Source organism: Schistocerca americana, chromosome 3, assembly GCF_021461395.2.
Source record: "Schistocerca americana isolate TAMUIC-IGC-003095 chromosome 3, iqSchAmer2.1, whole genome shotgun sequence".
NCBI classification, from domain to species: Eukaryota; Metazoa; Arthropoda; class Insecta; order Orthoptera; family Acrididae; genus Schistocerca; species Schistocerca americana.
This window is the reverse complement of record NC_060121.1, coordinates 861,737,338-861,809,426: the sequence shown is the minus strand read 5'-3', so window position 1 is coordinate 861,809,426 and position 72,089 is coordinate 861,737,338. Positions and strand designations below refer to the sequence as shown.

At 43.0% G+C, this 72,089-nt stretch overlaps 1 pseudogene; it reads left to right on the top strand.

Annotated features, from left to right (window-relative positions):
* The first annotated feature begins 46,384 nt into the window (after nucleotides 1–46,384).
* LOC124607887 lies at nucleotides 46,385–46,502 on the top strand (annotated as a pseudogene).
* Nucleotides 46,503–72,089: the final 25,587 nt, after the last annotated feature.

Sequence of the window (72,089 nt, the reverse complement as noted above, 5' to 3'; positions counted from 1 at the left end):
CATCGGATAGGCTCTCTTCAACGTCGACCTGTGGGGGCGACGGCGTCAGTAAGGAGGGGTGTTCGTTGCCAGTGGTCGCCTGTGGCGGGTCTTTCGCATCAGCCTTTCGGTCATCAAAGATCGGTTTGTCGTCCATCTTCGGGTCTGCATCCCCGGTATCCATCCGTAGAATGGATTCATCAGGGGGTGTACGGCTACGTTTCTTTCTCTTTCGTGTCGACCCTTGTTTTCGAACAAGTCGTTCAGAGTCCGATTGCGGGTGGCTTTCGTCTGACTCCGGACCAGTCTGAAGGAAAGCAGAAGTAGGTACCACTCCCGGATCAACGTCCATCTCAGTAGCATTTTCAGTCACAGTGCTGCGATGATTCGGCAGGTTAGGATCTGGCGTCTGGGGCACCTCAGAAGGAATCTCAGGAGCGGTTGCATCTACCTGATGAGACGACGTCAACGGAGCAGGAAGACTCTGTGTAGACATGCTACCTTCCTGGGCAACCTTGGCGTATGTGACAGGGATCTGAGTCATCACCGCTGGGGACGCTTCCTCGCCGACCGGCGTCTGGATCAGGCGGCGTCGCATGCAGGCGGATCTGACGTGGCCTTCTTGTCCACAACCTGCACACGTTCGGGGTTGGCCGTCGTACATGACAATGGCTCGCACCCCGCCAATGGTCAGATATGATGGAATATGTTTTTTTCAGTTCAATTTTGACCTGACGCACACCATTAAGGACATGGTAGGTCGTGAAGGTTTGCCATTTTTCCTCTACGTAACCGATGACGTTACCGTATGGTTGTAACGCAGAGACAACTTCGTCCTTCGGCACTTCAAAAGGTAGTTCAAACACCCTAATCGTGCGTTGACCGTACTCTGCGAGTTCAAGTGTTACAGCTCCGACGTGACCATCAGAGTATTTGAACTTAAGTCCATTGGCATGGCGGCGAATAACATCTTCACACACCTCGGTGTTTGTCATTTTAATATGAACGACACTACTCGTGATCGAAAAATGGATTCCGATAACGTGGTTAGGATCTAAACGAACTTCTTCACGTATGAACGTTTCTACTTCATGTGCACGAGGTCGCGCATGTTCAGCTGGGAAGGAAACTTTAAGGGTCGCACGGCGGTAAGCGCTCGACATGTTGTTCACGGTGGACGGACGCAAGCCTGAAAGCTACGACGCGGAAGTAAACAACGCCTGCAGCGGAGCACTGGCCGGCGCGCGGGGCCGTCCGCACGCTGCCATGGCTGAGAGCCGACTGAATCGCAACATAAGAGACGAGAGTAGAAAGCATTAACTGATATCCTTATGTCACGTCTCAAGAGAAAATCACTTACAGTATTCAATTGAAATGACACGATAATATCAAGTGAATTTAGCAGGATAGTTCTGTGCCATCAAGGAAGTAACTCGTCGGTCACAGAGTTGCCAAACATATTCTGCGCTGTTGCCAAGTTTCAGTTATAGTGCCAGGAAGGATACCAGCTGATGTGTTCTGTGAGTGACCTCGGAAGTGACTATAGCTTCGTTTCGAAGTTGCGGGTGGCAAGGGCCGCAAGATCCTCATTATATGTCAATGAGTCTTATTCGCATTTCTGTAACTAGGTTTATGGGCTATAGTGCAATTACTTGTAATACATCGATGCACTGAAAGCAAACTAAATGTCATAAATTAATAACTGCGGCAATTATTTGTGTTTTACTGACTTAATTGGACAGAAACCTTGAAAGCGTATTCCCCAGACGCGATTCACAGATTTGGAACTTCTCCAGTGGTTGAGTTGGCAATGTATATTTGCTGTACAATATTGTTATTGAGATCACTGTCATTGGCACATCCACGAGAAGACAGGCATGGCCTAGCTTATTGTTGTCAGCTTTCCTGACAGATATTCTGCCTTTGTTCGAAACGTGAAGACTTAGGGTGAATTCGAACATTCCATATGCGAAAATTTGATGTTTCTATTCTTCCAGCTCTAACATTGAAATAACAGTTACAATAAGCGGCATAAAAGCGCCAGTGAATCAACAGTTAATAATGCAATCATAATTAGTGGAATCTGATAAATTCCATCTGTCATCTGATAATTGTGAAAAACTACTTTTTCATCTTCACAGCACCACAGTGTGAACTCAAGGGTTTCATAGGATACCTATACTTAATTTCGTTGTGATCGTTTTCAGTGACAGTACGGGAGGAACAAAACCATCTCACTTGAAACATACTTTTCCAGCGGGGTCTTTTCCAGTGAGGTATCAAGAATGTGAGCAATCACTCATTGCTATAGTATAGCCTATGGCAAAAAGAAGCAGGTTTCCGACAAAGTAAACGATTAGAGACACTGTCGCTGTCACTTATTAAACAGGAATTGTTCAGAAAATTACAACAATATTTAGTGAAATGAGTAGGTTGATGCAGCTCCAGTCTGGTACTATCACTGAGTTGCCAAACGTTTTCCGAATAGCACTTATGATATAAATGTGTGTGTGTGTGTGTGTGTGTGTGTGTGTGTGTGTGTGTCTGTTCTTCGGACATTTCCGAAAGAACAGACACTACGAATCGAAATAGACAGACTTTTTAATCAATTAAAGATTGAAGGGCAGATGTTCAGGCTGTCATGGGCATTAAAATAGAACAACAGCGTCAGATGAAAATTTGTACCTGACCAGATTCGAATCCGGATTTACAAAATTTTAATAGCAAAATACTGCATCTCGGTTCTTATAATAGTGCAATAGGTGGGCACTGGTTAGATGTAACTGAAGAAAGACACCAACTCGGATTGTAGTTAAGGGCGAATCCCAAGCTCATGGCCACGAACAATTGGGAGCGGAAGCTGAATGTCATCAGAACCTTGTTGAAGGAGCATGACATGCGATCGTTAGACCGACTGCACAAAGTTCAGATTATAAATACATACATACTTAGAAAAAATATATTACATCGGAGCAGTCTTACCGATACTGCAGGTCACTGCACATAAAAATATAAGCTGTAGCCTCTTGGTATGTGTGGAAACAAAATATCATCAAAGTATCCTTCGACACGTCGACTTTGCAGAGGCAAAACGGAGGACTTGGAATTAAAGACGTGCTTTTAAACTAATACACGCCGCTAAGACAGGCATCACGAAACTTCTGTTCCTCTCGTTAGATCCTGCGGATAGGAACGCTCCTCTTAATGTAACTCGCCAGCCTAGATTACGTCCGAAAGTACTATGGCGATTGGAGCTGTATAAGACTTCCACGAGCACAAACCAGCACTAGAACCGTTTATGATTATATTACCAGACATCGTCTTCACAAACCAATTCCGGTAACTTAACCTACAAAAAACTGGAGGAACGTCTGGAAAAATATCAAAAATAAAATTATACCGACTAGAGTAAGTGCCCTATGGTGCGACTTTGTAAACGAAACCATACCCACAGCGGAACGATTATGGAAAATCAAATTGAGACCATCTCCATACGGCGACAAATGACGGCTTGTAGAAACTGTAGCGCATATATTCTCATGTGAAAATAGAATCAGAATTTGGAACTGGACTAGGAAGAAATTAGCACTGTCAATAGAACCGCAGAAAGTCAAATACCGATAACTGAAGCCTTACAACCCTACTGGAAATGTTACCCGTCCGCAAAGAATAACAGTTATTCGTGGCTTCTGGGACAGTTTGTGTTTACGTCATAAACAAAACTTAGAACTTAGAAGAGTACGTGTTCTACATTACAGTAGAACATTTTAAGCTGAAGAAGAATAACAAATATAAGGAATGGTTTAAAATTTTTTATCTATTGCGTTATGTGGGCTACAAAGAGGTGGGCAGCTTTATTCACTAGAAGAGGAATACTATTCTTTCGCTTTTTTTATTCCTGGAATATTCTTTTACGTTGGATCTAAAATCAGAACTGTTCTAATTTGGCAAAACCCCACCGGCTCCGAAATTTCTTTTATTTGTTGAAAAATATATGGCTTCCTTACAGGCCTCATGTGCATCCAGTGCATAATAAATTATAATGTGAATATATTTCTGAATGAATGTTTGTTATGTATTTTTCCGTCACCCTTTCCATTATTATAAGTTATGTTCTACAAGGAACGCACGCCATTGGAGGCGGCAATCTGTAATTTATTTTATCTAAATTACTACTTCAATTTTGTTCTAAAATTTAAAAGAATATACGGGTGCAAACATGGACTACATGGGAATAATGCAGCTGCTCAGTACCAGGTATGGGAGAGGCATTGTGGCCAGGCCTCCGATCTTCGACCCCTGCCCTCTTTGCCTCCGCCTACCTGGTGCTGAAAGTCTTATCAAACATTAAAAAAAAAAAATAGTCCAGTGATCAGAACGTCTGTCTAGTAAGCAGGAGGTCTAGGTTAGAAGCCCAGTCGGTCACAAATTTTCATCTGCCGTCGTTGCTGTATTTCAACGCGCTGTGACAGTGTGGACGTCGGTCCTTCGATATTTAAGATGCAATTGTTTTTTTTTAGGCAATAGAGGTGATTTGCGAACATTTGTATTGCCATCAATGTAACAGGACTTCAACGGCATCCAACCCTTAGTCATACGTTTGTGCCGGCCCTAACCCATGTCATATATATGCGAATTAGATTGTAGTTCATATTTAGTCAAATAACGAATGGTCAATATACAAGTATGCAGGCCGGGGTGGCCGAGCGGTTCCAGGCGCTACAGTCTGGAACCGCGCGACCGCTACGGTCGCAGGTTCGAATCCTGCCTCGGGCATGGAAGTGTCTGATGTCCTTAGGTTAGTTAGGTTTAAGTAGTTCTAAGTTCTAGCGGACTGATAACCTCAGAAGTTCAGTCCCATAGTGCTCAGAGACATTTGAACAATTTCTGAAGTATACGAGTATTTACAAACAGTACAAGCAGGATTGCAGCGAACTGATCACTTAACCAAGTTCAACATGGAGTACCTGCGTAATGAGTCATTCCAGCTGCATGGCTGAGGGTAAGATTTGTTAAGCATTTCATTGCAGAATTAATGTAATACCCGCACGATAATCCCTGCAGTCAAACTGCTGAGGCCAAATAAAGACAAGCGATGACGCCACAACACTATCTTTACTCAAGTAGGTAGTCAACGCTAAATTACGTGCGCCACCATTAACGTTACTGTAAGCAGTTTGACGGCATAACACCACCACAACTACTGACAACCTCAACCATTATCATCACGCAGTTGTGACTCTCAGTGATTACAGGTTGCTGATGTTTGTCAAGAATAGCGGAAAGCGCCTCTGAAGCTCCATTTGCATTACGACTAGGACGAGAGAATGCTAAATAACAGTAATAGGTCACCCTGCGAACAGAAGAGTCCACGTATTGCCTCAAGTTCTTGCAGTTTGATATAATGCAGTTCCCGATAGTTTCACACTAACGGGTTCTTTTGGCTATCGAAATACTCATATGGGAATCATAAAAGTGGAATTGCTAGAACGCTCAACTACCTTAATAACACATCATTCTGGATCGAATACGACTCGGAAAGCGACGTTAATTTGACGTTTTCATCCATTTCCTGACGTCTCACTGAATGAAGTCTGAAGTGCACGCACAGTTGTGTTGCCTGCCGCAAGGATTCTGTGAAGTGTTGTGGCAGCTGGCAGTCATTGCTGAATACACACATGTGCAAATATCCTCACTGCTCTAGCGGAACTCGTCTTTGTTGCATTTTTTCCATACCGTAATTAGCACAATAACATAAGGCTTGTTCTGCTGAAGAACTTGATGCCCACAAGTCTTTAAATAAGAATCTCCTAGCGGCAGTAATACATGAAAGGAAACAGACTGTTGGACAAAAGAATGGACAGCTCCCTGCTTTTGGCGTTTCCGATAGCGCCTACGATAAGAATCTGGTGTCGTATTATGCTTCAGAACTCTAAACTGTTTATTTTTTTACTTCATACTAAAACAAAAGTTGTGATATGAGAAGAGGAAATGACTTATATGCTTCACAGGAACTTTAGTTTTTCGTGTTTATTTCCTCACTTCATATTAAAACAAGGGCGTTAATATGAGAAGAGGAAATGAAATATACGCTTCCAAGACATAATATTTCCTTGTGTGCTATTACTGCATACATGAAAGCCTTGCAGTTAATTTTTGTATGTTGGATAAATTTTGATATCACATCACATTCCTTTGTGAGAAGGTTCCTATTTTCCTGGGATTCAAATAGAGTGGACATTTCATCACTGGTTAATATTCTGATGACTAATGACATGATACCCATTGCAATTGCTCCATGGCACCTGTGAGTAGAGTCTCACGTTGGTTACTATAAGAACACGCAGGCAGTGATATCCGCTCACTGCAGTCAGAGACAAGGTGATTTCTTTCCGTTTAGGGCGAAGCGTCTGCTGCAGTGTCCACGCTCAGCCAACATAAACAAATCGCGGCGGCATTGGGCACTGCTAATCGCTGTACCTGTCGCGAGCCTCTACAACAAGAGCGCACTGTCTCTGCTAACGATACTATGGAGTTACCACATCTTACTTAACGTAATACGCAGAACGTGGGATGGGTAAAAATTCAGTTTGTAACTTCCCATCGCATTAAATACTTTAGTCATATTTGATGCAATATTTATTGTCAGTTGTCTCTCTAATGTTAATAGTACTGATTCAGATTGTGCGTGAACACGAAAACACACACACACACACACACACACACAGTCATTGATCCGAGTGAGGGTGACAACTACTGTGTGTTGAACAACACATGCACCAGTCAGTTCCTCAGTTAGCGTCGAGTGGATGAGATTTTTCAATTACCTTGCATTGCAATAATTGTAAGCAGGAGATTGAAAGTAAATGGACTTGCTGTACGCTAAAGAGCTGCGACAAAGCAAAGCTTGACCGATTATCAGATAATTGTCCACTATCTTTACGTAAGATTTCTCGAGGGCGTAGGGGAATTGATTTCATTAAGTCGTCGACAGTGTAGCGTGATGGTTTATTTCCCACCATACGTTTTCCATATTCGTCCAAAGGTCGCTCGCATTTGTAGGGACACATGGCAATGACCTTGTTACCTCTGCCCACATATTCTCTATCTGGTTGATGTTCGGTGATCGTGGAACAAACGGCAACAGCTTTATGCTCTCTTGGCCCTGAAACCAATCTCGCACTACTCTGCTATGATGGATGGGCCTCTGCTCCTGTAAATAATCTGTTATCTCGTTAGTTCACATATTTTTATTTAAATAACGTATTTGTAATAAGCACATTGGATTATTATTTTCCACAGTGTTTAAGACTTCATTCCCTGTCATAGATAAGTGATCTGGATTCAACAGTCCGATTAAGGATGTGGTTCACCCAGTCTATCATATGATGAGAGTCGTAGTAAAAAAAAATGTTCAAATGTGTGTGAAATCTTATGGGACTTAACTGCCAAGGTCATTAGTCCTTAAGCTTACACACTACTTAACTTAAATTATCCTAAGGACAAACACACACACCCATGCCCGAGGGAGGACTCGAACCTCCACCGAGACCAGCCGCAGAGTCGTAGTCGGATATCCAAATTAAGACTGACTGGCTGAATCCGATTAGGACGATCTTGTATCGAAATGAATTACAGAAATCGGATAATTTGAACGTCTGTATTGCAACAATGCTGCGCACATAAATTCCTATGATGGAGTAACAGCTAGCAACTGTCTAAGAAAAAGTGAGAAATATGTCGACTAGCAGCAATGTAACGTAATTATAACCCATATTTATCTGATGGAAATATTGAATGGAACAATACACATCTATTTCAGTGTTGGGAAGATACTCCATATCATTTGCTGATGACATAATGACAATAATAATAATAATAATCCCGTGTGGCCGATAGGGGAAACCCTCCCCCATATGGGTGGTACCGAGGAAATCAAATACTTGGGGTGAACCAAATACTAACACAATCCTGAACGGCTACTCAATCCGTTGAACCCAAAATCCAGACACATCTGAGTGAAAATCACCGCTGCTCTGGTCACCGTCTGTTATCTCAATGAGCTTGGCTGAAAATATTTGCTTCCAAAGGCTTCAACACCCTCTGGTCCTGTCTGGTCCCGGTAGCACCCAGTCCAAACCAATGAACCACAAGAAAACATGAACTATGCAAGCAAAGGTAACTTTACCCCAGGTGGTACACAACCTGGCCACCGATAGGCGGCAGTTGGATTTTCGCACTCTGGGGAGTCCAGGTTAGCACGGCAGAGAATATCGAAGAACTCTGGTAAATTTCCCTACAAGCAGAAAACATTCATTTGAAAACTAAACATCGATACATTGATCCAAACAAGAAACCTAAATAATCCCACAAAAGAAATCGTCCGCCAAAAAATTCTCATCCTTGCTCTTCAAGAACCACGATTAATTGACAATTAAAACTTGCATTACGGAAACCATGGCATCTTCAAGAGCAAAAAACAAATGGTAGCGAAAGGCGCATCAATCTTCGGCATTGCATTTCTCGAACACAGATCTATCAACAATTCTGTCGAAGAAATCACACCCATCAACAATCGAGTTATGCTTATGCTCATTCAGAGCCCCTATAAAAAATATACACTCATAAATGCACATGCACCCACCAACATCGAAAATAAGGAAAACACCGAAAAAGTCGAAAAATTGTGGAACACACTCGAAAATACTATGAGCAAAATTCACCAAGATGACGTGAAAATACTAATGGGAGACTAACTTTCTATTTGGGACAGAAAAAACCTGTAGAAAAGTCATTGGTACTAATTCAACACACGGAAACGCTTAGACCAACGGAACACGTCTGACATTTACCAACAATTCAACCACAAAAGAATGTCTTCCCACTTTAGGAAGTAGCCTGTTCCCAAGAAACATGTTTGGCTACCAGGTGCAAGCTGCTTTCGTAGTTGTGTTGGTCGATTTTCTTACGCTGAGACCGAAAGGTGTCTCAGTTGTTGGCAACAAATTCCAGCTGTGTTGCACACAGCCCATGGGGCAGAATTCGTAGCCCAAAACACACTTTTGGAGCTATCAGATGTAAAATATTATGTTCACACTACTCTTTGCTCGAGGTTATGTCTTTTGGAGGGGCTCAGCCTTTCATTTCTTCTTAGGAAGTTAACGATAAAGGCATCATAACACGTCACCAGTAACAGTACTGCATACGAATGCTCAATGAGCGACCTGATGACGTTCAATAATAGTCACTCCGTTGATTTTTGTTGTTTCGAATTAGAGCATGCAGTACTCCTACACCAGACTTCTGAACTTTGCCTGTTGAATGCAAATGTCGCATGATGGTAAAATGGCAATATATCACATATATCAGTAGTCGAGACTTCCATAATGTGAAAAATCATTCATGCCAGAACGATCTTTGTTGAAACAAGAATGTCTTTTTCTGGCGTATTTTTCCCAAAAGCACTCGCTCCACACACAATTCAAATCTTTCTAGCTGCCTCCTCTGCATTCACCCCTCTGTTATACCAAAGGTAAACGTTGTGTTGCAGATGTTACACCTATTTCCACTTGCGACTCAATTTTACAATGCTTAACTGTAGTTCATGATTTTCTAGTATGCAAAATCCAATGCTTAACTGCAAGATGATAACTAGAACTTCAAATTCGAAAATGACAGTTGATACATACACTGACAGCGTGGCGCCGCGTTCACCTGGGCGGCGCCGGACTTTAGGCGGCGGGTGGCGTCTGGCCGGTGGTCGGTAGCCGCTGCAGCGCGACGAAACGCTCGAGCGTAAGCTGCTACGATCGCGGCGCAGCCATGAACTGTCCTGCGGAATTGTTTTTGGAATATTGGGTATTGCTGGTGGGTAGAATGTTAAGTGAATTATCTTCGATGTTCAGTCAGACTCATAACTTGAGACCGACTGTGGTAAAAAAAAAAAAAAGTAATTCAGTTGGACGCGAACAGGCGACTATAAGTTTAGAACGCACGACGCTTGCCACTAGACCAAGGGGCTCACATAGTCTGACTACGTCTCGGAAGTAGACAACACATCCTCCTAACACTTCCGCATCTTACATTGTTGCCAGATTGCGCATATGGCCGGACTTAGAGTTGTCAGGGGTGGTCAGTTTTATTGGCCACCTTAAGTGAATGACTCGGACTTAGTCTCTGTGGCGGCCGGCCGGCGGTCAGTTTTATTGTCTAAGACTGTACCTGGCGTGCCAATGCCCGAGGGCTTCTCCGCGGTCATTTCCGGTGCGGTTCTCCTCTTGCTACCTCGGACGGTCGTTCGCTGCAGCACCGGAAGCCAGCATTCGTTTACGGTGAGGCTTTCCTCTTTCTTTTTAAAACTGTTCGCATGTTTTTGTATTTCTACGGCTTCTCTAAACAAGCGCGTTTGGTAGCGCTTCGCTACAGCCAGAACTTCCGTGTCGGCGAATTTTATTACGTGGTCGGTCTCACTCAGTGCGTGCTCTGCCACGGCCGATTTCTCCACCTGCCCCAACCTGCAGTGCCGCTTATGTTCTTTGATCCTGGTGTTGATTGTTCGTCCAGTCATTCCGACATAAACTTTTGTGCATGTGCATGGTATGCGGTATATTTCCGACTTTGCAAATGGGTCCCTTTTCTCCTTTGCCGTTCTAAGACACTCTTTGATCTTCCTTGTCAGTTTGAAAATCGTCTTTACGCCCTGTTTGCGCAATATACGGCCGACTCTGTCCGTCACTCTGGGAATGTATGGCAAAAAGGCCATACCCGACATTTCTTTTTCTTATTTCTTACTTCGCTGAGTGTTTGGCTCTGTTACACTTCTAATATAATTTGTGGAGTCCCCATTGCTCCTCAGAACACTTTCCAGGTGTTGCATTTTGCGCCTGAGGTACTGCGGCTCACATATTCGTCCTGCTCGCGTTACGAGCGTATTAATCATGCCTCGTTTCTGGCTCGGGTGGTGGTTTGATAGTTTGTGCAGGTATCGGTCCGTGTGTGTCGGCTTTCGATAAACACTGTGTCCCAGGTTTTCGCCATCCCTTGTGACCAGCACATCTAGAAATGGCAGTTTTTTATCCTTTTCTACTTCCATGGTAAATTTTATGTTAGCATAGAGGCTGTTCAAGTGTCTTAGGAAGTCACCGAGCAGTTCTTCACCACGGCTCCACGCAGTGAAAGTATCATCGACGTATATGTACCACACCTTAGGTTTGCAAGTCTCCAAGTCCAGTGTCTGTGCTTCGAATTGTTCCATGAAGTGGCACTTTCGTAAACAAAGAAGCAACATCAAAGCTGACCAGGATGTCGTGTGGTGCAAGTTTCAGTTTCTTCAACTTCTCAATGAAATGTCCTGAGTCCTTTATGTATTTGTCGGTCTTCCCCAAGTGTAACTGGAGCAGAGGGGCCAAGTGTTACGCCAGTTTATACGTCGGTGAGCCAGGACCGCTAACAATCGGTCGTAGTGGAACGTTGTTCTTATGGATCTTGGGTAATCCACACAGCCGATGTGGTAGGGCTTCTGTGTTACGCAGGTTTCTCTGTATGTCCGCCGGCAGAGAAGACGCCTTGATTAATCGATTCGTATTCCGTATGATACGCTGCGTCGGATCTGCGCTTTCCATGTATATTTTGACGGGTTTTGTGACATGGAGTCGAGCACTGACCTGCTGCAAAATTACCTTTACGTGTCTATCGCCCTATTGTGTTTTAGTGCTGGGCTCGAACGCATCAACTGTTCCATAGTTATGTCCTGTGGCTGTCTTCGTCCGTTTCAGTAGATGCGTAAAACGTTCTGTCTTCCACCGTCATGCCGGTCTTCGACATCAATCATCGTTCTTAAGGCGTTGAAAATGTTCTCTGCACGTTCTTCCGCTAACAGTTCCCTCACCATTGGTCTTACCCAGCATTTTAAGAGTTGAGGTCCTTAATCGAGAATAACCTTATGATGCAATCACAAATCGACTAATATTTTAATAGCATTATGTTTACGGATGCCTAAGCTCATTATATTAGACATATGACCTACCACCTGAACCCCTCTTGCCGCTACTGCCGTCTATTGCAAAACGGCGGAAGCAAATGGCTCTGAGCACTATGGGACTCAACTGCTGTGGTCATTAGTCCCCTAGAACTTAGAACTACTTAAACCTAACTACCTAAGGAGATCACACACATCCATGTCCGAGGCAGGATTCGAACCTGCGTCCGTAGCAGTCGCACGGTTCCGGACTGCGCGCCTAGAACCGCGAGACCACCGCGGCCGGCCGGTGGAAGCAAAGTTGTAGACCTAATAAACGTGCTACATTATTTTCGATGTATTAACATTCCGTTAATTCAACATCAAAAGCCACAGTGGCCACATTGCATACATCTTTGCCACAACCTGTGCTACCTCACTGAGTTTTAATTACTTCATGGAAACTCCAGATTTGCGCTTCGATGAGGAAAGAACATACAACACATCAATTTCTGTAGTGGGTATGATGTAAGTCCTGTATGTGTCAACACACATTGTTTCAAGCGAATGTTTATCCTTTGATCAAATGAAAGCTTATTTATGGCTCTTGTGAGTCTACAGGTCATTACCGTCTGTAACAAAGTATTGCTCCTTCTGTGACTTGTGCTTCTGTAATTACTAAACTGGGAATTGACCTACAATTAACACTTCCAGAAAAACAAATACACAGTACTGACTGGAAGCCTGAGGGCAAAGAGGAGAATGGCCATTATTGTCAACAGCAAGCAACATTGGTAGAATAAATTTGTTTCAAAAAGAAACACAAGCATACCACGGGCATTAGCAATATCTACATCTACATATATACTCCGCTAGCCACCAAGCGGTGTGTGGAGGAGGGCACAATTCGCGCCAAAATCATATTTCCCCCCCTCTGTTCCACTCGCGGATCGCACGAGGAATAACGACTGTCTTGCGGCGCGGCACGTTACCTTTTACCGCCCTGCCAGTGTCCAGCAATGTTCATTTGTCTAGCTAAAAGCTGTAGTAGAAAATACTAGACGACTGCTGTCTATTGCAGGTCGCAACATACATAGAATTGTCCGGTAAACGGGATGTGGCTAGCTACTGAAATAAAAGTTTTAACTTGGCAATGTAAATTTTCGGGTGTATTTTTACGATAAAGATCACAGTTAATACTGCCAAGTCCGTACTAAGTGGCAACACAATGTAAATCTCCCACGCACACCACAATCACACACGTAGCCGGTTTATGGTATTTACACCCGTTACCGAAGTTAATAGAGTTCACCGGATCGTCTAGTTATGAGAATGCTCGCTCATATGTTGTTCACTCTGCTCCACACGTAACACCTGTTCCAGTCTTAGATCGCACAACACCCCACGCGGTTTTAACTAACAGTCAAAAGCAATAATTTTGATATTCCGTCCGAAATTCCATACTACTTCCACTATACCGTTCAGTTAAATACACTTTGTACTACTTCGCAAACTCGTAATTAGCATTTTTCCGCGATTTTACAATACTTTAGTCGGAGCTGCTTTCAATGAGATGTTACTAGTTCGAACCCTCAGCCCTGACTCCCCTAGATCACACCAAAGGCTTTGTTCCCAGCATAGATTGGCGCGAGCCTGCATTTTTCTGATTGGCTGATATCACAAACAGCAAATCAGGTTGCAGTATTATCCCGCGCTAACCCGCGCTTTACTTCAATGGCCAATCATAGTAAAACATTTCTTTCTATGGCAATTGCTAAATAAATAAATTTAGAAAAGTATCAAATACAAAATCACTCCTTCTGAAATTACCGATTAATTTGTGTTCTACTCACGATTTATTAGTACCATAAACTGACTGCACATTTAATTGTAGTAAATCCACTGTATAGTTTAATTGGTACTTCGTGAATAAACAAAACAATTTTCATTTACTTCTGTTCTTCTTCACTCATACAACACTCACACTGCTAATTACTACACATATAAAACAATTATAATCATGCAAATAAATTAAATATTAATCAAACATAACTTTACAACATGGTTTTGACTAAGACTGCTAGCACTGTCCGTCAACTGTTGACCTCTGCCGCCTAGTAGTACAACTACGTGCAGCTCTGTAACTCAGGTCCATGTCAGCTGGTGACATCTGTCGATGACTCATGCCTATATCGTCCTAACAAGTGACAGGAGCGATGCAAAGGCGCTACGCCTCAGTCTGAACGCCTCAGTACGAGCTCTTATTTCCCTTATCTTTGAATGGTGATCATTGCGCGATTTGAAAGTTGGTGTTATTAATATATGCTCCACATCCTCGGTGAAGATCGGATTTCGGAATTTAGTGAGCAGCCCCTTCTGTTTAGCCAGCCGTCTATCTTCTAGTGTCTCCCACCTCAAACTTTCTATGAGATTTGTAGCGCTCTCGCGATGGCTAAATGTACCAGTCACGAATCTTGCCGCTCTTCTTTGGACCTTCTCAATTTCTTGAATCAGACCCAACTGGTAAGGGTCCCATACAGACGAACAATACTCCAAGACTGGACGAACTAACGTATTGTAAGCTATTTCCTTTGTTGAAGGACTGCATCGCTTCAGGATTCTACCAATAAACAGCAGTCTACAGTTCGCCTTACCCGTTACTTGTGTAATTTGATCATTCCATTTGAGATCATTTCAAATAGTCACACCCAGACACTTGACGGACGGTACCGATTCCAAAGACTGGGAATTTATTTTGTATTCGTACATTAATGGGGATTTTCGCCTTGTTATACGCAGTAGGCTACACAATATTGAGACACAACTGCCAGTCATTACACCACGCATTTATTTTCTGCAAATCCTCATTGATTTGTTCACAACTTTCATGTGATGCTACTTTCCTGCAGACTACAGCATCATCGGCAAACAGCCTCAGGCCGCTGTCAATACCATCAACAAGATCTTTTATATAAATCGTAAAAAGCGGAGTACCTATTAGGCTGCCCTGGGGCAAACATGAAGTTACGCTTGTTTCTGTTGATGTCACCCCGTTCAGAAAGACATACTGCTCCCTGTCTGTTAGAAAACTATCTATCCAACCGAAGAATTACTAGTTATAGCAACTGCATTTATAGGAATGTTTTACCTTGACGTCAAATATCATTCTGAGGTGCGATTTATTATCAGTAATTGCATACTTGGGAACATATCAGGGATTACATACAGGATTTGTATCAATTGGATTACGATGATGGATAATTCTGTTTATTGCATCGGAAGTATTATTCTTTGTATCCTTCTTTTGGGCCTCATATGTCATCGGATAGACCATAAGCGCGCACTTTTTGTAGCAGGCGATAGTGCAGAACTAAGTCGAACGCCTTTCGAAAGTCGAGAAATATGACATCAACCTGGGAGCCGGTATCTAGAGCCTGTTGTGTATCATGCACAAAGAGGGCCAGCTGTGTCTCGTATGACTGTTGTTTGCTAAAACTGTGCTGGTTTCTGCAGATATTTTCAGTGCTGTTCAAGGATGAATGTCAGTAAGAAATCAGACGAAACGCAATTACTCTTTATCGACCTCAAGGTCTTTATACCAAAATACTCATAAAATATCCCTGTAGAACTTCTGAACCTTTATTGCTGTATTTCAGGTGTACCCTGTGCTGATTAGACATTGTGTAATACGGCAGGGGTGGATGAATGAGGTCAGTTGGTGAACAAAATCCTGCACCGGAAACATTTTTCCAATTACGGACGGCTATACAGGCAGCATTCCTCAGTAATACAGCAGGTTTTTTCCAACGACTTGTTAAGTCCATGCCACGTCGAGTTGCTGCATTACGCCGGTCAAAAGGAAGTCCGACACGATGTTAGGAAGTGGCCCATGACTTTTGTCGCCTCAGTGTAAGTCGCCTCAGTGTAAGTGTAGAACAGATGCGATTTGAATCCACACAAATAGCATCAACGGCAATTGAGATATATATGCCAAATAAATTAGTAAGAGATAGTACAGATCCCCCGTGGTATATAAAACGGGTGAGAACAATGTTGCGGGAGCAACCAAAAAAACCGTACCAAATTTAAAAGAACGCAAATCCTCAAAAACTGACGAAGTTTTACTGGAACTCGAAATTAAGCGTGATCTTCAATGCGAGATTCTCTTCATAATTTCCACAACGAAACTCTATGTCGAAATCTAGCAGAAAACACAAAGAGATTCTGGTTGTATGTAAAGTACAGCAGCAGCAAGACGCAATCAATACCTTCATCGCGCGATATCAATGGCAGTGCTACTGATGACAGGGCCACTTCAGCAGGACTACTAAACACGATTTCCGAAATTCCTTCATCGAAGAAGACGAATTCGAATGAAGGGCAGCTTCCAACATGAGTAAATTAGAAGTAAATATCTTCGGTACAGCGACGTAGCTTAAATCACTTAAAAAACGCAAGGCCACCGGTCCAGATTGTATACCAGTTAGCTTTCTTTCAGAATATGCTGACACAAAAATTCCATACTTAGTACTCAAATACAACCGGTCGGTCTTTGAAAGATCTGAACCCAATCCTGGAAGCTGCACCAGTCACACCAATATGGAAGAATGGAAATAGAAATAATCTGCTGAGTAATGGACACACATCGCTAACGCCGATTTTCAGTATGTTCCAACATATCTCGAAGAAAATGATTTATTTGCAAACAGCCCACACGGATTCAGAAAATATCGTCCTTGTGAAACAAAACTAGCTCTTTATTCTCACGAAGTAGTGAGTGCTAATGACAGGGGATGTCAAACTCATTCCATATTTTCAAATTTCAAGAAGGCTTTTGACACCGTACCTCTCAAGCGACTTCTAATCAAATTCCGTGTCTTTCGAGTATCGTTCAGTTGTGCAACTGGATACGTGATTTCCTCTCAGAAAGGTCACAGTTCGGAGTAATTGACGGAAAGATATTGAGTAAAACGGAAGTAATATCTGGCATTCCCAAAGGAAGTGTTATAGGATGTCTGTTGTTTCTGATCTACATAAACGATTTAAGAGACAATACGAACAGCGCGTCGTACGTTGTTTGTACTTGATGCTGTCATTTACCGTCTTGTAAAGTAATCAGATGATCAAAACGGATTGAAAAATGATTTAGACAAGTGATCTGTATGCTGCGAAATGTGGCAATTCACCCTAAATAACGAAAAGTGTGAAGTTATACACTTGAGCACTAAAAAGAACATAGACGATACATCAGACAAGTCTAAAGGCTGTAAAGGCAGCCAAAATACTTATGGATTAGAATTACGAATAACTTAAATTGGATCGATCACATAGATAATGTTATGGAGGAGGAGGAGATCAGTGTTTAACGTTTCGTCGACAACGAGGTCATTAGAGACGCAGCACCAGCTCGGATTAGGGAACGATTGGGAAGGAAACCGTCTGTGCGCTTTCAAAGCAACCATTCCGGCATTTGACTGAAACGATTTAGGGAAATCACGGAAGACCTAAATCAGGATGGCCGGAGACGGGTTTGAACCGTCGTCCTCCCGAATGGGAGTCCAGTGTGCTAACCACTGCGCCACTTCGCTCGGGGAGATAATGTTACGGGAAAGCAAAGCAAAGGCTCCTATTCCCTGGAAGAACATTTAGAAAATGCAACAGGTCTACTGAAGAGACAGTCTACACTATACTTGACCGTTCTCTTCTGGAGTCTTGCTGCGCGGTATGAGATCCACAACAGATAGGATTAACGACGAAAATTGAGAAAGTTGAAAGACGTGCACTCAATGCGTATTATCACTTAATAGGGAAGAGAGTGACACGGAAATGATACGCAAGATGGGGTGGTGAACATTAAAAGAAAGGCGTTTTTCTTTGCCCTACGACTTTCTCGTGAAATTTCGATCAGCAACATTCTCTTTAGAATGTGAAAATACTTTTTCGGCACCGATCCAGGTAGTGAAAAAGGTTCATCATAATAAAATAAGAGAAATCAGAGCTCGCAGCGGAAGATTTAACAGTTAATTTTTACCGTGCGCTCCTAGAGAGCAGTGGAGAAATAGTTTGAAGGTGGTTCGAAGAGCCCTCTGCCAAGCGCTTAAGCATGAGCTGCTCACAGTGTAGATGTAGATGTAAATGTAGACAACGGCATGTCCAGTCAATCCACAGAATAAGGCCGACAAACCCAGTCAGCAAAATATGCAGAAGTAACTAAAATCATTAGATAATATATTTCTTGCAGAAGCAATGCAGACTTCTCTCGTATTGGAGCCCCGCACCCCATGAACCATAGACCTTGCCGTTGGTGGGGAGGTTTGTGTGCCTCAGCGATACAGATAGCCATACCGTAGGTGCAACCACAACGGAGGGGTATCTGTTGAGAGACCAGACAAACGTATGGTTCCTAGAGAGGGGCAGCAGCCTTTTCAATAGTTGCAAGGGCAACAATCTGGATGATTGACTGATCCGGCCTTGTAACACTAACCAAAACGGCCTTGCTATGCTGGTACTGCGAACGGCTGAAAGCAAGGGGAAACTACAGCCGTATTTTTTCCCAAGGGCGTGCTGCTTTACTGTATGGATAGATGATGGCGTCCTCTTGTGTAAAATATTCCGGAGGGAAAATAGTCCCCCATTCGGATCTCCGGGCAGGGACTACACAGGAGGACGTCGTTATCAGGAGAAAGTAAACTGGCGTTCTACGGATCGGAGCGTGGAATGTCAGATCCCTTTATCGGACAGGTAGGTTAGAAAATTTAAAAAGGGAAATGGATAGGTTAAAGTTGGATATAGTGGGAATTAGTGAAGTTCGGTGGCAGGAGAAACAAGGCTTTTGGTCAGGTGAATACAGGGTTATAAATACAAAATCAAATAGGGGTAATGCAGGAGTAGGTTTAATAATGAATAAAACAATAGGAATGCGGGTAAGCTACTACAAATAGCACAGCGAACGCATTGTTGTGGCCAAGATAGACACGAAGCCAACGCCCACGACAGTAGTCCATTTCTATATGCCAACTAACTCTGCAGATGACGAAGAAGTTGAAGAAATGTATGATGAGTTAAAAGAAATTATTCAGATAGTGAAGGGAGACGAAAATTTAATTCATGGGTGACTGGAATTCGATGGTAGGAAAAGGAAGCGAAGGAAGCGTATTTGGTGAATATGGATTGGGGCTAAGAAATGAAAGAGGAAGCCGTCTGGTGGAATTTTGCACACAGCACAACTTAATCATAGCTAACACCTGGTTCAAGAACCACAAAAGAAATTTGTATACATGGAAGAAGCCTGGAGATACTAGAAGGTATCAGATAGATTATATAATGTTAAGGCAGAGACTTAGGAACCAGGTTTTAAATTGTAAGACATTTCCAGGGGCAGATGTGGACTCTGACCACAATCTATTGGTTATGAACTGTAGATTAAAACTGAAGAAATTGCAAAAAGGTGGGAATTTAAGGAGATGTGACCTGGATAAACTGACTAAACCAGAGGTTGTACAGAGTTTCAGGGAGAGCATAAGGGAACAATTAACAAGAATGGGGGAAAGAAATACAGTAGAAGAAGAATGGGTAGCTTAGAGGGATGAAGTAGTGAAGGCAGCAGAGGATCAAGTAGGTAAAAAGGCGAGGGCTAGTAGAAATCCTTGGGTGACAGAAGAAATATTGAATTTAATTGACGAAAGGAGAAAATATGGAAATGCAGTAAATGAAGCAGGCAAAAAGGAATACAAACGTCTCGAAAATGAGATCGACAGGAAGTGCAAAATGGCTAAGGAGGCATGGCTAGAAGATAGATGTAAGGATGTAGAAGCTTATCTCACTAGGGGTAAGATAGATACTGCCTACAGGAAAATTAAAGAGACCTTTGGAGAAAAGAGAACCACTTGTATGAATATCAAGAGCTCAGATGGAAACCCAGTTCTAAGCAAAGAAGGGAAAGCAGAAAGGTGGAAGGAGTCTATAGAGGGTCTATACAAGAGCGATGTACTTGAGGGCAATGTTATAGAAATGGAAGAGGATGTAGATGAAGATGAAATGGGAGATATGATACTGCGTGAAGAGATCGATAGAGCACTGAAAGACTTACATCGAAACAAGGCCCCAGGAGTAGACAACATTCCATTAGAACTACTGACAGCCTTGGGAGAGCCAGTCCTGACAATTCTACCATCTGGTGAGCAAAATGTAGGGGAGAGGCGAAATACCCTCAGACTTCAAGAAGAATATAATAATTCCAATCCCAAAGAAAGCAGGTGTTGACAGATGTGAAAATTACCGAACTATCAGTTTAGTAAGTCACGCCTGCAAAATACTAACGCGAATTCTTTACAGACGAATGGAAAAACTGATAGAAGCCGACCTCGGGGAAGATCAGTTTGGATTCCGTAGAAGTGTCGCTATACTCACCCTACGACTTATTTTAGAAGCTAGATTAAGGAAAGGCAAACCTACGTTTCTAGCATTTGTAGACGTAGAGAAAGCTTTTGACAATGTTGACTGGAATACTCTCTTTCAAACTCTGAAGGTGGCAGGGGTAAAATACGGGGAGCGAAAGGCTATTTACAATATGTACAGAAACCAGATGGCAGTTATGAGTCGAGGGGCATGAAAGGGAAGCAGTGGTTGGGAAGGGAGTGAGACAGGTAGTAGCCTCTCCCAGATGCTATTCAATCTGTATATTGAGCAAGCAGTAAAGAAAACATAAGAAAAATTCGGAGTAGGTATTAAAATCCATGGAGAAGAAATAAAAACTTTAAGGTTCGACGATGACATTGTAATTCTGTCAGAGACAGGAAAGGACTTGGAAGAGCAGTTAAACGGAATGGACAGTGTCGTGAAAGGAGGATATAAGATGAACATCAACAAAATCAAAACGAGGATAATGGAATGTAGTCGAATTAAGTCCGGGGATGCTGGGAAAATTAGATCAGGAAATGACTCTTAAAGTAGTAAAGAAGTTTTGATATTTGGGGAGCAAAATAATTGATGGTGGTCGAAGCAGAGAGGATATAAAATGAAGACTGGTAATGGCAAGGAAAGCGTTGCTGAAGAAGAGAAATTTGTTAACATCGAGTATTGATTTAAGGGTCAGGGAGTCGTTTCTGAAAGTATTTGTATGGAGTGTAGCCATGTATGGAAGTGAAACATGGACGATAAATAGTTTAGACAAGAAGAGAATAGAAGCTTTCGAAATGTGGTGCTACAGAAGAATGCTGAAGATTAGATGGGTAGATCACATAACGAATGAGGAGTTGTTGAATAGGATTGGGGGGAAGAGGAGTTTGTGGCACAACTTGACAAGAAGAAGGGATCGGTTGGTAGGACATGTTCTGAGGCATCAAGGGATCACCAATTTAATATTGGAGGGTAGCGTGGAGGGTAAAAATCGCAGAGGGAGACCAAGAGATGGATACACTAAGCAGATTCAGAAGGATATAGGCTGCAGTAGTACTGGGAGATGAAGCTTGCACAGGATAGAGTAGCATGGAGAGCTGCATCAAACCAGTCTCAGGAGTGAAGACAACAAGAACAACAACATGTTTGAGGGGTTGGTGATCTGTAATTGGACTGTTAGTGACCATATCTTGCAAGGGATGAGGTAACCCCTACCTACAACCGTTACTGATCACAGAAAATACATATATCACTGAAGAACAAGTACGAGAGATATATTCTGGAGTTTAGGATACAGCACATCGTTGGTCTGCTGGAACTTTGTATAATATTTTAAATTAGCGAAACAATACAAAGTATTCCTCCAACAGCCACCCCTCCTCCCCCCTCCTCCCCCCCTCCTTCCCCCCCTCCCAAACACACACACAAATCGCGTAGACCCTCCACCCCTCCGCCAACCCCACCCTCCCACACGTACACACACACACATGACAAAGAATATCCAATGATTCTGGAGTGTTGCAGTTCTTCTATTACTTGCTAAGAAAATTGGTTGAGGAATTCCGACTGATGCAAGACACGGCAAAAACACTGTGCAAGTTCGAAAAATCGCAGCAAATGCTAGTGAAACGACTAAAGTGGTAGAAATCAGCGTGTTACCACACGACAAACAAAGGAGACGAACACCACAACATCAAAGCCATGAAAAGTTGTAGATTGTGTAGCAGATTCACAGCTACCAACATAAACATTCAATAGCTCCATGTAAGAAAGGAAATAAAGTAACACACTGAAGATAGCACAAAAAGTTCCGAAACATTTCTGGGTAAAACAAAACTCCAAAGGTGTCTTGCATAAGGAGGAATTCCTCATCCAATTTAGAGAATAGCTAGTTGCAGCACATTGCTCTGCCGCCGTTGGATAAGCAGCTGCAGCAGCAAGTCGTATACTCCTAGCTCACTCATTTGTTACATAGTTTAATTCTTAATTTCTTTGCGTGTTTTTGGTACTTGCATTGTTTAATTCATAAATTTCGGGCGTATTATAGTATTTGAGAGTTGTAGCATCGCGTTTTAGTACCTGAATAGTGTAAATTCGCGTAGTCGTTTGTCTACTGTTTTGTTTTGAACGGCCAGTGTCGGTTGGTTGCAGTCAGTGTGCTCCCTGCCGCCGTTGGATAAGCAGCTGCAGCAGCAAGTCGTATACTCCTAGCTCACTCATTTGTTACATAGATTAATTCTTAATTTCTTTGCGTGTTTTTGGTACTTGCATTGTTTAATTCATAAATTTCGGGCGTATTATAGTATTTGAGAGTTGTAGCATCGCGTTTTAGTACCTGAATAGTGTAAATTCGCGTAGTCGTTTGTCTACTGTTTTGTTTTGAACGGCCAGTGTCGGTTGGTTGCAGTCAGTGTGCTCCCTGCCGCCGTTGGATAAGCAGCTGCAGCAGCAAGTCGTATACTCCTAGCTCACTCATTTGTTACATAGTTTAATTCTTAATTTCTTTGCGTGTTTTTGGTACTTGCATTGTTTAATTCATAAATTTCGGGCGTATTATAGTATTTGAGAGTTGTAGCATCGCGTTTTAGTACCTGAATAGTGTAAATTCGCGTAGTCGTTTGTCTACTGTTTTGTTTTGAACGGCCAGTGTCGGTTGGTTGCAGTCAGTGTGCTCCCTGCCGCCGTTGGATAAGCAGCTGCAGCAGCAAGTCGTATACTCCTAGCTCACTCATTTGTTACATAGTTTAATTCTTAATTTCTTTGCGTGTTTTTGGTACTTGCATTGTTTAATTCATAAATTTCGGGCGTATTATAGTATTTGAGAGTTGTAGCATCGCGTTTTAGTACCTGAATAGTGTAAATTCGCGTAGTCGTTTGTCTACTGTTTTGTTTTGAACAGCCAGTGTCGGTTGGTTGCAGTCAGTGTGCTCCCTGCCGCCGTTGGATAAGCAGCTGCAGCAGCAAGTCGTATACTCCTAGCTCACTCATTTGTTACATAGTTTAATTCTTAATTTCTTTGCGTGTTTTTGGTACTTGCATTGTTTAATTCATAAATTTCGGGCGTATTATAGTATTTGAGAGTTGTAGCATCGCGTTTTAGTACCTGAATAGTGTAAATTCGCGTAGTCGTTTGTCTACTGTTTTGTTTTGAACGGCCAGTGTCGGTTGGTCACAGTCAGTGTGCTCCCTGCCGCCGTTGGATAAGCAGCTGCAGCAGCAAGTCGTATACTCCTAGCTCACTCATTTGTTACATAGTTTAATTCTTAATTTCTTTGTGTGATTTGGTACTTGCATTGTTTAATTCATAAATTTCGGGCGTATTATAGTATTTGAGAGTTGCAGCATCGCGTTTTAGTACCTGAATAGTGTAAATTCGCGTAGTCTCCTTCCGCCGCCGAGCAGTGTCAGCAGTGCGCAAGTAGCAGCATTACTGCATTTACTAGGCAATCTTGTATTTTAATAACCGTTTAAATTTTGTCGATTTGTTTGCGCTCTCTGTAGATTAGTTCAGACGTTCTTTGCAAAACAGTTTTTAGCATGGATAGGGACTGCAACTGCTGTGTTCGGATGCAGGCTGAGTTGGCATCCCTTCGCTCCCAGCTTCAGGCAGTGTTGGCTTCGGTCACACAGCTTGAGGCTGTTGCCAATGGGCATCACTGTGGGGGTCCAGATGGGGGTTTGTCGGGGACGGCCAGCTCGTCCCACGCATCCCCTGATCGGACTACGACTGTGGTTGCCCGGGATACTGCCCGCATTGAGGCTGATCCCTCACCTGTGGTAGAGTGGGAGGTCGTTTCAAGGTGTGGCAGGGGGCGAAAGACATTCCGGAGAGCTGAACGGAAAGCCTCTCCAGTTTGTCTGACGAACCGGTTTCAGGCTCTGTCTCAGGCTGATACTGATCTTCGGCCTGACATGGCTGCTTGTCCTGTTCCAGAGGTTGCCCCTCAGTCTGCAAGATCCGGGCAGTCGCAGAGGGTGGGCTTACTGGTAGTTGGGAGCTCCAACATCAGGCGCGTAATGGGGCCCCTTAGGGAAATGGCAGCAAGAGAGGGGAAGAAAACCAATGTGCACTCCGTGTGCATACCGGGGGGAGTCATTCCAGATGTGGAAAGGGTCCTTCCGGATGCCATGAAGGGTACAGGGTGCACCCATCTGCAGGTGGTCGCTCATGTCGGCACCAATGATGTGTGTCGCTATGGATCGGAGGAAATCCTCTCTGGCTTCCGGCGGCTATCTGATTTGGTGAAGACTGCCAGTCTCGCTAGCGGGATGAAAGCAGAGCTCACCATCTGCAGCATCGTCGACAGGACTGACTGCGGACCTTTGGTACAGAGCCGAGTGGAGGGTCTGAATCAGAGGCTGAGACGGTTCTGCGACCGTGTGGGCTGCAGATTCCTCGACTTGCGCCATAGGGTGGTGGGGTTTCGGCTTCCGCTGGATAGGTCAGGAGTCCACTACACGCAACAAGTGGCTACACGGGTAGCAGGGGTTGTGTGGCGTGGGCTGGGCGGTTTTTTAGGTTAGATGGCCTTGGGCAAGTACAGAAAGGGCAACAGCCTCAACGGGTGCGGGGCAAAGTCAGGACATGCGGGGACCAAGCAGCAATCGGTATTGTAATTGTCAACTGTCGAAGCTGCGTTGGCAAAGTACCGGAACTTCAAGCGCTGATAGAAAGCACCGAAGCTGAAATCGTTATAGGTACAGAAAGCTGGCTTAAGCCAGAGATAAATTCTGCCGAAATTTTTACAAAGGTACAGATGGTGTTTAGAAAGGATAGATTGCATGCAACCGGTGGTGGAGTGTTCGTCGCTGTTAGTAGTAGTTTATCCTGTAGTGAAGTAGAAGTGGATAGTTCCCGTGAATTATTATGGGTGGAGGTTACACTAAACAACCGAACTAGGTTAATAATTGGCTCCTTTTACCTACCTCCCGACTCAGCAGCATTAGTGGCAGAACAACTGAGAGAAAATTTGGAATACATTTCACATAAATTTTCTCAGCATGTTATAGTCTTAGGTGGAGATTTCAATTTACCAGATATAGACTGGGACACTCAGATGTTTAGGACGGGTGGTAGGGACAGAGCATCGAGTGACATTATACTGAGTGCACTATCCGAAAATTACCTCGAGCAATTAAACAGAGAACCGACTCGTGGAGATAACATCTTGGACCTACTGATAACAAACAGACCCGAACTTTTCGGCTCTGTATGTACAGAACAGGGAATCAGTGATCATAAGGCCGTTGCAGCATCCCTGAATATGGAAGTTAATAGGAATATAAAAAAAGGGAGGAAGGTTTATCTGTTTAGCAAGAGTAATAGAAGGCAGATTTCAGACTACCTAACAGATCAAAACGAAAATTTCTGTTCCGACACTGACAATGTTGAGTGTTTATGGAAAAAGTTCAAGGCAATCGTAAAATGCGTTTTAGACAGGTACGTGCCGAGTAAAACTGTGAGGGACGGGAAAAATCCACCGTGGTACAACAACAAAGTTAGGAAACTACTGCGAAAGCAAAGAGAGCTCCACTCCAAGTTTAAACGCAGCCAAAACCTCTCAGACAAACAGAAGCTAAACGATGTCAAAGTTAGCGTAAGGAGGGCTATGCGTGAAGCGTTCATTGAATTCGAAAGTAAAATTCTATGTACCGACTTGACAGAAAATCCTAGGAAGTTCTGGTCTTACGTTAAATCAGTAAGTGGCTCGAAACAGCATATCCAGACACTACGGGATGATGATGGCATTGAAACAGAGGATGACACGCGTAAAGCTGAAATACTAAACACCTTTTTCCAAAGCTGTTTCACAGAGGAAGACCGCACTGCAGTTCCTTCTCTAAATCCTCGCACAAACGAAAAAATGGCTGACATCGAAGTAAGTGTCCAAGGAATAGAAAAGCAACTGGAATCACTCAATAGAGGAAAGTCCACTGGACCTGACGGGATACCAATTCGATTCTACACAGAGTACGCGAAAGAACTTGCCCCCCTTCTAACAGTCGTGTACCGCAAGTCTCTAGAGGAACGGAGGGTTCCAAATGATTGGAAAAGAGCACAGATAGTCCCAGTCTTCAAGAAGGGTCGTCGAGCAGATGCGCAAAACTATAGACCTATATCTCTTACGTCGATCTCTTGTAGAATTTTAGAACATGTTTTTTGCTCGCGTATCATGTCATTTCTGGAAACCCAGAATCTACTATGTAGGAATCAACATGGATTCCGGAAACAGCGATCGTGTGAGACCCAACTCGCCTTATTTGTTCATGAGACCCAGAAAATATTAGATACAGGCTCCCAGGTAGATGCTATTTTTCTTGACTTCCGGAAGGCGTTCGATACAGTTCCGCACTGTCGCCTGATAAACAAAGTAAGAGCCTACGGAATATCAGACCAGCTGTGTGGCTGGATTGAAGAGTTTTTAGCAAACAGAACACAGCATGTTGTTATCAATGGAGAGACGTCTACAGACGTTAAAGTAACCTCTGGCGTGCCACAGGGGAGTGTTATGGGACCATTGCTTTTCACAATATATATAAATGACCTAGTAGATAGTGTCGGAAGTTCCATGCGGCTTTTCGCGGATGATGCTGTAGTATACAGAGAAGTTGCTGCATTAGAAAATTGTAGCGAAATACAGGAAGATCTGCAGCGGATAGGCACTTGGTGCAGGGAGTGGCAACTGACCCTTAACATAGACAAATGTAATGTATTGCGAATACATAGAAAGAAGGATCCTTTATTGTATGATTATATGATAGCGGGACAAACACTGGTAGCAGTTACTTCTGTAAAATATCTGGGAGTGTGCGTACGGAACGATTTGAAGTGGAATGATCATATAAAATTAATTGTTGGTAAGGCGGGTACCAGGCTGAGATTCATTGGGAGAGTGCTTAGAAAATGTAGTCCATCAACAAAGGAGGTGGCTTACAAAACACTCGTTCGACCTATACTTGAGTATTGCTCATCAGTGTGGGATCCGTACCAGGTCGGGTTGACGGAGGAGATAGAGAAGATCCAAAGAAGAGCGGCGCGTTTCGTCACCGGGTTATTTGGTAACCGTGATAGCGTTACGGAGATGTTTAATAAACTCAAGTGGCAGACTCTGCAAGAGAGGCGCTCTGCATCGCGGTGTAGCTTGCTCGCCAGGTTTCGAGAGGGTGCGTTTCTGGATGAGGTATCGAATACATTGCTTCCCCCTACTTATACCTCCCGAGGAGATCACGAATGTAAAATTAGAGAGATTAGAGCGCGCACGGAGGCTTTCAGACAGTCGTTCTTCCCGCGAACCATACGCGACTGGAACAGGAAAGGGAGGTAATGACAGTGGCACGTAAAGTGCCCTCCGCCACACACCGTTGGGTGGCTTGCGGAGTATCAATGTAGATGTAGATGTAGATGTAGGAGTATGTTCAGGAAGGGCCTACCACGAGTAGAAATGACATACTACGCCGCAAGAGAGAATAATGACGTGACGGCTCACTTCATACAAACAGCTCGTATGTCTACCCGCCGGTGGATGGAGAGAAGGGTCGCAGACGGCCTCGTAACTGAATAACTGAGAGAGAACAACCTGAAGCTGGCGACATTATGGAGTCGTCTTTCGCAATTTTTCGTTAATCAGGTACTCACCACCTGGCTGCAAGTACCAGGACAAGCGGGGGTGTCTCGAGAGAACCACCTTTGGCTCTCTTCTAGCCAAAACCAAAGACGAAGGTCCCCTTCGATTGCAAACAGTGGCCAAGTAGTGCCGAAGGCAACGGAGGCATACTGTGCTTGGGGGCCTCTGCGCCGCACTGTCAGGACTGAGCAGTATGCCTTCGCCCAATAGCCGAATAGCACCCTCTCTCAGCCTTTCGGAGCAGTTTTACCTTCTCTATCTGCAACAGAACGGTTTACTCGAACAAATGCGCGCTATCAATGCGTCACTTTATGTGACGAAGGTATAATTGAAACACACTTCGGCGGGATGAGTAGATGCTCTGGCAATTAACAATTAATATTTTGATTTGACCGATTAATTTTTATTTTCAAGCTATAACTCTTCTAAGAAAGGCCAGCAGCTGCTCTTCCGGATCTGTTTCAGAAATCAAGTGCTACAATTGGACGATGCTGTATCCTTCGCATGATGGAACAATTTCCAATTCTGTAGGATCTGTGGATTCTGCTGACCTATTAATACTCATTCCAAGCATATACCAAATAAACCCAATTAGTATGCAGCTGCCAGTTTACCGACCACACATCGTGTGTCACCTTACAGCGTACCATCAATACAGCGAATGTAAACATGCATTCATATCAGGAGCAATAGTTCAATGCCCCCCATATTGGGACGCCTTTGCATCACTATTGGATTGACACATTTTCAGTAATTGGTGTACCACGGCTTGTTTGACTGTCAACTATTAAAACCTTTATTACTGTCAGCAATTTCAATTGTTACTGACAATCATCGGATAAAAAAGTTCTTCGACTGAAGTATCTGTGTGTATATGTTTATGATGTATACCACTCTACATAACACCAAAAACTCCAACTAGACAACACAACTCAATACACTGTTCATATTCTATTCATTCTGTCCTGTTGTCCAGTACTACACTCCTGGAAATTGAAATAAGAACACCGTGAATTCATTGTCCCAGGAAGGGGAAACTTTATTGACACATTCCTGGGGTCAGATACATCACATGATCACACTGACAGAACCACAGGCACATAGACACAGGCAACAGAGCATGCACAATGTCGGCACTAGTACAGTGTATATCCACCTTTCGCAGCAATGCAGGCTGCTATTCTCCCATGTAGACGATCGTAGAGATGCTGGATGTAGCCCTGTGGAACGGCTTGCCATGCCATTTCCACCTGGCGCCTCAGTTGGACCAGCGTTCGTGCTGGACGTGCAGACCGCGCGAGACGACGCTTCATCCAGTCCCAAACATGCTCAATGGGGGACAGATCCGGAGATCTTGCTGGCCAAGGTAGTTGACTTACACCTTCTAGAGCACGTTGGGTGGCACGGGATACATGCGGACGTGCATTGTGCTGTTGGAACAGCAAGTTCCCTTGCCGGTCTAGGAATGGTAGAGCGATGGGTTCGATGACGGTTTGGATGTACCGTGCACTATTCAGTGTCCCCTCGACGATCACCAGTGGTGTACGGCCAGTGTAGGAGATCGCTCCCCACACCATGATGCCGGGTGTTGGCCCTGTGTGCCTCGGTCGTATGCAGTCCTGATTGTGGCGCTCACCTGCACGGCGCCAAACACGCATACGACCATCATTGGCACCAAGGCAGAAGCGACTCTCATCGCTGAAGACGACACGTCTCCATTCGTCCCTCCATTCACGCCTGTCGCGACATCACTGGAGGTGAGCTGCACGATGTTGGGGCGTGAGCGGAAGACGGCCTAACGGTGTGCGGGACCGTAGCCCAGCTTCATGGAGACGGTTGCGAATGGTCCTCGCCGATACCCCAGGAGCAACAGTGTCCCTAATTTGCTGGGAAGTGGCGGTGCGGTTCCCTACGGCACTGCGTAGGATCCTACGGTCTTGGCGTGCATCCGTGCGTCGCTGCGGTCCGGTCCCAGGTCGACGGGCACGTGCACCTTCCGCCGACCACTGGCGACAACATCGATGTACTGTGGAGACATCACGCCCCACGTGTTGAGCAATTCGGCGGTACGTCCACCCGCCCTCCCGCATGCCCACTATACGCCCTCGCTCAAAGTCCGTCAACTGCACATACCGTTCACGTCCACGTTGTCGCGGCATGCTACCAGTGTTAAAGACTGCGATGGAGCTCCGTATGCCACGGCAAACTGGCTGACACTGACGGCGGCGGTGCACAAATGCTGCGCAGCTAGCGCCATTCGACGGCCAACACCGCGGTTCCTGGTGTGTCCGCTGTGCCGTGCGTGTGATCATTGCTTGTACAGCCCTCTCGCAGTGTCCGGAGCAAGTATGGTGGGTCTGACACACCGGTGTCAATGTGTTCTTTTTTCCATTTCCAGGAGTGTATTTTTATGTTGTGTGGTATGGGGATGGAACTTCACATACGTATCCCTAGTGACACTGTAACTTTTTGTATCTGATGATGATTAATAACAATCGAAAATGGTGACAATAATAAAGGCTTCCCTGGATTCCGTCGGTGATACAACGTGACTTTCGAGAAATATTGGACTGCCTCTTTCTTGTTTTTTTTATTTTATTTCTTTGCCCTCTGGATACACCAATACAGCCACTTCAAACTTAGAGGGCTACCTTTACACAAATTGCTAAGTAATTTAAAATGCCATTAACTATAACACTTAAATAAGTATAGTCGCGGAAGAGTGTCTGTATCGTAGGTTACCAAACTACGTAGTTTCCAAACAAGCAAGGTAAAGACGCACTCATTCACTCACTCACTCTCTCTCTCTCTCTCTCTCTCTCTCTCTCACACACACACACACACACACACACACACACACACACACACACACACAATAAGGAAGTTCTTGTTTCCTTTTAATTAGCTCCGAAAGTTGCGAGTCTGATTCGTGTCTGCTTCTATAGCAGCCAACATGCGAAGAGAGTGGTCACGGTTCGCGCGGCTTCTCCCGTCGGAGGTTCGAGCCCTCCCCCGAGCATGGGTGTGTGTGTTCTCCTTAGCGTAAGTTAGATTAAGTAGTACGTAAGCCTAGAGACCGATGACCTCAGCGGGTTTGGTCCCATAGTCCTTACCAAAAATTTCCAAATTTATACGAAGGGAGTTTAATAAGTAATGCAATGGCAGAATGGATGAGAAAAAACAGTCCAACGAAGTCTTGTGAGCTCCACTCTGATGCGCAGACTTGAATGAGGCCTTTCATTTTCATTGAGAAGGAGAAGTTCATTCGTATTTTCGTGGCGACGAACACTTTAAGTCGCTTCTTCAATTTCCTGAGGATAGCACAAGGCGTACAACTTTCCTTCCGCCGTTTGCCGATAGGTGGCGCCAACGGTTAAGTAGTGGCCGAAAGAAACAGATCGAAGATATCAGGCAGTTAGCTTGGACCTCGGCCAGCATAACCTCATTCAAACATTAGTCGATTTGTGTCTGCATCATAAAGTTGTTCTTTAGGGAAAATGTCAGTTTAGGAGCCTAATTCTCGTCATTTGTGGGAGGTGTTACTGTTTTGTTTCAATATGATGAAAACAGCAGCCGAGTCTCATCGAATGCTCTCAAGTACGTATGGTAAGGACGCTATTAGTGAAAGAACATGTCGTGAGTGGTTTCAACGCTTCAAGAACGGTGATTTTAACGTCGTAGACCGGCGTAGTGGTGGAAGAAAAATGTTTTCGATGATGCAGAATTGGAGATATTGCAGAGTGAAGACTCGCGTCAAATTCAAGAAGAATTGGCACGATTAGTGGGTTCAAATGGTTCAAATGGCTCTGAGCACTATGGGACTTAACATCTGAGGTCATCAGTCCCGTAGAACTTACAACTACTTAAACCTAACTAACTTAAGGACATTACACACACCCATGCCCGAGGCAGGATTCGAACCTGCGACCGTAGCTGTCGCGGGGTTCCGGACTGAAGCGCCTAGAACCGCTCGGCCACACCGGTCGGCGATTAGTGAGACTGACACAACAAACCATTTCAAAACGTCTCAAGGCTATGGGCATGATTCAGAAAGAAGGAACTTGGGTCCTGTGTGAGCCGAAACTAAGAGACTTTGAACAGCGTTTGTGTGTTTGTGAACAGTTGCTTCAGAGGCAAAAACAGAAGGGATTTCTGCATCGCATTGTGACCGGGGACGAAAAATGGGTTCATTACGATAACCCTAAACGCAAAAAAATCATGGAAATATCCGGGCCATGCTTCCACGTCGACGGCCAAACCGAATATTCACAGCTCCAAGATCCTGCTCGGAATTTGGTGGGACCAGCTCGGCGTCGTGTACTATTAGGTGTTAAAACCAAGCGAAACAATCACAGGTGCTCGTTATCGAACGCAATTAGTGCGTTTGAGCAGAGCATTGAAAGACAAACGGCCGCAATACAGCGAGAGGCACGATAAAGTGATTTTGCAGCACGACAACACTCGACGCCACGTTGCAAAAGAGGTCAAAACGCACTTGGAAACGTTAAAATGGGAAGTCCTACCCCACCCGCCGTATTTTCCAGACATTGCTCACTCTGACCATCACCTATTTATATGGCGCATGGCCTGGCTGACCAACACTTCCGATCTCGTGAAGAACTCACAAATTGTATCGATTCGTGGATCGCTTCAAAAGATGAACAATTTTTTTCGACGCGTGTTTCGTACACTGCCCGAAAGAAGGAAGATATTATTGGCCAGCGATGGAAAATACTTTGAATGATACAAGTGTAACCAATTTGTTTCATTAAAGCCTCAAATGTTGGGGAAAAAACGGTGGAAGCAAAGTTTAACACCTTGTAGCAAACAATCGATAGTTTATCACTGCGATATGGTGGAGGACACCAAACAGAACAACCTGAAACTGTTATGATCACTGTATTAAAAAAATTGATTACTGAGTTTATTATGCGTTCAAGATTTCCAGTATATAAGTTACTACTGTTTATATCTTATTTACTTCTCATTTAAATACCTTTATATCTGTCTCGAAATAATTAAACTTCATTACTATATCAATATTAAAGTTACCTTTCAACTTCGTTAGACCTTCGTTATTCATTTACTGGTTCATTAACAAAACAGTTCTTTAAACACCATTCTAACATAACTAGGTCTGCAAGTAATTATTATTAACACAAAATTTAATTTTTCATTTCGGGACACTCGGATTGCACAACATTTGGAAAGGACCCTGTCTAGGTTAGTTGTGAGGATAACTGAATGATGGGAAAGTTCTGGTAAAATTTAGGTTATTATTGAACAGTTCACTCTATGGTCCATACGAATACAGTACTAAAAGTTTCAACCTGTTTGTATCGATGCGGCGGTTGGCAGGCGGCGAGATGGCGAGGCACAGAGCACACATACAACCACAGCTATGGTTCTTGACGTATCGGCACTTTAATTCTTAGCGTCGCAATACTTTCCCATTTAGTGCCTATGGAATTTTGCCATGCTGTGTGGGCGTTGGAACAGCATATCCGAGGCTCAGTGAAACTACACCTTCCAGCAGAGCCTCCTCGCTCCAGAAGGTGTTGCTCAGACCAATGCCAAACTCCAACTACAACTGCTGAGCCCGTTGTGCCGTACAGTGCCGTGCGCATTTTCCCGCGCTCGTCTGGCATCCACCTTTTACCGCTCCCTTACAGACAGGGTATTCACCCGAGGTTTTGCATTCTACATATCCTAACACATTGCCTACGTATGGACCAGACGCACAGTTACAATTTTCAACATCTTACAATAGTTTCAACATTTGTTACATTTCAATTCCATTACAGTATTGCTTGGCATTTGACATAAACATTAATATTCACATTGAAACTTGTTTGCAGTTTTCTTAATACAATGGCATGAAACAAGAAACAAATGAAATCAGAACATCAATTACACTAGTTTATCGAAAAATCAGAAAAAAATTTACTTTTATGTACAATAGTACAGTGTTGTTGTTGTTGTTACAAGGTGACTCCAGTATATAAGAGGAGTAAAAAAACGGTCCCCAAAATTAGAGATCAATGTTCCTAACTTCGGTTCTGAGCTGTGCGCGGCTCGTGGTCATGCCGTTTATTGCTCGTCATCTTGTTTTTGTGGTTCTGTTGCTGTTGTTCAATTTATTGGCGTCACGAAGATGCTGGTTTGCTTGCCCGTGAGTGGTAGCAGCAGCGCTTATCGATAAGTGCAGTGTCGTACTATCTCTGGAGCGACCGCTAGTATTTCCGGGTCATCGTCTGTTGGAGTCGTCGGCACGCGGCAGCAGTGAGTCAGGGACGGAGAGTCAGTGAGGTGCGGACAGCCAGTGCCCGCCGGCCGCTGGCGACACACATGAACCGTCCGACGGAAGGGGATTGGAGCGGGACGACCGTTGGTCGATCGTTCCATTGGTCGTCTCATCGGGCGACGTGTATTTGGTCTTTGACCGTTTCTGGGCCTCGTCACTTGGTCATCTTGCCGGACGTGAGTCGGTTCCTTCCTTGTGCAGAGATGTCGCGGCCAACGGGGAAGAGGTGCCTCTGCATGGATGGGCCAGAGCCAGGATGCCCGGGTCGCCGTGTCTCCGAGTTCCGAACGGACGTGGAGTTGAGTCGGGTTGGAGCTGCAGTCAGCTTCGGACAGCCAAGACTCGTGCGACCGTTACATGCAACTTGAGTGGTAACGACCTGGGTTGGTCGTTCAGTCGGTCGTGTTATCGGACGACGTGTATTTGGTCGCTGTCCGCTTGTGGAAACTCTCTGTGTGTCGAATTGATTCGTCCTTGTTGTTCCACAGTGATTGCTTTTATGATTGTTCAGGTTCTCGTGCAAGTGTGTTTATGTGGCACCGTGTGTAGCTTCTGTGATTTTCACTGAACAATGAACACTGTCTGCATACTGGAGTAGTCAGTCGGTCGGTTGAAATAGAGCAGCGAGTGAGTTGGGTGGAAGGGAATTGATTAGGCTGTTGGTTGGTTCTTCAGCCGTCCCTAGGTCTTGTTGCCACCCAATTGTTCAGTATTACGATTGGCTGTCTGTCTCAACTAAACTGTGGTTAGTTTCCTACCCAGGCCGACCCTTGGAACACTCCTGAGCACCACTGTTGTTGTTTGTGAAGGTCATTTTATTTTATCTCAGGTACTGTCCCAGGCCTTCAGCCGTGTATTAATATTCTGTTGTGTTTTTAGTATATGGCCTTCAGCCGAACATCATGACAACTATTTTAAGATTAGGCCTTCAGCCGCATTTCATTTAAAATTGTTGTTGCTCTGTATTTAGGCCGTCAGCCGCGTTTGTTTCAAGATCTGTGGCCTTAATATGTAAATCCCTGTCTCTAAAGTTTTCTTTAATTATCTTGAATTCTTGAAACGGCCTTCAGCCGTGTTCTGTAAATGTTTATCTTAACGTTGTCTTTAATTATTCTTGAGTAATTGTCCGAGCCTTCAGCCGACTAGATACTTCAAGTTTCCTTAAGATGTTTTTCTGTTGTACTGTGTAAAAGCTTATCTCTAAGGCCTCTCTTTTATTATGTAAAAAAATTTTTTATTGGGCTTTGAGACGAAGAATTAATTTGAAATTTCCTAAATATGGCTTTTAGCCGAAATTTGTAAATGCTTGACCTTTAAAGAACTTCCTTAGCTGACCTGAAATAATATTTCTGCATTTAGCCGAGAAATTATTGCAGTTTTAATTAAATAAGGCCTTCACCCATTACTCTAAATCCGGGTGTTTTAAAAGGAATCATTTAAACTTATTCTGGAGGAGTTGCCCCCCCCCCCTCCCCATGGACCATGGTCCTTGCCGTTGGTTGGGAGGCTTTCGTGCCTCAGCGATACAGATAGCCGTACCACAGGTGCAACCACAACGGAGGGGTATCTGTTGAGAGGCCAGACAAACGTGTGGTTCCTGAAGAGGGGCAGCAGCCTTTTCAGTAGTTGCAGGGGCAACAGTCTGGATGATTGACTGATCTGGCCTTGTAACACTAAGCAAAACGCCCTTGCTGTGGTGGTACTGCGAACGGTTGAAAGCAAGGGGAAACTAAAGCCGTATTTTTCCCGAGGACATGGAGCTTTACTGTATGGTTAATGATGATGGCATCCTCTTGGGCAAAATATTCCGGAGGTAAAATAGTCCCCCATTCAGATCTCCGGGCGGGGACTACTCAAGAGGACGTCGTTATAAGGAGAAAGAAAACTGGCGTTCTACGGATCGGAGCTTGGAATGTCAGATCGCTTAATCGGGCAGGTAGGTTAAAAAATTTAAAAAGGGAAATGGATAGGTTAAAGTTAGATATAGTGGGAATTAGTGAAGTTCGGTGGCAGGAGGAACAAGACTTTTGGTCAGGCAAATACAGGGTTATAAATACAAAGTCAAATAGGGGTAATGCAGGAGTAGGTTTAATAATGAATAAAAAAAAATAGGAATGGGGGTAAGCTACTACAAACAGCATAGCGAACGCATTGTTGTGGCCAAGATAGACACGATGCCCACGCCTACTACAGTAGTACAAGTTTATATGCCAACTAGCTCTGCAGATGAAGAAGAAATTGAAGAAATGTATGATGAAATAAAAGGAATTATTCAGATAGTGAAGGGAGACGAAAATTTAATAGTCATGGGTGACTGGAATTCGGTAGTAGGAAAAGGGAGAGAAGGAAACGTAGTAGGTAAATATGGACTGGGGCTAAGAAATGAAAGAGAAAGCCGCCTGGTAGAATTTTGCACAGAGAATAACTTAATCGTAGCTAACACTTGGTTCAAGAATCATAAAAGAAGGTTGTATACATGGAAGAAGCCTGGAGATACCAGAAGGTATCAGATAGATTATATAATGGTAAGACAGAGATTTAGGAACCAGGTTTTAAGTTGTAAGACATTTCCAGGGGCAGATGTGGACTCTGACCACAGTCTATTGGTTATGAACTGTAGATTAAAACTGAAGAAACTGCAAAATGGTGGGAATTTAAGGAGATATGACCTGGATAAACTGACTAAACCAGAGGTTGTACAGAGTTTCACAGAAAGCATAAGGGAACAACTGACAGGAATGGGGGAAATAAATGCAGTAGCAGAAGAATGGGTAGCTTTGAGGGATGAAGTAGTGCAGGCAGCAGAGGATCAAGTAGGTAAAAAGCCGAGGGCTAGTAGAAATCCTTGGGTGACAGAAGAAATATTGAATTTAATTGACGAAAGGAGAAAATATAAAAATGCAGTAAATGAAGCAGGCAAAAAGGAATACAAACGTCTCAAAAATGAGATCGACAGGAAGTGCAAAGTGGCTGAGCAGGGATGGCTAGAGGACTAATGTAAGGATGTAGAAGCGCATATCACTTGGGGTAAGACCGATACCGCCTACAGGAAAATTAAAGAGACCTTTGGAAAAAAGAGAACCACTTGTATGAATATCAAGAGCTCAGATGGAAACCCAGTTCTAAACAAAGAAGGGAAAGCAGAAAGGTGGAAGGAGTCTATAGAGGGTCTATACAGGGGCGATGTTCTTGAGGACAATATTATGGAAATGGAAGAGGAGGTAGTTGAAGATAAAATGGGAGATATGATAGTGTGTGAAGAGTTTGACAGAACACTGAAAGACCTGAGTCGAAACAAGGCCCCAGGAGTAATTAGAACTACTGAAAGCCTTGGGAGAGCCAGTCCTGACAAAACTCTACCATCTGGTGAGCAAGATGTGTGAGAGAGGCGAAATACCCTCAGACTTCAAGAAGAATATAATAATTCCAATCGCAAAGAAAGCAGGTGTTGACAGATGAGAAAATTACCGATCTATCAGTTTAATAAGTCATGGCTGCAAAATTCTAACGCGAATTCTTTACAGACGAATGGAAAAACTAGTAGAAGCCGATCTTGGGGAAGATCAGTTTGGATTCCGTAGAAATATTGGAACACGTGAGGCAATACTGACCCGACGGCTTATCTTAGAAGCTAGATTAAGGAAAGGCAAACCTACGTTTCTAGCATTTGTAGACGTAGAGAAAGCTTTTGACAATGTTGACTGGAATACTCTCTTTCAAATTCTGAAGGTGTCAGGGGTAAAATACAGGGAGTGAAAGGCTATTTACAATTTGTATAGAAACCAAATTGCAATTATGAGAGTTGAGGGGCATGACAGGGAAGCAGTGGTTGGGAAGGGAGTGAGACAGGGTTGTAGCCTCTCCCCTATGTTATTCAATCTTTATATTGAGCAAGCAGTGAAGGAAACAAAAGAAAAATTCGGAGTAGGTATTAAGATCCATGGAGAAGAAATAAAAGCTTTGAAGTTCGCCAATGACATTGTAATTCTATCAGAGACAGCAAAGGACTTGGAAGAGCAGTTGAACGGAATGGATAGTGTCTTGACAGGAGGATATAAGATGAACATCAACAAAAGTTAAACGAGGATAATGGAATGTAGTCGAATTAAGTCGGGTGATGCTCAGGGAATTAGATTAGGAAATGAGACACTTAAAGTAGTAAAACAGTTTTGCTATTTGGGGAGCAAAATAACTGATGATGGTAGAAGTAGAGAGGATATAAAATGTAGACTGGCAATGGCAAGGAAAGCGTTTCTGAAAAAGAGAAATTTGTTAACATCGAGTACAGATTTAAGTGTCAGGAAGTCGTTTCTGAAAGTATTTGTATGGAGTGTAGCCATGTATGGAAGTGAAACATGGACGATAAGTAGTTTAGACAAGAAGAGAATAGAAGCTTTCGAAATGTGGTGCTACAGAAGAATGCTGAAGATTAGATGGGTAGATCACATAACGAATGAGGAGGTGTTGAATAGGATTGGGGGGAAGAGGAGTTTGTGGCACAACTTGACTAGAAGAAGGGATCGGTTGGTAGGACATGTTCTGAGGCATCAAGGGATCACCAATTTAGTATTGGAGGGCAGCGTTGAGGGTAAAAATCGTAGAGGGAGACAAAGAGATGAATACACCAAGCAGATTCAGAAGGATGTAGGTTGCAGTAGGTACTGGGAGATGAAGAAGCTTGCGCAGGATAGAGTAGCATGGAGAGCTGCATCAAACCAGTCTCAGGACTGAAGATCACAACAACAACTGGAGAAGTTGCTTGGGCCCAAGCCGTGAATTGATCTTTGTTCTTTTAAAAAGAAAATTGTGCATTTTTTTGAGGAATAGAGTTGTGTGTTCTATTATAACTAACCGTAATTGACCTTGGCCCCTTTCCACAGCCTGATCCGCTCTGTCCTGCGAAACCGGATTTCAGGTTTTCTGCGGAATCCATGAACATATTCCCAGTTCGAATACAATAACCTCTATTGAGACTGAGAAACTTACATTCGCGGATCAGCGTGGTTTTGGAAAGCATCACACGTGTGAAACTTAGCTTGCCCTTTTCTCACATGAAATACAGCGAACTATGGATGTAGGGCAACATTCAAATGCTTATTTCTGGATTTCCCGAAGGCATTTGACACAGTGCGCCACTGCAGGCTATTAAAAAGTAAGAGCATACGGAATAAGCTCACAGATGTGTAAGCGGCTCGACGACTTTTTAAGCGATACAACTCAAAGTTGTCCTCGACGGTGAGTGATCATCAGTGACAAGGGTATCGTCAGGAGCGCCCCAGTGAAGTGTAATGGGACCGATGTTGTTATCTGCATGCACAAGCGATTTGGCGGACAGGGTTTTCAGCAATCTTCTGTTGTTTGCTCATGATGTTATGGTGTACGGTAAAGGCGGGTCCACACTGAGCGCGCCGCGCCGCGCCGTGCAGTGTTCCGGCTGTTGTCGGTACATCAAAGGAAGTGGCGCGTTTGCGCGCGCTCAGTTTAGAGGGGGCTTCGCTCGCTCGATCTTCAGACCGTGCGCGCGATCCAACTGGAAGACAGTGCGCGCCTCGGAGCGGCGCGGCGGGGCGCGGACGGCGCTCTCCTGTCTGCTGCTACACCTGTGCACGGGCTGCAGCAGCGCTGCGCAGCACGGCGCGGCGCGGCGCGCTCAATGTGGACCCGCCTTAAGGTGTCGAAGTTGAGTGTATGGAGGAAGATACAAGACGACTTACACAAAATTTCCTTTGAATGGTTCAAATGGTTCAAATGGCTCTAAGCACTATGGGACTTAACATCTGAGGTCATCAGTCCCATAGACTTAGAACTACTGGAACCTAATTAACCTAAGGACATGACACACATCCATGCCCGAGACAGGATTCGAATCTGCGACCGTAGCAGCAGCGCGGTTCTGGACTGAAGCGCCTAGAACCGTTCAGCCACAGCGGCAGGCGAGATGAATGGAAGCTAACCTCGAATGTGAAAAAAGTGTAAATTAATGTGGATGGGCAGGAAGAACAAACCTGTAACGTTCGGATACAGTGTTATTAGTGTCCTGCTTGACATAGTCACGCCGTTTAAATACACGTTGCAAAGCGACATGAAATGCGACGAGTATGTGAGAATTGTGGTAGGGAAGGCGAATGGTCTACTTCGGTTTATTGAGAGAACTTTAGGAAAGAGTGGTTCACCTGTAAAGGAGACTGCGTAGACGACGCTGGTGCGACCTATTCTTGAGTACTGCTCGAGTGTTCAAGATCCGTAGCAGCTCGGATTGAAGAAAGGCATTGAAGCAATTTAGAGGCGGGCTGCTGGATTTGTTACCGGCAGGTTCTAACAACATGTAAGTGTTACGGAAATGCTTCGAAAACTCAAATGGGAGCCCCGGAGCGAATGCGACGTTCTTCTCGAGAAACACTATTGAGAAAATTTAGAGAACCGGCATTTGAAGACGACTGCGGAACGATTCTACTGCCTCCCACATACACTGCGTGCAACGACCACGAAGACAAGATATAAGAAATTAGGGCGCCTAAGGAGGCATGTAGAAAGTCATTTTCCCCTTTCTCTGTTTGCGAGTCGAACAGGAAAGGGAATGACTAGTGGTGATACAGGGTACCCTCCGCCACGCACCGTACGGTGGCTTTCGGAGTATCCATGTAGATATAGATGTAGATAGAAGCTCGTTCGTTGATCTTTATGGTCTTTATTTAGACGTCGAGGAATGCAGTCGGCACATACCTTTATGTGCACCGACTGGTGGGTGAGTGTGTCAGCACAACCAACAGACACGTCCTGTTGAGCGGCGAGGTCTTTGATTCTGATCCATGGATCACCTCGAATGAGTGTGTCCGCACGTTCCATCACTGCAGGAGTCATAACTGTGTACGGTGTAATATTAGTATCAGTTTCGATAGCTTAAATAAACTTACATTCGATAATCTAACCATGCAGGCTCATAAAAGCCATACAATTTGTGTAAAAGTTTCTTAGATCGTCGCTGAGCAGCGACCACCTGATATTTCCAAGAATATCTTACGCTCCACGGCGCAGAATACGAATTGTTCATAAATTGTATCGATAGTGATATTTTGTGTTTCTTATTTTTTGACAGCTGAAGAATTGTAATCCTCTTCTGTTACCACAGTCCTGATATACTTTTTGAAGAAGGTGGAAACGTATATGGCGTGGTCCGCAATCGCTAATTAGTTATTATAAAATATTACTATTCTGCATTGCTATGTAACAATTTATGTGTGCAGCTAAGATGAATTGTCGAAAATGTTAAAAGACTTTATTTAAAGAAACAGCCAGCAAGACATAAAATTGAAATGTACGGAGCCTATTGTTAGCAATACTGACTAAGGTAATTAAATTGGTTATTGTGCTCTCAAATGCTGTAGTGCCTGCTTATTACTTAAAGTATTTCTATGCTATCCACCTCCTATTAATGTCAACAGAAATAACTGCGTTTTTATAGTTTTCATACAGCTACCAAGGACCGACTGCATGTAGGCAAACGTCGTAGTTAAGGCAGAAGGCGCATTGCTATCTATCTTGTTTGTAATTTGAATCCAGTTTCTTTTAATGTGTGGTGTAGTACAGCAAAGAAAATTTCCAGCTCTGCCTGTCCCTTAGGTTTCTCTGTTCGTAGTTGCTATGTCTCATATCCGGTAGTGATCGAACATGATCACGACACAAATAAATTAAGTGGCAATGCGAACTCTGTTCTTAATCTTGAGAAGGCTGCGCCTTCCGCAAACGATTTCAGGTGACATATAAACTATCACACACAGTACTTACGTTTTTGAAAAGTCTTTGCTCTTCCCGCAAAGAAGTGGTGCAAAACTCTCAAAAGATTTCTGAATCTTCAAAAGGGAATAATAATTTAATCAAAATATAAATATTAAAAAAAACACTGGCCAGCCGGTGCGCGGGAGATCGTAAAGGTTGCGCGACCTTGTTGAGATGATAACAGACGCCTCGCCCAACGATTCACCGTGCTTTTGTTCACTGTCAGGCCTCCGTAGAGATACTGCAAGTGCCTAGGAATATCTACGATGCTCTCCTCCAAAAGAAATTCAAGGACAGCTCTCTGCCTGGAACGCACCTCCGTAACAGACGCCACTTTTTAGGATACTTCGTGAAACTATAGGTGCTAAAGCGGGAATACTCCAAAATGTTCCCCAACAAATTCCACATTTTTTGAAGAGAGATTTTTCAGTGAAAAAAATGTGTTGCAGTACTTATTGAAGTCCGTTGGTATATGTGGTTAATGTAATGGATCTTCGACTGTCGCAGTGGTATTACATGACTTGCATGGAGGCACTGTCGGTAGCACTAGTGGTTAAATTTTATTTGAGTGCTGCGTCCGCCAGAAGACACAGGCACTGTTATGTACAGAGAGGGCGCCATACGACAAGATTAGCCACCAGAGATGGGCCACACAGAGCGATGGTGAGACACCATAGAAGGCGCACACTACACGGACTATGTTATGCTTCCGCCTCACGCTACACAAATAGTTCCCAAGATGATATCAATCGGCCAAATGCGGATATAAGCAGACCCTCGGATCCAGTCAGTTATGTCGGCAGTATCAACATCGTGCCTCCAAACAGCACCAGGACTTATCTACCGTGCCCCCTAGGAGAGACCAACTGGATGTTCTACTAGTTGTATTAATCATCGTTCACTAGATTCTTGTCCAGACCGAATAGAGGCCAATCAAAATGAACTTTTAACTATATTGCCACGCATTCTCTTCACACTCGAGATACGTAACGTATAATTCCTTTTAATAGATTATTGTAAGCTATAGCTGTTCTATCTTGCCAGCATTTTTACAATAGTTTGCCTAAATGTATTTGGCTCTGCGACGAGGCTGTACAGCTGCAGCGTGTAAAAAAGCCGCTTCAAAAACAATAACTTTCAGTTGCATGGGGTTTTCTTCCTGCCACATGTATGTTGATGAATACAATACTGGCAACGATCATTACGAAACGCATCTTGTTCCCTTCGCCAGTAGGCTTCGAGACCCTACTTTTCAGGGTACCATTGTGCCTTCCATACATGTGGGTAGATATGTCTGTATCAAGCGCCCTCGCGCAGATCTTGCGTTATCTACACGTCACAGGGAAGGTGATTATATTTCGTTTTAATTTCTACGTTTTGTCATAATACTTATTTTCCACCACCCGACAAGGGCTTGTGTACTACTGAGGTAAGTAAAATGAGAATTGTCGTAAACGAGTTACCTGTTGTCTGCTTTCCACGTTCTCTTATTTCCAACTTCATTCACTTCCCTCCGTGTCTCTGACAACAACAACTGGATCCCCAACTGGAATGAATATCTCACAAATTTAATTCTTTCCTGCGTTCTTTGCCAGTTGGTCGGCACAAGAGAATTGAATTCAAGAGGCGGACAAAGAATCGTAACATACTGAAGAAAACGCTATACTCTCCGGTCGCTGTGCCCTCATCCTTGACATTCTACTTTCCAGATCACCTCTAATGCAACGTGATGCACAACTCTGTAATCACAAGGCGCGAATGCACGGTGGCGGCTATTGATACTGTGCTTGGCGTACCTGTTCGCAGCACTGGGGGGACGAACTTCACCCTTCTGACACCCTAGCGAGCTCTTATCGCCAGATAACGAACCCCTCTCACTGCAGTCCATTGTGAGCAGTCTGGTTTTCTCCGAACACTCAACTTTATCCGAAAACAACTCACCACTTCGCAAACATCAACATATTTCTCAGCCCTCCCAAAAGAGAATACCTCTTACAGTGCAAAATCTACATCTACATCTACATGAATACTATGAATATCACATTTAAGTGTCCGGCAGATGGTTCATCGAACCACCTTCACTATTCTCTATTATTCCAATCTCTTATAGTGCGCAGAAAGAACGTACACCTATACCTTTCCGTACGAACTCTGATTTCCCTTATTTTGTCATGTTGATCGTTTCTCCTTACGTAGGTCGGCGTCGACAAAATATTTTCGCATTCGAAGGCGAAAGTTGGTGATTAGAATTTCGTGAGAAGATTCCGCCGCAACGAAAAACGCCTTTGTTACAATGATGTCCATCCCATAACCTGCATCATTTCAGTGACACTCTCTCCCATATTTCGCGATAATACAAAACGTACTGCCCTTCTTTGAACTTTTTCAATGTACTCAGTCAGTCCTATCTGGTGAGGATCCCACACAGCACAACAGTATTCTAAAAAAGGACGGAAAAGTGCAGAGTAGGCAGTCTCTTTAGTAGATCAGTTACATTTTCTAAATGTCCTGCCAATAAAACGCAGTCTTTGGTAAGCCCTCCCCACAACATTTTCTATGCGTTCCTTCCAATTTAAGTTGTTCGTAATTGAATTTCCTAGGTATTTAGTTGAATTTACGGCCTTTAGATTTGACTGCTTTATCGTGTAACCGAAGTTTAACGGGTTCCTTTTAGCACTCATGTGGATGACCTCACGCTTTTCGTTATTTAGGGTCAACTGCCACTTTTGGCACCATTCAGATATCTTTTCTAAATAGTTTTACAGTCTATTTTGATTTTCTGATGACTTTATTAGTCGACAAACGACAGCGCCCTCCGCAAACAACCGAAGAATGCTACTCAGATTGTCTCCCAGATCGTTTATATAGATAAAGAACAGCAAAGGGCCTATGACAATACCTTGGGGAACGTCAGAAATCACTTCTGTTTTACTCGATGACTTTCCGTCAGTTACTATGAGCTCTGTGACTGGAAATCACGAATACAGTCACATAACTGAGACGATATTCCATAAGCACGCAATTGCACTACAAGCGGCTTGTGTGGTACAGTGTTAAAAGCATTCCGGAAATCCAGAAATACGGAATCAATCTGAAAACCCTTGTCAACAGCACTCAACACTTCATATGAAAAAGAGTTGGTTGTGTTTCACAAGAACGAAGTTTTCTAAACCCATGTTGACTGTGTGTCAATAGACCGTTTTGCTCGAGGGAATTCACAATGTTTGAACACAATATATGTTCGAAAATCCTGCTGCATATCAACTTTAATGATATGGGCCTGTAATTTAGTGCATTACTCATACTACCTTTCTTGAATATTGGTTTGACCTGTGCAACTTTTCAGTGTTTGGGTACGGATCTTTCGTAGAGCGAACGGTTTTATATGACCGTTAAGTATGGAGTTATTACATTAGCATATTCTGAAAGGAACCTAGCTGGTATACAGGCTGGACCAGAAGACTTGCTTTCATTAAGTGATTTAAGTTGCTTCACTACTCCGAGGATATCTACTTCTACGTTACTCATGTTGGCAGCTGTTCTCGATGCGAATTCTGGAATGTTTACTTTGTCTTCTTTTGTGAAGACATTTCGGAAAATGCCGCAGTTTCTGAAAACAACGCACTACCAATGACCAAATGAAGATTTATTGCTCTGACCGCGATGACTCTTGACTTCTTCACGGTCCAGTCAAGTCAATGTGAAGACCGCCTACGTTCGGCGTCAACATGCAGTAATCACTCACACACGGCAAGTGGCAGCACTAGCAGTGGAGGGTATATAGAGCGTGTCGCGGCGGCGCGGAAAAGAGAGCAGTCGTTGTCGTAATGCCTAAACGCAGCGATTTATCTGATATCCAAAAGGGCATGATCATTGGCTTTCGGCGCTGTCCAAAACTGGAACCGAGGCAACTCTGGTGCATCACGGGCCATAAATTAGAGAATGAACAGCGGTTGCGGAGATGTGATTGATGTGAAACTGTTGAGCAACTGACCGCTCACATCAACCAAGAGGCTACCAACAATGTCTCCTCAAAGACTGTTCAGCAAACGTTGCTGCGTATGGGTCTCCGCAGCAGGCGTCTGGTCTGATTGGTGTTCATCAGAGATGAAGTCTGGAATTTGCACGCCAATACCACAACAGGAGGTCTACTAAGTGGCAGCAGTTGGTTTTTTTCTGATGAGTCACATTTTACGCTCCATCGGCGTGAAACGTCTGAAAGCAAACACCTTGCAACAATCGTCGGAAGAGTCCAGGCCGGAGGAAGGAATATTATGGTCTTGGGAATGCTTTCGTGGTATTCCCTTGGTGATCTCGTTATTTTGGAAGCCACATTTACTCAGCCTAGGCAACGGCCTTGCCGCAGTGGATACACCGGTTCCCGTGAGATCACCGAAGTTAAGCGCTGTCGGGCGTGGTCGGCACTTGGATGGGTGACCATCCAGGCCGCCATGCGCTGTTGCCAGTTTTCGGGGTGCACTCAGCCTCGTGATGCCAATTAGGAGCTACTCGACCGAATAGTAGCGGCTTCGGTCAAGAATGCCATCATAACGACCGGGAGAGCGGTGTACTGACCCCATGCCCCTCCTATCCGCATCCTCCACTGAGGATGACACGGCAATCGGATGGTCCCGGTAGGCCACTCGTGGCCTGAAGACGGAGTGCCTTTTTTTTACATTTACTCAACCTAAGTATATATCTGTCCTTTGGGACCACGTCCACCACCATATACTGTTGGTTTTTCCTTGGCGCGATAGCATCTACCAATCAAACAATTCAATATGTCACATAAGCACGCAGTGTACGTTGCGTGTTTCAAAGAATACCAGTATGAGTTTACCGTACTCCTCTGGCCACCAGACTCCCCGGATTTAAACCCAATCGGAAAACTGTGGGACCACATTGATCGGGTTGCTCAAGCCATGGATCCTCACATGAGAAACCTAGCACAGCTGGCCATTGCACTGGAATCAGCATGGCCCCACAAAATCCCTGTCAGTACCTTCATAACCTTATGGATTCTCTTCCTGCGCGTCTTACAGAGGTCCGCAATGCAAAAGGTAGTTATTCTGACTTTTGACAGGTGGTCACTTTAATGTCACTGGACAAAGTATCACTTATCACTGTGTCGTCAGCTTTCTACCTAGATTTATCACCCCCATCAGAACAAATGCTTATCTCACACTTAAAACATCACACTGGTTGCTTTGGAGCACTGTACTTATACAGGGCCAGCCGAAGTGGCCGTGCGGTTCTAGGCGCTGCGGTCTGGAACCGTGAGACCGCTACGGTCGCAGGTTCGAATCCTGCCTCGGGCATGGATGTATGTGATGTCCTTAGGTTAGTTAGGTTTAACTAGTTCTAAGTTCTAGGGGACTAATGACCTCAGAAGTTGAGTCCCACAGTGCTCAGAGCCATTTGAACCATTTTTGAACTTACATAGGGGGTGGATAAAAATATAAAAGAACCCCGAGAAATGCAGGCCTGAAAATAAATGCAGTTGATACACAAGCCTGCAGATGGCTTTGTTGTATTTGATCACGAACGGCGCCTTTGCAATATCTTCAATACTTTGCACGTGTCAGTCGTTCTCAGAACAGTGTTCTAGACAGTTGTGAATGCTTTATATCGGAGTTAAGTGAACTGAAAACTTAAACTCCGTCGAAACAGGCCTCGGAAGGCACATCGGTACCGACTGACGACCGTATCATCCTCAGCCAACATGTGTCACTGGCTTCGGATATGGAGGGGCACGTGGTCGTGTTACCATTGCGGCAAGGCGTTTGGCTAAGTGAATTCAAAAATGGGCAAATTGCAGGTGCTCGCGTGGTGGGTGCTTCCACAACCAAGGCAGATGAGTTGTTTGGTGTTTCAAGTGGCACAACATCGAAGATTTGTATCTTACACAGCGAATGCGGAGAAGCCTTATTCACTAAATGACGCCGCGGGGGGCAGCCGCGCGGTCTCGGGCGTCTCGTCACGGTTCGCGCGGCTGGTCGGAGGCTCGAGTCCTAGCTCGGGCATAGGTGTGTGTATGTGTGTTGTCCTTAGCGTAAGTTAATTTAAGTGAAATCAAGTAGTGTGTAAGCCTAGGTACCGATGGCCTAGCAGTTTGCTTCCACAGTCCTTAGCACAACTTTCCACATTTCCACTAAATGACAACGCGGATGTATGTGTTGAGTGATCGTGACAGACGATCATTTAACAGGATTGTGACCAAAAATAAGGGGACGACAGCTGCAAAAGTCACTCAGGAGCTGAATGACGCACTGGCGAACCTTGCCAGCACCAGAACAACCAAAACAATATGAATAGAGATCCAAAAACAGAGCATTGCAGGGCAAGCTGGAATGCCAAAACGACTCATCAGTGATGCATACGCCTGTAACAGAAAAACGTGATGACGAAGCCGTAAAACCTGCACTATGGAACAATGAAGATGACACTTGTTGTACTCGGTTATCGTCTTCTGGCCGAGTGTACGTCTCGAGGGTTCAGTGATGATTAGGGCAGCCATGCCGTCATATTCCATGGGAACCATGGTTACTCCGCAAAGTCGTACTACTGCCTAGGATTAAATGACCATTCTGGCCAATCAAGTCCATCCCATATACAGTTTTCGTTCCCCAATGCTGATGCGGTGATACTGTGTTACAATACGAATGGGTCCCTGTTCACACAGTTCACTTCCTCCAAGTCAATTTGTGAGCACGAAGATGAATTCTCGCATCTCACCTGGGCACCACAGTCACCAGTTCTCAATATTATTCAGCCTTTGTTGTCTACTTCGGAGAGAAGGTTGTGTAATCGCTATCCACCTCCATTATCGTTGCCTGAACTTGCCATTTTGCTCGGAGGATGGTGTAAGCCGTTCAGCACCCTTATTCATCCATTCCGAGACGACTAAAAAACTATTTTGAATATCAATGTGTTTCTTACACCGTATTAGACATTTTAAAGTGTTGTGTTTTTGGTGTTTCCATATTTTTGCCCATCCACTGTATCATGCTCATCGGACTTCTGTTAGCTGCCCACGTAATAGGGCACGCTGATGGCTATGGAGCGCTGTACATATACCAGGTGTAGAAATATGAAACCGGAATTTGATTGCGATAATTACCCTCTGTTGTTTGAAACTGATAAACAATATTTTACTCAAAACAATATTCATTGCTATTTATATATTTCACACACCTCTCCAGCAGGCTATGAATGCCACGTCAAAAAGTGTTCTTCTTTTGGAACGAACGAGTCAGCAAGCCATTTTCGTACATTTTGATACGAATGGAAGCGTTGTTCAACGGACGCCTGTCTCAGTGATGCACATGATAATCTGACGGAGCCAAGTCTGGAGAATATGCCGCAAGCCCTAGTAGTTCCTAGCTGAACGCCTCGTTCGTTTCCCTGACCTGTTTTACTGTGTGTAACGGGGCGTTATAATGGAGCAATATGACTTGTGTTGCCTTTTTTTCTATTTAAATCCATCATTTGCTGTTGGTAGCGATCAGTGTTAACCGTTTCACCATGTTTTGTTGTTGTTGTTGTTGTTGTTGTGGTCTTCAGTCCTGAGACTGGTTTGATGCAGCTCTCCATGCTACTCTATCCTGTGCAGGCTTCTTCATCTCCCAGTACCTACTGCAACCTACATCCTTCTGAATCTGCTTAGTGTATTTATCTCTTGGTCTCCCTCTACGATTTTTACCCTCCCCGCTGCCCTCCAATGCTAAATTTGTGATCCCTTGATGCCTCAGAACATGTCCTACCAACCGATCCCTTCTTCTCGTCAAGTTGCGCCGCAAACTCCTCTTCTCCCCAATTCTGTTCAATACCTCCTCATTATTAATGTGATCTACCTATCTAATCTTCAGCATTCTTCTGTAGCACCACATTTCGAAAGCTTCTATTCTCTTCTTGTCCAAACTATTTATCGTCCACGTTTCACTTCCATACATGGCTACACTCCATACAAATACTTTCAGAAACGACTCCCTGACACTTAAATCTATACTCGATGTTAACAAATTTCTCTTCTTCAGAAACGCTTTCCTTGCCATTTTCAGTCTACATTTTATATCCTCTCTACTTCGACCATCGTCAGTTATTTTGCTTCCCAAATAGCAAAAGTGCATTACTACTTTAAGCGTCTGATTTTCTAATCTAATTCCCTCAGTATCACCCGACTTAATTTGACCTCCATGTTTTAGCAGCTTATAATAGATGACACCCTTCTGATCCCACCAAACATAGAGTATCGTCTTTCCAAAGCGATCTGGTCTTGCAGTGGATGTCGATGGTTTGCCTGGGTTCACCCATGATTTACGACGCTTAGGATTCTCAAAATATATCCATTTTTCATCGCCTGTCACATTCGATGGCGAAACGAGTTTCTTTAGTATCTGGCGAGCAGCTTGTCAGAAGTGGTCTTTTCACGTGCTGTCTTTCATTCAGTTCATGCGGAACCCATTTTTTCACTTTATGCACCTTTCCCGTAGCTTTCAACCTAAGAGAAGTCAATGTATATTGAGCACCTGCAGGTAACTTTAATCTGTTCGTAAACCACCTTGAAGCTGTACTGGCCCATTTTACAACAAAAACAAAGAAATAGTGTTTGCTGGTAATTTCAATATAGATTTCCTTAAAGACTCTCCCAATAAGAACTTATTTGAGTTAGTGACACTATCATTCAACTTTATTCCCACTGTAAAGTTCTCCACTAGGGTAGCCAACTGCTCACAAACAGCCATTGATAATATCTCTATAGAAAAGTCCAATGAACAAAATGATATTACAAAACCAATAGTCAATGGCCTCTCAGATCATGACATGCAGTTCCTTCTGTTAAATGTTTACACTGAACAGGATATAAAATCTGTTAAATCTGAGCTCAAGAGGGAAATCAATAAGCCAAAAATTGATTATTTTAGGACACTTCTCAGAGACATTCACTGGACTGATGTTTACAGTGCTCAGGGCATGAATGAAAAATATAATACTTTTGCTAATAAAGTGCTTTCCTTATTTGAACACTGATGTCCCCAAAAACTTACCAACGTTAGAGCTAAGTCTACAAAGAAGCCATGGATTTCTCAAGGAATACGGGTATCTTGTAAAACAAAAAGAAAACTGTATCTGTCAATCTGAAACAGTTCCGATGTTGATGCTATAGCACAATACAAGAAATACAGCAAAATATTAAAGACTGTAATACGGACATCAAAGCAAATATATTACAAGGAGAGATAGTCTGTCATATCAGATAACAAAATAAAGACAATATGGGATATAGTGGAGGAGGAGACCGGTAGAAATAGACATGAAGAGGGATAAATAGCATTAAGAGTAAATGATACATTGGTGACAGATGTGTATAGTGTTGCAGAATTTTTTAACGAACATTTCATAACTGTTACTGAAAAGATGGAGTTGTCAGGTTCTGTAGATGCTGTTATGGAATACCTCAGACCAGACATTTCAAGTAACTTCCATTATATGAATTTGACCCTCACTACCCCTGCAGAAATAATGTCCATCATAAAATCTTTAAAATCAAAAACATCTAGTGGGTATGATGAAATATCAACAAAGCTAATTAAAGAATGGGATTCTGAGTTAAGTAACATATTAAGCTATCTGTGTAACCAGTCGTTTATCAGTGGAATATTTCCTGAATGGTTAAAATATGCTGAAGTTAAGCCACTGTTTAAGAAGGGAGATAAAGAAATACCATCACATTTCCTTCCAATTTGACTTTTGCCTGCCTTCTCAAAAATTTTTGAAAAAGTAGTGTACACAGGGCGTTATAACCATCTTACCTCAAATAGCATACTGTCAAAGTCACAGTTCGGATTTCTAAAGGGTTCTGATATTGAGAAGGCTATCTACACTTACAGTGAAAATGTGCTTAATTCATTAGATAAAAAATTGCAGGCAACTGGTATATTTTGTGATGTGTCAAAGGCATTTGACTGTGTAAATCACAGCATCCTTTTAAGTAAATTAGAATATTATAGTGCAACGGAAAATGCTGCAAAAATGGTTCAAGTCTTATATCTCTCGCAGGAAACAAAGGGTATTATTAGGAAAGAGACGTGTATCAGGCATCATCCAACTGGGAACTAATTACATGTGGGGTCCCACAAGGTTCCATTTTAGGGCCCTTACTTTTTCTTGTGTATATCAATAACCTTTCATCAGTAACATTACCAGATGCCAAGTCCGTTTTGTTTGCCAATGATACAAACATTGCAATAAACAGAAAATCAAGTGTAGTCTTAGAAAGATCAGCTAATAAAATATTTTTGGACATTAATCACTGGTTCCTAGCCAATTCCTTGTCACTAAACTTTGAAAAAACACACTACATGCAGTTCAGAACTTGTAAGGGGTGTCCCATGAGTATATGCCTAACATATGATGACAAGGAGGTAGAAGAAGTGGACAGTGTTAAATTCTTTGGATTACAGCTTGATAATAAATTCAACTCGGAAAAGCACACCACAGAACTGCTGAAGCGTCTTAACAAATCTCTATTTGCAATGCGAATTGTGTCAGAAATAGGGGATATAAAAATGAAAAAGCTGGCATACTATGCTTACTTTCATTCCATAATGTCATATGGGATTATTTTTTGGGGTAATTCATCAAGCCAAGCTAAAGTTTTCCGAGCAACAAAAACGTGCAGTATGAGTTGTATGTGGTGTGAACTCAAGAACATCCTGCAGAAGCCTGTTTAGAGAACTAGGAATACTAACTACTGCTTCCCAATATATTTATTCTTTAATGAAATTTGTCATTAGAAATATATCACTTTTTCAAACCAACAGCTCAATTCATGGAATCAATACTAAAAATAAGAATAATCTTCACAAGTATTTAAAGTCACTTAGTCTTGTACAAAAAGGTGTGCATTATTCAGGAACACACATTTTCAATAACTTGCCAGCAGCCATAAAAAACTTAACAACCAATGAAATTCAGTTTAAGAGAAGCCTAAAGGATTTATTGGTGGCCAACTCCTTGTACTTCATTGATGAATTTCTCAGTAGAACCAATTGATTTATGTGTGTCTATATATATATATATATATAAGTACAATATAACTTCTGCACAATTTCACTGCAATAATGTGTTCATTGTAAATAAGTGTGTGTGTGTGTGTGTGTGTGTGTGTGTGTGTGTGTGTGTGTGTGTGTAAGCACAATCTAAATTCTGCACCATTTCAGTGCAGTAATGTGTTCATTGTAAATAAGTATTATAGTAGTTGTGTTACATGTTTATTACCTTATAAATAAATAAATAAAACTTTTTTTATTTTTTTTAATTCAGTGCATTAGTATTTGTAAAATGATTCTTTCATATCGTGCTCATTAAAAAATGACGATCATTCCACTTGGGACCTGTGGAATGGTACATTAGCTTATTTGTTTGAGTTGTAAATATTTGTCATGTATTGTTGTTTTTGTGACACGTTCTACATCCTGGAGGACCTCCTCACTATGGATCAATTGGAATGAATCTAAATCTAATCTATTCTAATCTAATGAGCCAGGCTGTTCATGCTGTTCCTACCAAAAAATGTGAAGCAGATGTAACCTCTACATATACATACGTAGTCCGCAAGTCACCGAACGGTGCGTGGCGGAGGGCTACTGTATCGGTACCACTCACTTCCTTTCCTGTTCCACTCGCAAACAGAGCAACGGAAAAGACTACTTTCTATATGCCTTCATACGAACCCCAGTTACGCGAAAAGTATGTTGGCGGCTGTAGAATCTTTCTGCAGTCAGATTCAAATGCCGGTTCTGTAGATTTTTCAATAGTGTTCCTCGAAAAGAACATCGCCTTCGCTCCAACTATTCCCATTTGAGTTCCGGAAGCACCTCCGTAATACTTCACTTGCGTTTTGTTCGAACCTATTAGTAACAAATCTAGTAGTCCGTCGCTGAATCCCTCTTTTATCCGACATGATGCGAGTCCCAAACACTCCAGGAGTACTCAAGAATGGGTTGCACTAGTATTCTATTTACCATCTCCTTTACAGATGAATCACACTTTCCTAAAATCCTACCAGTAAACCGAAGCTCACCATTCGCCTTCCCTGCAGCAACCCTACTGAATAGAAACCTTCATCCCGCTTAGCGATTTTACATAGGACCAGAATTTTCTCGGGTACTGGGCAAGATCTTTTGCTAAGATACGGTGATAGTATTTATTGTAAGCTTCGCGTATCGATCGTTTTACAGACATAAGTCTCTGCCGACTTTTGCCTGTCATTATTTGCGCGTTCTCTTTTGAACCGAAAGTGCAACAGTCGTTGCTTCCTCAGCATTTTTCCAATTTAGTCATTAAACCACACTGGGTCTCTTCCTTCCATAATCTGCTTACTCTGCACACACTTCTCCAGATCACGATTTACAATCCCTTTACATTTGCCCATATTTCATCTACATCCATCAGACTGGAACTATGTGATGTGAATTCATTGTCAGTGCGAGACACTAAAGATTGCTTATCTTCTCTTTCTAGCAGAAACAATCCCTAGGCTTCTTGAGTGCTTTACTAATTTCAGGAACCATAATCGCTATGATGAAATCTTGGTCACTAATTCGTGCCCCGATACTGACGCCGTCGATATGGCCAGGCCTTTTTGTAACTAAAAGGTCTAAAATACACTCAAGCGCCAGAGAACCTTATATAGGCATGCGTATTCAAATACAGAGATATGTAAACAGGCAGAACACGGCGCTGCGGTCTACAACGCCTATATAAGACATCAAGTTTCTGCCGCAGTTGTTAGAACCGTCACTGCTGCTACTATGTCCAGTTTTCAAGATTTAAGTGAGTTTTAACGTGGTGTTATAGTCGGTGCACACAGCATCTCCGAGGTAGCGATAAAGTGTGGGGATACGATAATTTCAAGAGTATACTGTAAATATCAGGAATCCGGTAAAACAACAAATCTCCGATATAGCTACGGCCGGAAAAAGATCCTGCAAGAACGGGGCCAATGACGACTAAAGAGAATCGTTCAGCTTGACAGAAGTGCAACCCTTCTGCAAATTGCTACAGATTTCAATGCTGAGCCGTCAACAAGCGTCAGCCTGCGAACCAATCATCGAAATATCATAGATATAGGCTTTCGGGGCCGAAGGCCCACTCGTGAACCCTTGATGACTGCACGACACAAAGCTTTATGCCTCGCCTGATCCTGTAAATATCAGGATTGTTGATGACTGGAAACATGTTGCCGGTCGGACGAGTCTCGTTTCAAACTGTATCGAGCGGATGGACGTGTACCCTTATGAATCCATGGACCCTGTATGTCAGCAGGGGGCTGTTCAGGCTGGTGGAGGCTCAGTAATGGTGTGGGCGTGTGCAGTTGGAGTGGTATGGGACCTCTGATACGGCTAGATACGACTCTGACAGGCGGCACGTACGTAAGCATCCGGTCTGATCAGCTGTATCCATTCATATTCACTGTGCAATCCGACGGACTTGGGCAATTCCAGCAGGGCAATACGACACCCCACACGTCCAGAATTGCTACAGTGACTCCATCAACACTATTCCGCGTTTAAACACTTCGGCTGACCGCCAAACTCCTCAAACATGAACATTATTGAGCATCCAGAATGAGATTTTCACTCTGCAGCGGAGTGTGCGCTGATATGAAACTTCCTGACAGATTAAAACTGTGTGCCCGACCGAGACTCGAACTCGGGATCTTTGCCTTTCGCGGGCAAGTGCTCTACCATCTGAGCTAATGAAGCACGACTCACGCCCGGTCCTCGCAGCTTTACTTCTGCCAGTATCTCGTCTCCTACCTTCCAAACTTTACAGAAGTTTCCCTGTGAACCTTGCAGAACTTCTCAACAGACAAGTCTTTGCTGGTCGTCGGGGCTCAGTTTCAAGTGGAACTCACCACTGAAGACAATTCTGTTCCAGTCAGCATGATTCAAAACCGAACGTCTGAGGTGATCAAACTGATGTAATGGCATCAAGGCATCAGTTGCTGGATGGATTGTGGTGGAGGGCAGTAGCAAAAAGGATGCAGGTAACAAACACAAAAAGAGAATAAATCAGAAAATAATAAGTCCGTGGTAAATACAAAATTGTTAAGGCCTTCGTGGCCACTTGTTGACAAATTGCCTGTTGGCTTCTCCCTCGGATTCATCAGTCCACCACCAGCAATGGAGGGTGAAACTTTGCCAAAGCCAGTTGCTTGTGCTGGCGGAACGTCAGAAAAATCACCAAACGAAGGTCGGCCGAAGAACGTGAGACAGAAGCCAACAGGCAGTTTGTCTGTGGTTAATATTAGGAAGGATAATTTTCTACACAACACGCTAGTTCCACTCGGTTCGCTGCAGTTTCTGGATTAGTGCTATCATCGAGCAAAAGGCATCAGAGATCGGTAAGGTGATTAGGAATAGCCTTTATAACCTGGCATTCATGCTAAATAACGTTTAAAAACCACGGAAGTTTCAAACTGACGCCTCTCAAATATAACTCCAGTATCTTACCAACTATAAACGCAATCAAAAAAGTGTAACTCACGGCCCCCTCATAACTAGCATTTTTTATAGTCTGTTTAACCTTATATAATTTAGCAGTAACCATTCTGCACATTGTTAATGACCATGTGGTTACACAATCTTGTAACAATTTCATTTTCCCAATTTGTAATACCCGTTCTGTGTCTGTATGTGTAACATCTCTGTACTTCTTTAACTTAAATTCTTTGACTGTGATCTCTGCTTCTCAAATGTAAACATGCACCGAATGTATGTGTATGTAAAGTTACCAAGTTCTTAAGTGCCACTACTTTATCAAACTTATAATATGGAAGCACCAGTCATTAGGACGGTAACTAAGACACACTTATCGTATAAAAAACGAGATATTTCTGTTCAAATATGCGAGAAATATAATGTGAAAACGATATGGATACACCAGCTTTATCTAGGTGCTATATTATTTTGCAACATATGTTGCTTAGCCACTTCCAAATGTTTCATTTGCATCTGTTTGGATTTGTTTTTGATTTAAACACTGATCTCCAACAGTGAGTGTGGAAACATGTACCTGAATATAAACCAGCTGAAGGTGGACACGAGCCTGAAACTGATGATGTGTTAAATAAAATCACCATTTATTGTGACAGCTAGAGGTATTTATTCTACACCCTACTTCTTTAAAGTGATCCTTAACCTTATCCGTGATTAAGTCACATTGTTTAATTATCTCCGTTTGTAACTGCTTAGGTAACTTTAATAGGGTCACATCTATACTATAAATTTTATCAACTTTTGTAGCTACCTTCTACATATTAGTTTTTTTTTAACTGGATAACTCTTGCCCTTGAGTTGTCATACTATTAGATTACTCTTTTTTTTTTTAATTTTCTATTTTCTGGTAAACAGCCTTCCATGCTGAGTGTAGTAACTGGCATACAATACAGACAATGATATATACACTCAACAGCACATAAACCATATTAGTGTGTCTTGACACCACTGCACAAAGCCAGTGAAATTTGTTTTACAACTCTTCACAGAATAAATTGCTAATAAAATAAATCTCAGTTAGGAGCTGTTTACAGGTCTCCTAATCAGGCTGCACTGTCGACACGTGACGTGTGAACTAAGTGACGTAGCGATGAGCCGCTGCCAGGCCGCTGGTCTGCGGAGCGTGGCTGCGCTTTTGTCATGCTGGTAGGCCACACCGAGGGTGCCATCGTACATCGCTGCTGCAATTGTAATCTCCAAATCACAACACGAAATTATTATGTGTCGCAGGAACGTTCTTCTCCACTCGTGTGCTACAGATTGCTCAAGCAAGTGAATATCTTTCAGTGTTGACCTCACTGTCTTGACCAACTAACATCCTTTCTTCAACTCTTTACGTGAATTAACCTTCATTGGCCTTAACCAAATTAAAGCTATTTCTTTTTGATTATTAAAATCAATTCAAGCAACAGCATTGCTTGTGCCTGCTTATACACTGATGAACCAAACTGAATCTGCGTATCAGGGATACTACAGTTTGTTTTAGGTTTGTGGAGGTATGCGGCATTAGACGTCTACGCATAGGTCTGGTAATTCGGGTAAATAACGGGCCACTGATTTACATACGCGAGTATGGCTCCCGTTAGCGATCCAGATGTATTCAATAGAATTTACATCAGGTGGATTTAGTCTCGGAGGCATGAACGCGAGTTCACTGTAATGCTCCTCAAATCACTGTAGCACGGCTCTGGCTCCGAAACGTGGGCAATTACACTGCTGTCAGCGTCTCTTCGGTTACTACGACACGTCCTGTGCAAGGCAGGAAAATTTCTCCCACTCCCTAATACTGCTCCCAGTAGCCGACATCCTGGTGCGTTGCACGTTTCGAGCCGCCATTCACATCGATGGTGGCGCTTGCGGAGACGACCAGCGACTTAGCGTATCAAAAATGTGATTCACCCGAAGAGCTGACACGTTTCCATCGATTGAAGGTCGAATCCCGATGGTCCCTTGCTCACTGCAATCGTAACTGACGATGCCGTTCGCTCAGCATAGGGGTGGTCTGCTGCGGATCTCCATGTTCAACAGTTTACGATAAGCGAAACACTTGTGCTTGCAGCAGCATTGTGCTCTTGCGACAGAGATACCACAGACCACCATCTATCCTACTTTACAGAGCGGGCAAGCCTCCGAACCGCACGTTCTTTGAAGAGTCGTGGACAGCCAACCATTTAGCGCCTAGTGGTAGTTTCACTGTCCTTCTAGCTCTGTCCGTAGATGCTCATGACACTAGCACGAAAACGTTCTACCAGCTTCGCAGTTTTCAAGATACTCGTTCATAGGCTTTATGTAATAATAATCTGTCTTTTGACAAAGTCGCTTATCTCAGTGTATTGCACATTTGCAGTCCATACCTTCGCTGGGGAGAGTCCCGTGCGCCTCTACTGCGCTCACATACATTTCATAGCGCATCAAGTGCCCGCAACGTCACCAGGCAGCTTACAACTTCTCGGTGTGCAGTGGTCATCACATTATGGCTTATCAGCGTATCTTCTCAGTTATTCACTTGGTTGCTCTCTGGGAAACGTTGTATCCTCTTCTTTATTTTCGTTAAAACTCCTGAAAGTTCTTTTCATTCGGAAAGTAAGGAACGATAGGTCGCGAAATGGAAACCACAGTGAAAATTAAAACTGTTTTATTTGCAACGGTTAGCTATACTTTCCAGCTACTTCTCTACACAGTCGCAGCTCATACTTAGACATCTGTCGTAGCGTTTTACCAATTTTTCAGTTCCCTCCTTATAGAAGACAGCCGCCAGAGCTTTTCGACAATTTTCTACTTTAGACTGCAGCTCGTTGTGTCAAAATATTGTCTTCATAGCCAGCGGTTCATTAGAGCAGAGATGAACCTCAGGGAGGGGTAGCCATTGATGGGCTGTATTATGGGTGATCAAACACTTCCCACCGAAAACGCTGCAAGAGCGTCTTCATTGCCCCTGCAGAGTATAACCGAGGATTGTCGTGTAGAACGAACCGCATGACACTCATGTTATGTGGATTGCATAGCTTCAGGCGTAATCTTTCGCCAGGCTCTCATACTTGACGGGAGACGCTAATTTCTAGCCATCTTTACATTCTCACTGTGAGCTCAGAACTGAAAAGAGCGACATGATGCGATCGACAGGTGTACTAGACACAGTGCCCAATGGATCTGTGCAAAGCTTCATCAGATTTGCTTTATACTTTCCATTTCGCGACCGATCGTTCCTTCCTTTCCGAATAACCCTCATATTATGAAAGTTACATTCTTTTAACACTTCTAATTTGCGTATTACACAAGAGCGCCAAACGGAATGTAGTGGGTAGGGTTTTGATATAATGTGTTCCATTCCATGAACGATCTGTCACCCAGCTGATACATGTGCCAACCTTTACCTCGCAAATACACTTAAGCGGCAAAGAAATCGGTACAGACATCAGTATCCAAATACAGAGATTTGTAAACAGGCAGGATACGGCGCTGTGGTCGAGAACCTGTACATAAGACAACAAGTGTCTGGCGCAGTTGTTAAATCGGTTACTGCTGCTACAATGGCTGGTTATTAAGTGAGTTTGAACGTGGTGTTACAGTCGGCGCACCAGCGATGGGACACACAGCTTCGAGGTAGTGATGAAGTGGGGATTTTCACGTAGCACCATTTCAACAGTGTAAAGTGAATAGTAGGAATCCGGTAAAACGTCCAGTCTGTGACATCGCTGCGGCCAGGAAAAGATCCTGTAAGAACAGGACCAGCGACCATTGAACAGAATCGTTCAGCATGACCGAAGTCTAATTCTTCCGCAAATTGGTGCAGATTTCAATGCTGGGCCATCAACAGGCGTCAGCGTGCGAATCATTCAACGAAACATCCTCGATGTGGGCTTTCGGAGTCTAAGGTCCACTGGTGTACCCTTGATGACTGCACGACACAAAGATTTGTACCTCGCCTGAGCCCGTCAACACCGACATTGGACTGTTGGTGAATGGAAACTTGTTGCCTGATCGGGTGAGTCTCGTTTCAAATCGTATCAAGCGGATGGACTTGTACGGGTAAGGGGAAAACCTCATGAATCCATGGACCCTGAATGTCAGCAGGGGACTGTTCTAGCTTGTGGAGGCTCTGTAATGGTGTGGGGAGTGTGTAGGTGGTGCGAAATGGGACCCCTGATAAGTCTAGATATGACTCTGACAGGTCACACGTACGTAAGCATCTTCTCTGATCACCTGCATCCATTCATGTCCATTGTGGATTCCAACGGACTTGGGCAATTCCAGCAGGATAATGCGACACCCTACACCTCCAGAATTGCTACAGAGTGACTCCAGGAACACTCTTCTGAGTTTAAACACCTCCACCTGATACCAGACTCCCCATTGTTGAGCATATCTGGGATGCCTTGCAACAGAAGAGACCTCCACACCCTCAAACTCTTAAGGGTTTGTGGACAGCCCTGCAGGATTCATGGTGTCAGTTCCCTCCAGCACTACTTCAAACACTAGTCGTGTTGCGGCACTTCTGCATGCTTCCCTATGGCCCTACACGACATTAGGCACGTGTACCAGTATCTTTCCTTCTTCAGCGTATGTTGCGGTCGCCATTCTTGAAGGTATTCGCTGTAGTAGACCTGCCTTGCAGTGCCACTAGACCACGACGTGTCCTGTCGGCAGTGGACTCCTTCATCTTTCGCAGGGGTGGGTGCTTTATAAAACTCCAGTTTATTCAAACTACTAAAACGACGTAACCACATTTACGGTACCTCTTCTGCATCATAAACACTTTTTTTCCACTGTACAACTTCATTTACAATTGTGGATGAAAATTAACTTTGTAACGTTACACATATCTAGGCGAGCCATTCGGACCGCCTAGAATTGCTACGAGGTAAGGTGAATTCGGCCCATGGCTGAAACACTAGCGGGCCCAGGGCTGAGGGAGCGCCGCGGCCAGACCGGATGGTTGAACGTTTCCGGCCAGCCGCATCCAGAGACAATAAGCGCGTCGCCGGAAACGGGCAATTCCGAGAGGTGGGAATGTGCTCTCCTGGTGCTCGCGTAAGTTTTGTGCAGAATTCGCTCCAGGAAATGACGGAGAGTCAGACACTCTTAAAGATGGCCAAGCTATTGATCTTTCAATTTCAAAAATAAATCTCAGTTACATATTAATGCAAGTCTGGCTACATCGGCGATGACGGAAAAATTAAGTGCATCCAATGACAGAACAACATTTCACTACTTTTAGAACTGTAGAAGTTAATATTTCACTGTGAATAAACATTTTCACAATAAACCTCTGAATTAACAACATTCAACCTCTTTATGCGATTTCAACATACCACACCACAGATTATAGCACTGCTCAGAAAGCAACTCACATTTATCTATTTTATTTGCTAGTTTATAAGGTCTTTTATATCTTTTTTTACTAAGCAAATGTTTAACATTGTATTCTCCACGCTTACACAACTAATGAACACAGCATGAATACCTCACACATTCTCATACTTTTGTAGTTATTTAAGGAACGTTCACTGTTTTGCCAGTAACTTTATTTCAATGTTGATTGTAAGTGCTATCAAAAGTAGGGCTAATTTAAACGTAGTCAGTGTAAAATGCCGCCCATTAATGTGTGAGGAGAGGGCAATATTTTAATTCCAGAATGAGATTTTCACTCTGCAGCGGAATGTGCGCTGATATAAAACTTCCTGGCAGATTAAAACTGTGTGTCCGACCGAGACTCGAACTCAGGACCTTTGCCTTCCGCAGGCAAGTGCTCTACCATCTGAGCTACCGAAGCACGACTTACGGACGGTCCTCACAGCTTTACTTCTGCCACTGACGCTGAGTAAGAAAAAATATAGAGTTTCTCTAGTTCAGTCTATAGTTGGACAACGGTGATAGCGAATTCTCAATTACACCATTGGAGCAACTTAACAGTCTGGATCTCCACCATTCACAAGTACAAAGACGAGTGAAAATTAGAAAATTTTAATCACAGTTAATGGAAGTTCACGTAATAACTTAGTTGCTGCATATGATGAGATACTCAACTCTGATATCCTGTGGGGTTTTTGCTTCAGAAAGTCCCAGAATTCGGCATTGCTGATGTACTAATTTTTAAGTAAAACACAGGGTATATCATTATTCTGTCCCATACTGTGACCAACTATCACGTACATCGGTGGAATGTACGTTGGCCGTCTGACAGCCTCCGAAAGATAATAATGCAGACTCAAAGCATGGCTCATGCGCCACTTTCCTTTATATAAAACTAAACAATCGAATACACTATTAAATGTAAGATTTTCAAAATAACAATTAGAAGTCATTAGACGATTTTAGTTTCCTACATCAAAAAATATACTGGTTCCCGTCATGTCACCGAAGTTAAACGCTGTCGGGCGTGTCCGGCACTTGGATTGCTGACCATCCGGGCAACCATAAGGTGTTGCCATTTTTCGGGGTGCACTCAGCCTCGTGATGCCAATTGAGGAGCTACTCGACCGATCAGTAGCCGTTCTGGTCAAAGAAAACCATCATAATGAGCGGGAGAGCGGTGTGCTGACCACGCACCCATCCTATTTGCATCCTCAGCTTTGGATGACACGGCGGTCGAATGGTCCCGATGGGCCACTTGTGGCCTGAAGACGGAGTGCTTAAAACATCAAAAAATGGGCCACATATTGCCCTAAATTTTCTGGTGTTCAGTTTGGAAAAGTTTACTTCATTTCCTATACTATTTCAATGAATTTTGCAGTACAACATTTTAAATTACATTTTAGTTAATTATAGACAAAGCACTTTGAATAAAACATTGTTAACAGTATTTTGGTTTACTCTCAAGTAGAGCTATCATTTTAAATAATCATAATAAATAAACATCGTAGCCTTTCAGAAATAGCGGAGAAGTAAATTTTCAGTAATGTGTGGTGCAACATGACTGCACAGTTCATGAAATTTCCAATTTCGATTATTAGAAAGTTGCTAATATAAATAGGGAAGTATATTAATGTGAAATTTAGTCTTAGACAGTAAACTCATTCGTACTGATTTTTTAAGTGGCAGTTTACTACTGGAACTGGAAATAGACACAACAGTATAAAGTCCAGAAAGTTAAAAATCCGAGCTAAAATGACCTCTTCAGAGAATGTTGACATGATAAGAATGGGAAGGTAATTCAAATTCAAATGGCATGTGTTAGCGGAGACCACATTTGAAAAGAGAACCAAAAAGCACTTCTGTGGAGAAGCATAAATAATATTTAAGTATAATTCTTTGTCATTTAATGTGAGCGCTCTTCTGCAAGAATATTGGCCTATTTATTTATAGACAGACTATTACTTACACTTGTTGTAAATTATCTGAGTGTGAAAGAGTCTTTATAACATTTCTTTTATTTACATTTTGTTATAATACATTAGTTTAGTCCAGGAAACTGGTTATGTTGAGTCACATCATGTCTGTAGAGCTTAAGAACGATGTACTTTTTGTGGGGACGGTCTTCAGCCAGTGGCAAAGCATGTATTAGCGGAACACTACGGGAGTCAGGTGGAGACGGGGCGTCTCGAGTGAAGAGCTAAAGATAGCGATTCTGGGCAGTTTATGTAGAGTTCTTGAAGATGGCAGACCTGTCTGTGGTAACGTGCGTGATTCGATCTCGAAGGTGTTTGATTCTGGAAGGCTGCTATCATACTTCTGAGCGGACTTTATATTTTGAGGGGTCTGAATGTGTTCCAGACTGGGACTCTAAATTTTGTCGCTTGATTTACGGAACTGAGAACGGACAGTGTATGAGCTACTATTTTTCGTATCGCGTGCATTAATTAAGCAACCAGTCACATATTCTTCCAGTTCGAAGAACTTTGCCGTTGCCGTTTTTATGTGCCTGTGTGACAATGGCCTCTCGCGAGTTGACTAAGTCCAATTGTTCATTGCACGCTGTTCCTGTTGGAATTTTCTCTCGCTAACAGATCGAGAAGGACCTTTGTTCGCTGCATGTAGCAATTGCTGTCGGGCTTGGAAGCGTTTTGGATTGACAATCTGTGAAACGTATCTCCAGTTTTCTCAGTCAGGATCTTTTCCAATCACAATTCTGCCGGCGCGTGTCGTGGCCAAGTGTGTAACACCACGAAACACCAACAAATCCAGCAACTGGCCATATGGCCTTGGGCATGGCCAAACATGGTTGCACCTTTTTGACACTGTGTTACATCCTTACCCTTGTTTATGTATGATGCCCACTTGAAACATAGATGTCCTACTGATCGCTACTACCTTGTACTTATGTAGAGCCAATGACTCGATCACTGTGCCATCAGTAAGAGCTCAACGATTCACTGGAGTGCCTAATTTTTTGTCTGATGAGTTTATCATCCTTACTTCCATAGCTACCAGATCCTCATGACGCTAATGTACATGGATTGGCATGAATCCCAAATATGAGGCAAACACATGAAGTTTAAGAGAAAATAAACATGCAGGGGATCGAACCCACACTATTGCTAGACCGATTGCGCTACTGGCCGCCATCTTGAATTGTGCCAGGCCATTTGGGTTAAATTCACCGTCTTGGATTAAGGGGTGGGGCGAAGGAAGGGGAGAGGTGGGGAAGTTAGTTAGTGGGTGATCTTGGATTGCACTGGTACCTGTCTTCATCTGCTACTAAATCTCAGACTGTTTAATTAATTACAAATCGTTTGGAAAACCACAATACTATTTCTGGTCCAGCACAAAAGGGTTGACGTAGATAATGCTGTCACAGTCCTTAGAAGCTCTCTGCACAGTCTAAAGTTCTAGCTCTCTGCGACGGCAGTAGACCTTGTAAGAGGTCCATGATTAAGGAATTTGTTGCTAGCGCAGTCGAGCAGATGTAATTTCGATGGATTGCTCATGCACTGCCTGCGATATGTAAGCTATAAGAGAATCTCAGACCAAAGAGCAGTATTGGCTGCAGTAGGAACTGTGTGGCAGTAGCAGTAAGTCGTTGCTATCAGTCTGGTGTATCGAGTTGGCTGGGCCAGTCGTGTGGAGCGATGGCGGTGCCTGAGCGTTGTAGAATAAGGTAAAAGCAGCCTCGCGCATATGTAGTATTGTTATATCAAGTCCCATGTAAATGCTTTTAAAAAGAAATCTCTTAATAACAATCTTTCTTATAAAAATTAACCTTTGACAGTTATTTAACTCAATTTAAAGAATTTACTAATTTCTCCAGTCCATGGTCATTCTGATTATTGTAAATAAAAATCACTTGTTTCTTTTTATACATGACAAATCTATCGGCCAGCATTGCACTGAGCTGTGCCAGAAAAATTTCTTATAGGAGCAGATATATAGACGTTATCCGGCGACCTTATTGAGGTAAGAATTTTCAGTTTATTCAGGATGAATTTCCAGGGGCCATGACGCAGCACTGCTGACGTCTAAAATTTACCAGTTTAAATTCACAGTCAATTATTGAAAGGTTATAAGTGAGCCACAATGGAATTTATTTATTGGGAGATTACGCTAAATGTCAATGTTATAGTTATATTTTTTACTATTGGGAGGTTATTATAAATATTATTTATCTGTGGGGAGGTTACAAACTGATTTATTCGCTGAAGAATCATTTCTAACAGCGATCTATTCCATGATGTATTGTGTCCTCGCCTATCCAGCGGTGTGAACTTCTCTTTTTCTGGAATGATAAACAGGGTTCACTCATGGATCAATACAAGTACACAAAATTTTAATATATAAAACGACTGTAAGAAGTAAACTTGATAAACGGAAACTCGTAAAATATCTTGCCAATTAGCCAATAGTATCAGGTTTCCTGAAGCACTAGATGTTATCCACAAGCGTAAACTGAATAATCATCCGATGTTCGACAAAAATAACGTAAAATAATGAGAATCAGTGTTCTAATTAAGAGCCAGAAATAATTAAGGCCGTACCGTCGGATTGACATTGGAGGCTGCTAATTTATAATTAGAATTCGGTCAGCCGCAGAATGTAAGTAGAATGATGTGATAAAAAATTAAGTGCTTTTGATAGGTCTTAATATATATATTTGAATTAATAACGTATATTTCTGACTTAGTATCGCTAACCACCTCATCTGACGTACTTCACTTCTGTTATGGCAGTAGATGCTTAGAGCCCTTTATACTGGCAAAATCGTGATCAAAAGTAACCCCAGAAGCTCATAAGCGCATTACGACGAAAGGTTTTCATCTACTGCCTTTGTTATTACAGTAAGAGCTTTCCTCTCTTTTACAAAGTAATCACCCAGAAACACTGCCGAAGAGAAAGAGAGAAGTATAACGTCTTACCACCAATGCCGTGACCGAAATCAGGGAACCATTTCGATATTTGTTTTAAGTGACCCTTCACTAACCAACATAATTTTTCTTTCCTTTGTAACTGGCATGAAAACAGATCAGATAATCTTGATGTTTTCGGGTGTACTGGTAACGAAAATGTTAATGAAAATGCAAGATAGCTCTTGTTTTGAAGTTATAACATTAAGTTATTGCATGTATAAGTTTATGCATATATTTACCTTGGAGTTATCACTCTGGGGAAGGTCACAGAAGGCACAACCGCTTTGCCTGGTGTTTGTACTCGTAGTTTTCTGATGGTGATTCCTTGGTTACTGTCCAGCAGTAATCGGCAAACATTGATGCTCTCAAATTTCCCTGGTAAATCATTCTTATGTCCGAAATTTGCTGGTGGAAGCGTTCTCCGTGCTCGTCTGTTACAGCATCACAGTTTTCAGGAAAGAAGTCCAAGTGGGAATCTAGGAAATGTAACTTTAAGGAGACGTTGCACTTCAGCCTATTGTAGCAGTGCAGAAGGTTTGCCACAAAATCCTTATAGTTTTCTGCTCTCTTATTTCCTAGAAAGTTTGTTGGCAGTTGAACAAAGGCATACCAAGCTAACTTTCCATCACTGCAAGGATGCTGTTGAAACGATCATCTTTGTACAGTTTGTGTACCTGAGGATCTCACCAACACGTGGAAATTTCTCGCGCACATAGAGAAATGCTTCCCCAGTTTTGTCCATCACTTCAACGAAGTTTTCATTAGGCCCAATTTTACATGAAGAGCAGAGAGAATTGTATTCTTGGATGTGAAAAGTGCTTCGTGAATAATACTGGTAGATCCTGGTTCAAGCGACTGACGCTTAGGCCAGTCTCTCTTTCTACAATGAATTGCTTTTGCGCGGCTATCCCATAGGCAAAGGAAGCATCGGAATTTGGTGTAGCCGTGTTGTAGCCCAAGTAACATTCCTATGATTTTCGGGTCGCCGGCTTTCCAGGTCCCATTTAAATTTGTCATAGATCAAACGCAGTAACAATTGTTTCATGTTATTATATGTTTCTTTCATGTAAGTTCCATACCCAGTTGAAAGATATGGCAACACTCTGCCATTTATGCAGTAGCGCACACTTGTGACTTACTTTGGAGGAGTGGATGAACAACTTCCACTCATCACTTATATGGTCAATTCCCATAGCTACTATTAGTCCCTGTACGTCACTTCAAAATACCAAGTTAAAAACAATGGAAGGTTACGGAAAACAGTCACATTTACCGTTTTATCTAGACAATTCCACTGATGTAGTCTTGACACCAACAGTTCAGCTCTACCCTTCAGCAATTCCAGATCTCTCAATAGGTCAGTAAGTTCGCACTATGTTATTTCGTGATTCTCTGTACACTCATTGTTGAACACAAAAGAGTAATGTAGAAATATATATATATCTTCAGTATAGTGAAGCAACTTAAATCACATAATAAATGCACGTCTTCTGGTTCAGACTATATACCAATTAGGTTCCTTTCAGAGTATGCTGATGCCGTAGTGCCTTACTTAACAGTCATATACAACCGCTCGCTCGACGAAAGATTCGTGCGCAAAGACTGGAAAGTTGCACAGGTTACAGCCATATCCTAGAAAGGTAGTAGGAGTAGTCCACTAATTGCAGATCCATATAATTAACGTCGATATGCAGCAGTATTTTGAAACACTTACTGTGATCGAACGTTATGAATTACCTCGGAGAGAACGGTCTATTAACAAGCATTCAACAAGGATTTAGAAAGCATCGTACTTGTGAAACACAACTAGCTCTTTACACACACGATAAATAATTCAAATCTTAAGGCCATAAATTCAAATAATTACCTAGGAATTAAAATTACGAACAGTTTAAATTGGAAATAACACATAGAAAATGTTGTGGGGAAGTAAAACCAATCGGACTGCATTTTATGGGCAGAACACTTAGAAAATGTAATAGGGCTACTCAACAGACTGCCTACAACACGCTTAACCGTTAGCTTTTGGAGTACTTGAAACGTAACAGCCCATTAAGACCTATTTAAAACCAACGATTCCCAGTCTAATTCACGATCGCACATGTAAACAAAATATGTAAATCGCCTAGAAAAACTTATAACTGAAAAAATAACTGTTTAATCTATTTCAGTTCAAAGTGTAGAAGTCTGTTAATTGGTATGAACATTTTATATGATATTAATCTCCTGTAATTAGTAAATGAACGTGGTAGGGAAGGTGGTAGGGAAACTAGAAAATCTGAAAAGGGAAATGAAAAGGCTCAATCTAGATATAGTAGGGGTCAGTGAAGTGAAGTGGAAGGAAGACAAGGATTTCTGGTCAGATGAGTATCGGGTAATATCAACAGCAGCAGAAAATGGTATAACAGGTGTAGGATTCGTTATGAATAGGAAGGTAGGGCAGAGGGTGTGTTACTGTGAACAGTTCAGTGACCGGGTTGTTCTAATCAGAATCGACAGCAGACCAACACCAACAACGACAGTTCAGGTATACATACCGACGTCGCAAGCTGAAGATAAACAGATAGAGAAAGTGTATGAGGATATTGAAAGGGGAATGCAGTATGTAAAGGGGGACGAAAATCTAATAGTCGTGGGCGACTGGAATGCAGTTGTAGGGGAAGGAGTAGAAGAAAAGGTTACAGGAGAATATGGGCTTGGGAATAGGAATGAAAGAGGAGAAAGACTAATTGAGTTCTGTAACAAGTTTCAGCTAGTAATAGCTAATACCCTGTTCAAGAATCACAAGAGGAGGAGGTATACTTGGAAAAGGCCGGGAGATACGGGAAGATTTCAATTAGATTACATCATGGTCAGACAGAGATTCCGAAATCAGATACTGGATTGTAAGGCGTACCCAGGAGCAGATATAGACTCAGATCACAATATAGTAGTGATGAAGAGTAGGCTGAAGTTCAAGACATTAGTCAGGAAGAATCAATACGCAAAGAAGTGGGATACGGAAGTACTAAGGAATGACGAGATACGTTTGAAGTTCTCTAACGCTGTAGATACAGCAATAAGGAATAGCGCAGTAGGCAGTACAACTGAAGAGGAATGGACATCTCTGAAAAGGGCCATCACAGAAGTTGGGAAGGAAAACATAGGTACAAAGAAGGTAGCTGCGAAGAAACCATGGGTAACAGAAGAAATACTTCAGTTGATTGATGAAAGGAGGAAGTACAAACATGTTCCGGGAAAATCAGGAATACAGAAATACAAGTCGCTGAGGAATGAAATAAATAGGAAGTGCAGGGAAGCTAAGACGAAATGGCTGCAGGAAAAATGTGAAGACATCGAAAAAGATATGATTGTCGGAAGGACAGACTCAGCATACGGGAAAGTCAAAACAACCTTTGGTGACATTAAAAGCAACGGTGGAAACATTAAGAGTGCAACGGGAGTTCCACTGTTAAATGCAGAGGAGAGAGCAGATAGGTGGAAAGAATACATTGAAAGCCTCTATGAGGGTGAAGATTTGTCTGATGTTATAGAAGAAGAAACAGGAGTCGATTTAGAAGAGATAGGGGATCCAGTATTAGAATCGGAATTTAAAAGAGCTTTGGAGGACTTACGATCAAATAAGGCAGAAGGGATAGATAACATTCCATCAGAATTTCTGAAATCATTGGGGGAAGTGGCAACAAAACGACTATTCACGTTGGTGTGTAGAATATATGAGTCTGGCGATATGCCATCTGACTTTCGGAAAAGCATCATCCACACAATTCCGAAGACGGCAAGAGCTGACAAGTGCGAGAATTATCGCACAATCAGCTTAACAGCTCATGCATCGAAGCTGCTTACAAGAATAATATACAGAAGAATGGAAAAGAAAATTGAGAATGCGCTAGGTGACGATCAGTTTGGCTTTAGGAAAAGTAAAGGGACGAGACAGGCAATTCTGACGTTACGGCTAATAATGGAAGCAAGGCTAAAGAAAAATCAAGACACTTTCATAGGATTTGTCGACCTGGAAAAAGCGTTCCACAATATAAAATGGCGCAAGCTGTTCGAGATTCTGAAAAAAGTAGGGGTAAGCTATAGGGAGAGACGGGTCATATACAATATGTACAACAACCAAGAGGGAATAATAAGAGTGGACGATCAAGAACGAAGTGCTCGTATTAAGAAGGGTGTAAGACAAGGCTGTAGCCTTTCGCCCCTACTCTTCAATCTGTACATCGAGGAAGCAATAAGCAATGATGGAAATAAAAGAAAGGTTCAGGAGTGGAATTAAAATACAAGTTGATAGGATATCAATGATACGATTCGCTGATGGTATTGCTATCCTGAGTGAAAGTGAAGAAGAATTAAATGATCTGCTGAACGGAATGAACAGTCTAATGAGTACACAGTATGGTTTCAGAGTAAATCGGAGAAAGACGAAAGTAATGAGAAGTAGTAGAAATGAGAACAGCGAGAAACTTAACATCAGGATTGATGGTCACGAAGTCAATGAAGTTAAGGAATTCTGCTACCTATGCAGTAAAATAACCAATAACGGACGGAGCAAGGAGGACATCAAAAGCAGACTCGCTATGGCAAAAAAGGCATTTCTGGCCAAGAGAAGTCTACTAATATCAAATACCGGCCTTAATTTGAGGAAGAAATTTCTGAGGATGTACGTCTGGAGTACAGCATTGTATGGTAGTGAAACATGGACTGTGGGAAAACCGGAACAGAAGAGAATCGAAGCATTTGAGATGTGGTGCTATAGACGAATGTTGAAAATTAGGTGGACTGATAAGGTAAGGAATGAGGAGGTTCTACGCAGAATCGGAGAGGAATGAAATATGTGGAAAACACTGATAAGGAGAAGGGACAGGATGATAGGACATCTGCTAAGACATGAGGGAATGACTTCCATGGTACTAGAGGGAGCTGTAGAGGGCAAAAACTGTAGAGGAAGACAGAGATTGGAATACGTCAAGCAAATAATTGAGGACGTAGGTTGCAAGTGCTACTCCGAGATGAAGAGGTTAGCATAGGAAAGGAATTCGTGGCGGGCCGCATCAAACCAGTCAGTAGACTGATGGCCAAAAAAAAAAAATTAGTAAATATAACAAGTGTATTGTTAACATTTAACAACTAAGCGTTTATACACTCTACAATTAATTGATAGACTAGAATTCACTCATGAGTTTAATATACAAGAATTTAGCTAAT